Below are 72,089 nucleotides of genomic sequence, written 5' to 3'. Positions count from 1 at the left end.
TTGCGGTCATCCGATGTTCAGTACTTCAGTACTTTGATTCTATAATTCGGTATGCGTTCAAAATTTATGGAACTATAATAGTAAATAAGGATACATCTACAAAATAAACACAGAGTAGAAACTTTTGTCTGCTTCTTAATAAATGTAGGTGGATGAACAAAACACTGTCAAAATAGGTGCATTTCGGGTATCTTCGCGTTAATTATTAGTAACTATGCTAGAATTTTTGTCTTAAAGTTGGGTTGAACATTTAAGTTTTCGTCGACCAACCTAGCGCATGCCACACCCCCCAATTCAAACTATGTGTATTGTTTTTGCTCACGCATTAATCACTATGAACTCTGGTTGTTTACTACCCAACATGACATGTGTTAATGTAAACATTATTACATGCTAAACATGTATGTTGTCACCCTTAATGTAAACATTATTACATGCTAAACATGTATGTTGTCACCCTTAATGTAAACATTATGTGTATACAGTTGACAAAGGTGTAAAGCAATGTCATGTAAACTATCAATGGTATATTTGATATAAATTCAATTGCACGCTAAGTGCAGTGATAATATGCAAGAATGCTGGCTGTAAATCCGAGAAGGGGACACAACTTATACTATGTACTGGTAGCCTGGCATCCTGGCCCACTGCTCGACAGTATTAGATTGGGTCAGGATGCCAGGCTATATGTACTGGTAGTAGGGATAAGCCACTGTATCCAAATTAGATAAACTTGTAATGTCTATATTTAAGTGATATTTACCTTCCTACGTAATTCTCAATATTGTGTACATGTACATATGTTTAATGTTTGTTCATGCATTGTGTTTGTTTGAACTATCATGCCTCAGTCAGGCCTCAGTGAAATAAAAAGTTTCGAAAGCAAAAAGTTTCAAAAAATATTTTTATGAAGCTGAAGATGCCACTTAAAGTTTCAACTATATCTGATTATGGAGACAACTTTAGATCAAGTAAGATAGATGATAAGGTTGCTGATTATATCATTAGTATCTGAAACTACTGAATCAAATGTTTGTATTATGGTCATACTGATTTTTTTAAAATGTGATTTAAAACAACGGTCGAAAATGCATCAGATATTTGTAAAATAAATGTATTTTAACTCAATGATATAGAGTAATAAAGTTTGGCTAAAGCATAGATTATAGGAAATATAATTTCAATCATTCAAAATATAACTGTATGCCTTAGCTGCACACCCTACCCCAAAAGGATGAAAGTGACCCGTGTGGTTATAAAATGGTTAGAAAGTGACCCTTGTGGTTATAAAATGGTTAGAAATGACCCTTGTGGTTATAAAATGCATTGATTACACTGTGATTCATCAAACAAAGGCAGTTTCTTGATCTTGACAGATATTCTTGTTTTATTACAATACCAGACAAGTATGGAACAATCATGAAATAATGGATTCGATTTTTTTTATTATTACGTTTTCTGGTTTTGGAAAAAGTTGAGATTTTATGCATGATCATTTGAATGAAAAAGAAGAACAAGTTTTTTTTTCCAAAATATTGGCTCACAAAGAGCATATTACAGTATAAGACATTATTTTAGACAACAACAAAAAACGATAAGCAAATATATGTTTGAAAAGCACCTGGTGCTTGTTACATTTTTAAGGAGCAGGATCTGCTTACCCTTCCTGAGTACCCGAGTTCACCCCGATTATTGGGGGATTCGTGTTGCTGAATCTTTTGTTTTCTATCTTGTGTTTTGCATACTGATGTTTGTCTTTTGAGTCGTTGGAGGTGCTGTCAATTTGACGTATATTCAACATTTTTATCTGTTTTCATTTTTCAAAAGTGCGCATTGTAATTTTCTAATTTTAGCTTGAACTGTCTGTTAGAGGATTGAGTTATTTGGGGTGGGGGATTATGAAGATGATTTTCTGTCATAAACATAAACTACTTTCTCATTTAATGCGTAATGAAATGTCGTGATTAGCCGTCATTGCATATTTATGGGTAACTTGACACCCGTAATACAATAAAATTGATGTACCATTGAAAAAACGATAAAAATGACATGCGTTATACTATAACATTTGTACCTGTATGTCAAGCAGTGTAGTATTATTAAAATTAACACGAACTAATTTAATTATATTTAATGGAACTCAAGATATCAAATATGTGTGAATAAATCTCGTCACTTTAGATTAGTCATTGCTTGGCTTCACATTACAATTTCCATAAAATGTTTACTCTGAGACTACTATAACACTTAGTCGTGTCAGCTTAACTTAATAGTTTTAAAAAGATATATAAGTAAATATAAAAACTTTCAAATTTTGTTATTCAATTATCTATCTTTTTAGATATGAGTAAATACATTATATATTATATTAATGAAAAAATTAATTTCAATTGTATTAAGGTGAGAGGTTCGTAAATGAGCTCCTTTAACGGAAAACGGGAAAAAATTACGTTCATTGTTATGAGAGTTATCTCCCTTACACCAGACAAATATTTTCAAGATGTCGGAAGATATTCCTCTTCGTCGGAAAAATGGTCAATTCGGTGGAAGAGTATTGAATGCACTTTATCAAAATATAACAAAAAGTGTAGTAATGGTAAATGAAATTTCCTGTCTGAGTGAAACATTGTTTACCTTCTGCAACGATCACGTGAATAAAAGTTTACTGTTGTGTTTTGTTTACTACTGTTTGTCTTTTGGCCGTTTTTCGTTAAATTTGCCATGGCATTGCAAATTTGTTTTTGGCTTATAAGTTTGAATATCCCTTTGGTATATATTGTCGTCCTTATTGTGCAGCAGCAAATTTCTCATGCATATTGTGGTCGAAAATGTGAACAATGAATGTATATCGTCATTCGGAAAATTCGATTTAAATAACAGAACTTTGATTGTTTCTGTTAAATTTGTTTATAACTTTTATAGACTGTACAATTTAGAGCTTGACATATGGCATACACACCAGTCCATTGTTAAAGATGTCCTTTAATGATTTGTCCATTGACGTAATCTCCACACTGATTGAAGAAATCAGTTATAAATGCATAGGGTCTCATATACAGTGAAACCTGTTTTAAGAGACCACTAAGGGGAGACAACAAAAGTGGTCTCATAAGACAGGTGGTCTTTTACTACAGGTTCATTCTATATGAAATGCACAACAGAGGGACCTTAAATTAATTAAATTAAAAATAAATTAACACCGGTTTTTGCTAAATACTTGCAGGTGGTCTCTTAAGCAGGTTTGACTGTAATCCGTAAAAAAATAATAATCGATAAGTAATTCTTTTTTCAGACAGGATAATTATTTCATATGGCTCTATAGCGCATTAGTTTAGAGGAACATATTATAATCAAAGAGACACCTTAATGAAGCGGTCATTGTCTTTGTGTGACAATATTTCTATGTTGGTAGACGACGATTCTGCTGATGGAGACTTGACATTGCGTAGTCCTTTTCGGCGACATCATGCAATTTCTATCTTTTCCCGCCGGCAACACCCTTTCAAAGGCTGGTATGTCAAAAGGGAGTTCGGTAACCCCATGAAAATTATGTATCAATAGAAAGGAAAATTCGACAATAAAAATATTTGATTTTTATAGAAAAATCGTAGGATTGATTTTAACTGCAGAATAAATTAAGCTTGAAATTTATCTTTTCTGATGTAAATTTGACGTTATGTGTATGTAATTTATGGTGTTTTCCATACATTTTCAAATGGCTGTAACTCCGGAAGTAGATCGGTTACCCACTTAAATTGTTCGATTTTCCATTGTACTTTTAAAAGTTTTACGTGTTTACAATTTCTTTTAAAAATCGCTGGACAAGCCATTTATGTACCTGTTACCTTAAAGCGAAAAACTTTTAAATCAATTGTTTAAAGCATGCTGCTAATAACAAGTAAAATAGTTATTATTTTCTTTCATTATTATCAGAAGTCTTTTGTTAATTTTTCATGTTTGTCTATAAATATATGTTTCTTGATTGCTGTAAAATGAATCATATTTGCTTTATATTGCTATGGATAAATATGTTTTTGTCACAAACATTAATTTGTTTATATGACAATTATGATACTCATCAGTTATCATCGGTTAAATTTTACTGCTTCTGTAATTTTTTTAAGCATCAAAAAGAGCCTAAATATATAAAAATCATAAATGGACAATTCTAACCTGAACACTGTTCACGAGGAAGAATGTATTTGATCATTTAAGTGCTTAAACGACCCTCCATTCAAGAGTACAACGTCATTTGTTTTTAACTCAGATTCAACAACTACATTCTGCCTTAAAAACATTTTGGGATTCTGGTTTTGTGTGATGAATACACACTTTCAAAAATGTAAAGGCTGAAATTTCATTGGCTAATGTAATAATTACCAGAACAGAAAGTAAAATGTAGTGTTGTCAGATCCTGGTAAGCAAAGCATGGACACATGGTCTGTATTTTAATCAGATTGCAAATTACCAGACGTATTGTCGAAAGTTGTGAGTAGGGAAATACATACTAGATGATTCATCATGTGATATACATACAATAGATGAAGGAAAGGACAACCTTGTCCAATACCATATATCACTTATAATTCACATTTAAGCGTCTTTATCTAATTACTTTACAGTGTTAATTTTCCAATGGATCAAACGTATTTGTGAAATATCAAATTTCATTGGATAAAGTCATGTGACTAATGAAATAGCGGGAGATATTTCGACATTTAGAAAATGTACAAGACTTGGTCCAGTAACTAAAACGGTAGTGGGCGTCTTGTCAATTAAGTCTCAAGACAAGAGTAATTCTCTGAACAAGGAACAAATCAGTCCAAAGAATAGAAATAATTATTCGAATTAATTATTTATAGTGTAACATGATTGCCAATGTTTGATGGATGACTGACCAGATACATAGACATGTAGTTATCATTTTATAGTTATTTGTCATTCTACGAAAAACAAGGGAAAAGTCTTGTCCGCCTTGGGAAATCCGAAAAACTACAATGGGAAGATACTATCAGTTCCTAAGATAAAAATGAAAATGTGAAAAATGACGAATTTTGAATGTGGATGAGATATATACTCTACCCGTATTTAACGTCAACAAAATATTTTCGTATTTTCATATGATCCAGCGTTGTTATGGCCACTAAGTGGACATTTATAGTGTTGTGTTTTATATTAGTCATTGATATAACATATTCCCGCCATCTTTCTCATTTACGGAGAACTCAGAATGGAAATGCAAATTCTCTTAATTCTAGGACCAGAACTAACTCAAATGTGAACTCTAGGAGAGGGAATATGATTTCGCAGGTTCGTAACAAATTATTTACATAGTAATAATGCTATAAACCTTTTGTATCAACGGTTTACTTACCTATGTTTTGTAACTTTATAAGGGTAATACTGCGTAAAATTTAATTGACATTTAATGAAAAAGGTTGATACTACAAAATTTTACAATGCCCATCAAAAGAAGATATACCAGATAGAGTTGACTTTATGCTTCCGATATATGCATAAATGCCACAATTTCGTGTTTTTGAAGAAAAGGGATTAATGGATTTTCGGAAATTATAAGTCCTGATATATTGTTATTTTGAGAATTTTGAATGAAGCGGGAAAAATGTTAGAATGTCTGACCAAATTCAGATATTTTAAAAAATCGAAAAAAACAAAACCTTGTTATACATTTTGTCAACCACTTTTCAAGCTAAATAATTTAAATCCTGATTTTAAACTTTTGACAACAGTTGGTGACTTTATAAAGCAATCTATAGAGTTGCGAAAATGAAGTCTATGTCTATCAACAGTTACATTATTGTGTTATATTTATACTTGTAATTCCTGACTTGTTTTTATATTGTGTCATATTTTGTGTTTTTGCTTTACCCATATGGGTGTAATTTGCGAATAAAATTATTATAATACACAAAACTGCACTGGTACATTTGGGATTATACACACAAGTCCATGTTTATCATACCGGAATATTTATATCATGACCAAAATCGTTTCAATTTTATTTAATTAAAACTGTATAAAACTTTATAGTCAAGGGAACCATTATTTTTTGGTTTTTTGTTTTGCGTTACGTAAAAACATAATGATAAAAATGTAGACAAAAGTTCTCGCACCACAATAGCCACAGAGCTAATTAAATCGTAAAAATTACAACGCTAAGTTCACTTGTTAAGGTCATTACCCAGAGATTGATTTAGGGGTCGGGAGCGAGATGCCCGAATCCCCTCTATGATCCTACATTGGTGGTTAATATATAAACCTTTTACATGTCCCACTCTAACGTTGTCTTGGTGTCCCCTTTTCAAAATCCTGCATCCGCAACTGGTTCTTGCATTTATAATAGACGAGGGATTATACCAGGTAAATAAATGAACAGTTTCGCATAGTATATTTATTATATGTACACCTCTTCAAACAATTTGAATAAGGCATCGCGAGTTTAGTAATTGCATGTCTTTCCAAAGCAGGTCCCGAAACGATTTAAGACGTCAAAACCGAAGTCATGCACCTCTAGAGTAACAAACGTCAAGTGTCTAAGCGCTGATATGATACGAGGAGGATTGTTTGGAAAATAATAAATATGGCGCGCCAATGGGAACGTAGCTACTTATTCACAACCGTTTTAGATTCGGGACAATGTGAAGCTTGACATTTTGTATAGACGCCTGTCAAGTTTTGAAGACTGATTGTGCCTCTAATCGCGTTTGGTTATTTGTGCGTTAGGTTGCTGTCTAATTGAAAAACAAACACCGTCTTCTTTCTTTTATATGAGGGTCTGGAAAGGGGGTCCTCCATTTCTGTACCCCTTAATTTGTTATACCATTTTTCTTTATTCTTAATACTGTTTGCCTTCTTTTCTCTCTTCTTTATATTTTAGCACCTCATTATTCTCTATTCTTAATTTTTTGTCCATTTTTCTCTATACTTTATGTTTTTGCCTATTATTCTCTATTCTGTAAACCCCCATCCACACCCTCTTATATTATCTGGATGGTTTCCAGTTTTTTAATCACTTAATAATGTCAATAACGCCAAACTTCACAGCACTGCTATGACATGAGAATAACAAAGGCTGACGTCACACCAATATCATAACATATAGCAAATACGTTTATAATTAATACCACTCCACCTAAAATCATGCAAAGATGACTTATGGATGTAAATCACAGAAATAATTATTTTCGATAATTTGTTTAGAATGCAAAGTTATACCAAAGGCTTCCTATAACTTCGTATTAACCCATGTTCAAGGAAATCATGAATTATATAGAATGCACTATGAAATTTATATAAAGGGGTGACTCTATGATCTGAAGCGCAGTCCTTACTTTCTAACTTCCTAGTCAAGTTAGTTCCGTGACAAGGCAGTTTAAGAACTACACTTAGTACCATTTTCATGATGTGTACTTAACACTTAGTCAAGTATCAGAAAAAAAAAATATATGTGTAGGCTACATTCGTATGAATTACTTTTTTCAATTACGTGATTGTTATTTGGGCTGATGCTTAGTTATTTTGATAAACAATAATGTGTCTATGTCCTATTTATTTGCTTTTTCAGTTGTTTTGTTCTGAGCACAATCTGGCGTAGAAACACGTTGCAATAAGAATAAAGGTGTGATATACGAAATGACCTAGAACCCATTAAATATTAGTGACCATCATGTACATAAACCTGACATGAACTATATATCACCCGTCATTCTTGATCTCTTTATTACACGTAGTGTTAGGTTAATGTTCATTCTAATATATATACTCTTTTATCTTACTATGAGCTTAACACCTTTATTATAAACATAGGTTTGAAATATTAATTTGTTGACCCGGCTGAAAACTGTGACATACTAATTACATTACAATTTCATATCAAATAAACCAGATGGTCTCTTTTCCAATATGAATATAATTCATGTTTTCTATGAGCACGGATTAAAGACGAAATTATGTGCAGCCTTTGGTATAACTTTGCATTCTTAAACAATAATGGAAAATAATTATTTCTATGATTTCCCTCCATGAATCCTCTTTTCCTGATATTGGGTGGATTGGTACTTACGAAATAATTCATGGGGCTTGAATTAAACTGATTTTACCACGGGTTGGCCCTTTGTGCTTATCACGAGGATAGCGGAAAATGGAATAATATAAAAACCTTGCAAAATTACTTATAAAATTTCCATCTACCTGCATGGCTAGGATTCGATCGAAATGATTCCTTTTATTTTGATTCTTTTAGCTATCGGAGTCACATCTCGGTGAATCCACACTGAGTCAAAATATCACAAGCGGTAAAAGGACACAATCTGTAAAATTACAAAGTCGACGAAAATTCTAGTATATCTTAAGATCTAAGTCTGCGGAAACATTTCGCTAGTGAGTTGAAACACAGCCATATTGTATCGGTCAACCAATTCGTGGTAGTGACCGTAAAACGTATGTGGTGTCGATATCAGTCGTTCTTCCTCATAACTCTGTTGGTACACTCCTGTTAATGAAGTTTGTATACTGTGAACATGCATGAGCGTACCGTATCAATTGAGGTATGTAAACGCCAGACGATGGGGCAGAGGGTATGTTACTGCTGAGTTATGGGAATTTTGACACCTGGAAAGTTGAAATCATACGTTTGTTATTGGTTCTAACGAAATGGCTGTTCCTTTGCTTTTTGTGTTTTTTTTTGCTGTGCATGTACAGATTTTGTGTAATTGTGGATACCCCATATCATTTGTTTTTCTATTAGTTTGAAGTCGTTCATCTGTGTCAATATCAAGGTAAAGATCAATACATGAAGCACATCTTCTAGTTTCGGTTGTATCCTTAATCTTAAGTTCACTGGAATGTATAAAAATGCAAGCACTCACCAAGATGTGGATTTAAATAAGAGATAAATTTCTCTATTTGTTTTATTTAGGATGTCGTGTCCATGCATATGTTGACCTGCAGACGTTATTTGTTTTTTTATGTTCTCGGGTTGCTGTTTGATTGACATATGCGTCCCGTCTCCCTTTATTCAGATGCAGAGTATACTGTAGCTGCAGATTCAAAATATCATTCTGTGAACTGATATAGTTTGTAATCAAGACAGTTTAGTATGACGTCCATTTTCACTGAACTAGTTCACATTTTTGTTTATGGGCCAGCTGAAGCACGCCTCCGGGTGCGGGATTTTTGTTGAAGACCCATTCGTGGCCTTCGGCTGTTTTCTGCTCTTTGGTCAGGTTGTTGTCTCTTTGACACATTCCCCATTTCCATTCTCAATTTTATATAATATTCTGTGAACTTCTGCAGTTGATGTGACATTTCTTAATTATTGTTGCTAGCTTAACATTCAGCGGCAAATATTTCATGCATACTCAGGACAATTGGCCATTCTGACAACTTCCTCAAGCAGCATCAGTAATTCATTTAACCCATAATGAAGTAAACAATGTTTGGTAAAATAATTAAAGGGATGTACTTCTAATATTTAATATAGGGGACTTATATGGTATTGAATTATTTCCCTGCAGATTTGTAAATTAATATTTTCGAATACATGGTTAGTATTAAACACAAATTATGAAAAAAAAATCAAATGTGAATACAATTCAGAATTAAGAAAAAAAAATAGATCGGAAAAACTTTCAGCGATATAAGAAAATGCCTGCTTATAAGAGAAATCATTCTTAATGAACATTAATGAACATAGTGGAAAAAAGGAAAAAAAAAACAAACCAACACACAGACAAGAAAAAATAAATATATTCCGGGCGCACTATCATACAAAAATATGATAGAGAGATCAATAAACCTGAAAACACATGAATATGGCAGAAATGATATTTAGTTGTCAATCAAATAGTAACTATAATTATGACATTAAATATGTGTTACCATAGATACCTGGCCTCGTTTCACATTGCACAGGACTATTGTTGTCTTTTATTTCATTTTGGGACATCGGTGTTCGTGTGGTTTAAGTAGTCGAACTACTGTGTCACTAGCCTGTCAACACTGAGGTTGCGAGTTCGAAATCCCCACATGGCAGGCGGCACGACTCTAATCTTAATTGACTAGGATTGTCAGTTTTCCTTAGGGCACCCCGGCTTCCTCCACTAATACAAACTGAACGCCACGAAATAGCACAATAGTGTTGAAAGTGGCGTTAAACACCAATCAATCAATCAATATTTCGTTTGTTGATACACGGAATATATATTGATGACAACTATTAAAAGTAGGAATATGTACGCACACACACAAAATTAACACGTGTACTTCGACTTCTTAATGAATTGTTTGCATACATATACTCATTGTGTTCTGTAGGGGATTTCTAATTCTCCGTTTCAGAATCTGATGCATTGTTGGTAATATTTTCAAAAGCGTACACCAAGACTTGGTTTCAGTGGCTATTAACGTCATAATCAATGACAAGACTTTCGTTTCATTTTGGGGTATGAGCAACGAAATTACCCATTGTCTTTTATATTCTGAAACGACGAATTATTGTGTATGTTCGGGAATCGTCTAAATTATAAACAAAGGGAAGTTCAAAATCTGAAGCTCTTAAGTATCAAAATGCATAATACCCAATAGGTCTGGATGGGGTTTACAGAATAGAGAATAATTGGTAATGACTACAAAAAACAAAAAAATATGGGCAAAAAATAAAGAATCGAGAAAAACTGACCAAATAGATAAAGAAAACAGAAAAATGGGCTGAAAAAAAGGGGAGAACAGTGGCCAAAATAAAAAAAGAACTGAGAAAAATGGCCCAAAAAAATTTTAGAATAAAGAAATGAAGTACCCCCATCCACATCCCCATACAGAAGAATGTTTCATCAAACTCTTCATTCAATGAATTGTATAATCAAACTCTATTATCGGCCATCGTTACGACAGATGCAACAAGTAACACAGATAAACATTTGATTTACAAGATAGGAAAATCAATTGTTTTGATTATTAGTTGGGAACACAACAGTGATTGCGCCCTTTTGATGTCTTCTCGGCGTCCATTGTTGTTCCACTTACTGACCTTAGCCTCGATTTGAGTTTATAGGCGGAACATGAATATTCGTTGAGAATGGAGTAGTGTACCTACCGTAATGATAACCAGCAATACTAAGGGTGTGATAATATAGACATACTATATACTTAACCATTGATGAAATCAGAGTTATAACTTTTTCTTAAAGTAGACTGGATTTTGATATGACATGCAAAAATGTGTTTAATATACAGACCTTTATCGAGCTGCTTTGCAATGTTTTGAAAGATGGAATATGGAGTTTCCCTAAGAATAAGTGTAATTATGTGCCAATAAACTTTATTTCTTTATTTTACTTATTTTCCAGAATGCAAGACAGGATACAACAGGATCAACACGATCAACACAAAGCGATTCCCGGCGTAGTAGTATTCGAAACAGTATTTCGGCAGCTGAACGGCAGGCCACGCGCCCAGTTCCAAAAAGAGATGTTGATAAGACAATGGATGGTTTGGGTTCTATTGGAAATATATTGCCTTCGCCAATAAATCAGTTCATTCAAGATCTTCGATCGAATATGCCTAATTTAAGTGTTGGAATTGGTGCGAGTTTTGGCAATCGAGGAAAGACAAAGGAGCCCGAAAGGCAAAGAAGAAAACAAAGTTTCGACCGGCGCCAAGAATTAAGTGAAAGGCGACCGAGAAAGACAATGAACAGTTTAAATTCTAGGACACCAGACCCACTTATAGATCTTAGAGACCCCTTTCCAGTTGATAATAGAAATGCAAGACCGTTTATTGATAACGTAGAGCCTCGATTTGACAATAATAGGAATCGACTACCTGACTTTACAAGTGGATTTGGATTAAGTAATCAAAATCAACAAAGTGATCCATGGACACAATCTGGAAATTTTATGGACCGATTTGCTCCAGAACCGACTTTTTTGTTATCTGGAGGAAAACAATCAGCTGCACCCTCATCAACATCATCAATGTCATCTCCAAAAAATCCAAATTCACTGAACAGAATAACGCAAGATCAGACTCTTAATTCTAATAGAGGAATGCTATCTAATAATGATAATCAGTTAATGGCATCTCAAAGTGTAATGACAAACAATCAAGGTCAAGGTAATCAAGGTGTACGACAAGGTCAACTGTCGACAGGTCAAAATACAATGACAAGTAACATGCAAATGCAAGGAATGATGACGAACAATAGAAATAATTTACTTCAAGGTCAAAACGTGGTAAATAACATGCCACAACAAACCACAGGCGGTCAAGGACAAACTTTCAACCAGGGTGTAAATTTACAGGGAAACATGCCAAATATGAACCAGATGTTTAATCAACAAAATCAAGGATCAATGGTGCAGAAAACACCTGTTAACCAGATGGTGTTACAACAGAACCAAAAAAAATTTCCCGGAATGCAACAGCAGCAATTACAAAGTCAAAGTAATGCATTAACAACAGCACTGATAAATGGTCAAATACAGAATAACATGAATATTGCTTCACCTATAAATGCACCTCAAGGACAAACTCAGTCAGCATCAATGACTCAAAATCGTTTGAGTCAAGCTCTAAATCAAGGTCAAACAAATAATATTATTAGTCCAGGACAGATTCAACAAAATAGTGTCATGCAAATGGAAACAGGTCTAAATTTGCAGAACCTGAATCAGATTCAGGGTCAAAACACAATCCTGAACAATAACCAATTTCAGCAGGGACAATTGAAACAACAACAAAATCAACAGGCTAATAATCAAAACCAAGTCCAAAACCAACAGACAACGTTACTTACATCCCTTTTGCAACAATTACTTGTACAACTTAACGACGGACAAAGTGGCAGCAATAATCTTAATTCTGTACCACGTAAAACTCTTAACATGCAACAAAATACGAATCAACTACCAAACAGAGGACAGTCGCTTTCTAATAATCAAGTAATTGGTCAGAATGTACTACAACCTAACATTTTGTCAAATCAACAAATGAGTGTGAAACAAATTCAACAACAGAACAGTCAACAAAACACTCAGTCCTTAATTCAACAACTTTTACAACAAAACCAACAACAAACACAACAGCCTTTGCAGCAACAACTAATACAACAACCGTTGCAACAACAACTTATACAACCACCATTGCAACAACAGGTAATGCAACAACCATTGCAACAACTGCAGCAACAGCAAATGCAGCAACTGCAACAACAGCAACTGCAGCAACAACTGCAACAACAACTGCAGCAACAACAGCTACAACAACAACTGCAACAACAACTGCAACAAAAGCAACAAGAACAAAAACGAAAACAGCAGCAACAACAACAACAAAAGATCATTGAGCAAAATAATATACTTTTTGGACTGAATAGCAAAAACAATGTTCAACCTTTACAACAACAACAACAACAACAACAACAACAAACTAGTGGACAAACTGTTACAAATAATCAACAAGTTGTTCGTCAACTTCCTCAAAATCCTCAATCTCAAAGCAATTCAATCTTACAAGCCTTACTTGGCATACAAGGTTCATCTTCAATGACAAGTATGACCGCAAGTAACCAAGGACAACAGCAATCTAAAACAAACAGTCTAATTCCAGCAAATAATAATCTGATTGGAAATACTGGGACTTTCCAAGTCAACCCAGTAACAAATAATTTGCTTAATCAGCTCGGATTAAACGGCAATAATCTTAATCAATTAAATCAGGGGACAAATCTGGTCTCTAATACTGTAACCAAACAACAACCTCTACAACAAACGCCACCGGTAGCGCCTATTCAAGGAAATCAAGTAACCATTAATTTACTTAAACAGCTTGGATTAACCGGTAATCTTCAACTTTCTAACCTGTTGAATCAAGGACCACAACAGGTTTCCAATATTGCGAACCAACAAAAACAGACGGTTAATACAAACCAGCTACTTCAACCATTAATTCAACAAACACAGGCTGTATCTACAAACCAGCAAGTGCAACCTGTAAACCAGCAAATGCAACCATCGAACCAGCAAACACAGGCTGTGTCCACAAACCAGCAAACGCAACAATTAAACCAGCAAATGCAATCATTAAACCAGCAAATACAACCAGTAAACCAGCAAATGCAACCAGTAAACCAGCAAATGCAACAAGTAAACCAGCAAATACAACCAGTAAATCAACAAACACAGGCCGTACTCACAAACCAGCAAATGCAACCAATAAACCAGCAAATGAAACCAGTAAACCAGCAAATGCAACCAGTAAACCAGCAAATGCAACAAGTAAACCAGCAAATACAACCAGTAAATCAACAAACACAGACCGTATCTACAAACCAGCAAATGCAAACATCGAACCAGCAAACACAGGTCATGTCTAAAAACCAGCAAATACAACCAGTCAACCAACAAAATTTAATGCAAGCATTAAACCAACAAATACAACAAGTAAATCAACAAACACAGGCCGTATCGCCAAAACAGCAAATTCAACCATCGAACAAACAAACACAAGCCGTATCTCCAAACCAGCAAATGCAATCATTAAATCAGCAAACACAGACCGTATCTACAAACCAACCAAATCATTTGGAAGCATTGGTTAGTCAACAACTTTTAGCACAAATTCTCGGTAAACAAGGACTAGGAACATTGATACTACCCACTCTAAATCCAATTCCGCCAATGGCAGCAGGGGAAATAGAAATAGCTCCCCCAATTACGTTGCCTACGACTGTCAGTCCGTTAAGCACAATCAACATAACATCACAAGGGTTCGATTTGCCCTTACAGAGACAGCAACAAGATCAACAGCTCAACCTAGCCAATAATCTCCCTTTAGAGGTTTCGGGTAACTCTAGTCTTTCTCCCGTCGAGACAGGAGTTACCCAGGCAAATAGTTCAGTTATGCAGGGAGAGTCGACTGTATTACCTACGACTGTTACGACAAAAGACAATCTAGTGATTAGACTAAACGAAACATCAAAAGGTATTCGATTAATTCCAGACGGAAGGGGCGGGGTAAGAATAATCAATTTAAGAGCGGCAGCGAGTACAGAGACACCATGGATAGAAAGCGGGACAAGTAATTCAACAGTCATAACTGGGACTGAACCCCTTCACAGATTGGCATTGCTTCATCCCACCAACGAAACCTTGCGAAAGTTAGAAATATCAGATAGACTTAACACCACCGATATACCGGAAGAAATAGAACTCCCGAATGGTACAAGCCTAGATGGACCTGGTCCAACTCCGGCTATGAATTCGGTATATACAATTAAACTTACTACCCTAACACCTGCATCAGCTGCTACGATAAAACCTGCAACATCTACTACCATAAAACCTGCAGCACCTACTACTGTTGAACAGGAAGAAACGACAACTCCAATAGACTTAAGCGAGATGGATTTTGAAGCTGAGGAAGGGATGTCTACCACTAGTACCGAGGTTGATCCGACTACTACAACAATTGCACAGAACGCAACCATGATTTTGACTAATTCAAAAACATCAACAGTAAAACCTAATACCATAACAACTACTACAGCGACTACTGTAACTGTCAAACCTACTACCATAACAACTACAACGGCCAAACCGACTACCATAACAACTACAACGGCCAAACCGACTACCATAAAAACAACAACGATTCGACCAACAACTTTAAAGCCACCAACAACGCAATTCACACCAATAATAACTCCACAAACATTTATACAATCTGCGTTGGGTTGGTTGTCTCCCTTTTCCACTACACCTGCAGCTGACATTATAGCATATGGTGGTTTCTTAAACATGGCTGATCCTTATATGCAAACAAAGGCACATGAACCTGCTTTATACGATATTTTAAATGAAGTTATGCTAGGTAAATTAAAAGGAAGAAAATGATCTTGTCACGTGCCAATTCATAATAGGGTACACCATGTTGGAAGTGCTTTGAGACATTTTTTTAATAAATATGAAATGAAACAGCGTTACAGATAGTAAAAATGCACGAACATTCTATGTTTGCTGTTGTTTTAAAAAAAATGCAGAATACTTCCATAATATGAAAGAACATTACATACGTAATACTTAAACTAGCATTCATCGATAAAGGTAAATGTAACCCGAATAATACAGTCGTTATATTCCGCTGCTCTACGATGGCTACATTTACAAGTTGGAGAGTCGATAACGGAGAGGGACTGAATTATTCGGGTTATTGGAAAAGTGAATTTATATGATAGAATAATGGGAGCTTACAATATGATCAGAACAGTTTATTTATATGTAAATATCTGTTATAGGATACGAGTAGATAATGTGATTTAAGCAGTAGTATATGGCATCAATCCGTCTTTAATAAAAATGAAATATAAGACCAATTTTTTAGTCCTTGTTAGCAGAACCAAGTCTATTCAAAATGACCTAATGCGAGTTTAACAAACAAAAAAATCGTTTGCGGAATCGATATTGTTGATTCTGTTTTATGGATGAAAGTTCTGCAATAGGCAACGTGGTTGACAATGATTTCGGTCATAATAAAAATATTCTTCAGTTATTATTCCCGCATGGCCAAACTTTGTATCGAGAAATATTTCTTACCAATGGCCTTAGCTTAAACTAAGTCTTATATATCTGCATTTATTTCAATTGCCTGGATATAAGTTGTCATAAATGATCAGAGATTTACCGTTTACGATGCATTTAGACTTGTGGATTATCATTTTCCTTCAATTGTCACATCAGAGAATTTGGATAGCCCCTTCTTTGTAAACGTGTCTTATTTTGTACCGTTACACTACTATCCAAGGTTAGAAGGAGGGTTTTGTTTAACCCCGCCGCATTCTGTATGTTCATGTCCCAATTTAGGAGTCTGTATTTCAGTGGTTGTCGTTTCTTGCTGTATGTCATATTTGTTTTTCATTTATTGTTTTGTACATAAATCCCAGTCATTTGTTATCTGCAAAATGCTCCACATAAAACTTGCCGAAATCCTTGTTTGTCAATCTTTCATGTTACCAAGCGTTTTCAAATACCAATAATTATTCATTATCAGATTAAAGACCAGAACAATTGGATGGCATACATGTATTTGGTTACTTGTAGCCACGGTAAGATAAAACTATTTTTTGTTTCCATGTAATTTTGCTGGACAGTGCATCTGTCAATCAAACTCCCCTTTTCAGAATAAAGCATTCAATGACGTGACGCTATTTTCATTTTTGGATACTCATAATTAATAACCCACACAGTCCTTTGGATTTTAAAACGGCGAATTACGAACTAAATTTATAATATTTGGTACGTTGTCTACAATTATATACTGATTGGTATATGGTATTTTTAAACTCAGTGTACCAAAAAGAGATAAAATTCTATGGTTGGCTATTACACACAAAATCCATACACAAAAATAACAAAAATCCAACGAAAATACATACATCCACATATTACCTTAGTGCTGTGTTTTTTTTCTTTTGTATGTTATAAAGTTTTGTTAAATAAAATGTTTGCTTAAATGCAGAGTTGAGGCATATAAGAGCATTTACAATGATGTTGAAGCCTAAGCATTGTTCAAGGCTGTACTTTAACCTTTTTAATTGTTTATTCTAGGTTATTGTTTATTGATTGGCTGCTCTCGAATGGCCGTTAATAAAAAAAATAAGGGTATGTGGTATGATTGTCATTGAGACAACTATCCATCAGAGTTCAAATGAAGTGGATGTAAGCAATTATAGGCAACCTTACGGCCTTCAACAATGAGAAAAACCATACCGTATAGTCGGTTATAGAAGGTCCCGACACGAAAAATGTGAACCATTCAAACGAGAAAACTAACGGCCTAATTTATAACAAAACAAATATAACAGACATGAATCAACGACCACCACTGTACTACAGGCCCCTGACTTGGTACAGGCACATAAAGAATGTGCCGGGGTTAAACACGATTGCGAGCGCTCAACTCTCCCTAACTTGGGACAGTGGTGTAACAGTATAACATAAATACAAATAAAGGAAAAAAAAAAGAAGAAGAAAAGAAACAAAAATAACTGTGTAATATTAAATATCGCAGCAGTGTTAGCTAGTATTATTTTGTAATCAATAGTAAAACGGCTGTGGTTTCTATAGTCAAACGATCAGTTCGTTTCGTTTCGTTTCATTTCATTTCGTTTCTGTTCTTTTCGTTTCTTTATTTCCTTCTTATTTCGTGTTTTTCCTTTTCCATTTTTTCGCTATTTGTGTTTGTTTGGACGGTTGTCTTTTTTTTTAATTCTTTTTAACGAGTTTATTTGTGAAATTAGTAAATTGTCGCCGAATGTCGAGTGTTATGTTGAATCTAAAACTAGTTCTCTACAAGATAAGAAATAAAGGTCATTTTGTTCATTTCGGACAATCCATGACCAGATATCATGTTAGTCAGTTAAAGGCCAAATGTTTAACATGCAGTGAAACGTTTCATATTCTCACAGTATATGAGAGAAAAAAAAATCGAACACAGAAGACTTAACAGCAGCGTAATTTACAAAAAAATATAATTACACACACTACATGTATATACACCAATTTAAATATTAATATATAACCATATATCAAAATAAAAGATTTTACAATACAAACATTAAACAACATTTTTCCTAACATTTCCTAACAATTTATTTATCATACCGTGTCTTTTTTTTTGGTAAGGATATTCGATATACATGTACTGCAGAGGTATGAAGTTCCCCTTAATGTGATTTCTAACTTACGTTTTGACTATTTACTTAAGAGATTGGACTGAAGATTTAAAAAAGCTACCAACGAAAAAAATGACCAAAAGTCATCTAAAGGGAATGATATACTGTAGAACAATATACAGGCTTGTACACAATATGTCGACTCTAAATCGTGCCGAGTCTTTGAAAGTTGTAAGTAAATTAAACAGAAAACTATCATAGATCTTCCATCAACACCAAATTCTCCATATAACAGACATGCGACAAAAACGGAAGATATTCCTGACTTCGGACAGGCGCATGAATATGAGGCGGGGATAAAATAGTTTTAAGGTCTCAAACCTTCTCCTTTGAAATCTTGATCAGTGGAACAAAACGTAAATAAAATATAATGCAATAAAAGTAAGTAAAGGAATTATTTAACTCTGAAATAACGGTATAACACATAAAAATATAACAAAAAAAAGAAGAAAAAAACCCCAAGAAAACAGAAAAGTTATCTCAACACCGGATTAAAATAAGGCGAATGTATTTTATCGGTGTTCAAATCTCGTAAATTGATTAGGAGGAGACAAATCAAGGTAACAAACAAAAACTGAGGGATTCGCATGAACTCCAGAAGGATCGTGACCTGTCTCGTTGACAAGGTAAGCGTCTCCTGATATGCTTGCATCACCCGTCATGTGAATTCACACTCAGTCAAAATGTCAGAATGGTGAATAGGACACAACCGGTACAGATCAGACAACTAAAGATCTTAAATCGCGAAAATGTGTCGATAGATCGTATCGGTCGACTAAAGATCTAAAATCGCGAAAATGTGTCGATAGATCGTATCGGTCAACCAATGCGGATGGTGACCGTCAAACTTATGTAGGGTCAATTTCAGTCATTCTTCCTCATAACTCTGTTCGTGAAAGGTGCACTCTTCCCCCGACTTTGATAGGGAGATCAATCTTCACAGATATTTCTTCGGTTAGTCTGTTCCCGCCAAGTTGTTTGGTGGTTCTTTCCGAGTACTTCGCCTTCCTCCACCATAATAATAGATTTCACAGTGTCCTGACACTCCCTTGGTGTTAGGTTGCGGATTTTTCCTTAGTGGTGGGTTGTACATAAGTTAGTGGCACATCTCAATTAATCCTGTTATTGAGTCACGATACATGGATACCACTGTACCCTCACAGTTTTCGACAGAAAACGGAAGTATATACCAGTACATACTTCTGCTGATTAATAGTGTTAACATGAACGAGCGTAACGTATATTAACTGAAACATGTATCAAGACGTACGTAAGCTGGCTTGAGTTATTTTATTTTGTTTCGAATAAATGGAAGACAGGTTATCAAGAATATACAATGGTTCTTATATGTAAACGAAAATATGCGTTGGAGACACAAATTCTACAAATAAGAACAATATATCGACGGAAACAGCGTTTTATTGCTGTTCTTCATTCTGGCTGAATCTACAAATCATATCTTTGGTCCAGCGGTATGTTTGGTATGTTCATTTCTTCAAATGTGTGGAATAATCTGTTATTCTCAATTCCAATCAAACGTAATTCTGATATAAAACTTTAAGAGTAGTTAAATGCATATTTTGTTTATGACGTTTTATAAGCGATTTAAAAAAGGGCAAACAAATAAAATGTGCTAGTTGTCTATGTTGCTAATCTGGCCTTGTGTTTACACGTATTAACATTTTTTGCAAACATTTAATTTTGAGTAAGCACTTATCAACATTCCCCGTCACTACATATTTGTCATTGGATTTTATTTAAACAACTAAAAAATGACGGATTGTGTGAGTCCCTTTTCTTTTCTGACATTTGATTACAAACAAAATAAAGAGATCGATCCAGTAGAGAAAACATGCAGTACAATGAGTTTATAGATCTTAAATACGGTAAAATACAAAAATAAAGTGACGTGGTTTAATTGCCATTGGAGACCAAATGACGTAGATGTAAGCAATTAAAGGTCACCGTACGTCCTTCAACCAAAACCCATACCGTATAGTCAGCTATAAAAGGCACTGACATGACAAAAAGTAAAATAAGAAAAATAAGAAAACCAACGGCCTGATAAGTGTACAAAACAACAAACAAAAAAACAAATATGATATGCAGCAATCAACGACCACTGTATCACTTGCTCCTGACTTGGGGCAGACACATACATAAGCTCACATTGTATAATTTAAGATCGAATTATATATACATTATTTATCTGTGTGGCCTTTACAGTCAAAGATCATTTGACCACTGACCAGTGAACGTATTATATATAAACTCTGAGACCTTTGTTCACTTGCCAAATAAATTATCAAACGATCAGTGAAGACAATGAAGCTTCTATCTCTAACTATTGTCGCTTGTTGCATAGGTGAGTTGAACATAATAATTCTTTCTACGCGACCATTTTGAACAGGATGCCAAATGTTTTAAAACATATTTGATTTTTTGTATCATAGATATAAGAAGATGTGGTATGAGTGCCATTGAGACAACTCTCCATCCAAGTCACAATTTGTAAAAGTAACCATTATAGGTCAAAATACGGTCTTCAACACGGAGCCTTGGCTCACAGCGAACAGCAAGCTATAAAGGGCCTCCAAAAATGACTAGTGTTAAACAATTCAAACAAGAAAACTAACCGTCTAATCTATAGAAAAAAGGAGAAACGAGAAACACTTATAAACCACATCATGTTCTCACTTTTCCTACATTTCATTACAATTTAGAAATACAGTCCAGCAATCCATTGTTTCTGTTCCATTTCTAGAATAAAAGAATGAAATGACTCAATAATAAGGAAAATACAAAATGTGTTACTAAATAATGAATTGTTTCTTATTTTTTGTCTTGATAAATTTTGCAAAATAACTAAAAAAATGTTTCGAAGTGGTCAATTAATGAAATACATAAAAGAAAGTCAACTCAAATTTTTATTCATACCATATCTAAAACCAAGGGGAGATAATCATTTAAAACCTTTGACACGTCCACCCCTTAGGGACGACATCAAAAGATCAATGTAGGATAGAAAACTTAAATCAAATAGTTTGGGGGTTGGGGGGAGGGGGGTTAAAATTGCTGCAAGTTTTGTTTTTCTAAAATCGATTTTACATATATCCATATTGGTCAATCAATTTTTCCCAAATTAAGTTAAGAGGGGTGGTGGGGGTGGGGGGTGGGGGGGGTGGGTGAATTAAGTTTTTTATCCTACATTGAACTTTTGATGTCGTCCCTTACCGACACGTCAGCAATCGATTTTCATCGGTAAAGTGTTTATTATTTGTTGTAGAGGAACAACCCAAAATTTTCAAATGCCATTAATTCAAGATTGATATCTTGCAGCTTACGCTTTTGGTGAGAAATGTCAAGGAACTGATACTAGTCCTTGTGTACACACAATTTGTGACAATACAACCGATGTTCAGTGTGTCAACGGGTTATGTTCCTGTGAACCAACGCTGAATTTGAGTATGTGAATTAATTTGTTACATTAAAAAACTGTTTATCCTTCCGTAGCACCTGTATGAGTGTGTCACGGTTTTTATGAGATTATTCGAATGTTTTATCCTTCGGGAGCACCTGAGAGTGTCATGATGTTTATGAGGGTATTTGAAGGTTTTATGTTTCGGGAGCACCTGAGTGTGTCACGGTTTTTATGAAGATATTCGAAGATTTTTTCCTTTGGGAACAACTGAGTATGTCACGGTTTTTATGAGGTTATTCGAAGGTTTTATCCTTCGGGAGCAACTGAATGTGTCATGGTTTTTATGGGGTTATTCGAAGTATTTATCCTTCAGGAGCACATCATTGTGTCACGGTGTTGATGAGTTTATATGAAGTGTTTATCTTTCGGGAGCACCTAAGTGTGTCACGGTGTTTATGTTGTTATTCAAAGTGTTTATCCTTCAGGTGCACATCAGTTTGTAACGGTGTTGATGAGTTTATTCGAAGTGTGTATCCATCGGTAGCACCTAAGTGTGTCACGGTGTTTATGTTGTTATTCAAAGTGTTTATCCTTCAGGAGCACATCAGTTGGTCACGGTGTTGATGAGTTTATTCGAAGTGTGTATCCATCGGTAGCACCTAAGTGTATCACGGTGTTTATGGGGTTATTCGAAGTATTTATCCTCCAGGAGCACATCAGTGTGTCACGGTGTTGATGAGTATATTAGAAGTGTTTATCCATCGGGAGCACCTAAGTGTGTCAAAGTGTTTATGAAGTTATTCGAACTGTTTATACATCGGGAGCACCTGAATGTGTCACGGTGTTAATGGGGTTATCCGAAGTATTTATCCCCCAGGAGCACATGTACAACACTATGTCACGGTGTTGATGAGTTTATTCGAAGTGTTTATCCTTTGGGAGCGCCTGAATTGCTTGTATTTTTATTTAAACTATTTTCCGTTGGCCATTAGGTTGTATGTACTTTTACATTTCATAATTTCTGACTTACGCTGGTATTTTTAAACATATTTGTATCTTAACCTTGCGCAGTTATAAACACTAATTGCGAAAAAAATTTCTAAAGAGCAATACTATGATTTCTGTGTACACAACGGAGTTCATCAAAAGTATGGAAAAGACAGAAATATGTGTTATTGTATGCCATGATGGAGAATTCTGGAGATGTTATCATTTACGGAAATCTTAAATTGTTCCATAAATTTGACGCTGTTATATTTTTTACCTAATTAGAATTATCAAATAGGACATTGTTTTGCATTTGTCGTTTATTTGAAAAGTGTGGTGTTCTTAACGTACACTGCTAAATGAAAACAAAGTAAATAAAACAACCTATACAAATGAAATCGATGCCCGCAAAACTACCATAATGTTTTCTCGTAAATCTGTATAGTCCCTTGTGTATAGTCAATTGTATGATTGATCAGACACAAAAATGAGCAAGTACCTACACACTTCACATTAAAAATGAAGCAAGGTCGTCAACTATATCTGTATTAACTTCTTTTCAGAATGCATGACAATGCAGGATTGTTTGAACCTGGGTGATACGTGGAACTGTCCTAAAGATAGACGTCACTGTGTCGATAACATGTGTACATGCATTAGAATATAGAATGACCAACTACAATTGATTTTTTTATTATCATACGAGTTGTATTTATTAAAAAGTCACATTCTAATCTTACACCATTTATTCTTGTTACCTGTTTTTCACCTATACAGAAAAGTATTGTCTCACTTGCACCCATTAGATTGTCTAAAGTAAAAATAGAACACAAAGGTGTCTAGGTCTTTGTTTATTGAATCACCATTTATATACACCAGTCATACGTACATTCTACGCAATATGGAAAGCTTTTCGTCACTCTAGGTCTAAAATAGGTGTGAATATATCAACAGAGACTACCAGAGATCTCATCCAAAACTCCATTTCCTAAATGACAAAATAAATAGAAATGTAACTAAATAAAACCTCTAACGAGGTTCCTGTGACAACCTAAACTTACTAACGTAGATCAGATAGTTTAACCTTTCAATTTTTTCCTAAGATGTAAAACATTTGATTATTCACCTTATAAGCTTTGACCACACCAAAATAATTTCCAGTTCTTTTGAATGTGTAGTAAACAAAAAATTGGGGCGAATTTTATTTTATTATGTTATGCAAATCATTGTTTTAGAGGTTGGAACAATTTGTAGGAGCGAACGAGCATGTTCCTTTCAAAGAACAAGAACACATTTGTTGAGAGCGCATATTGTTTTTGTGTAGAAGAGGCTCATACCAGCCTGTGTCTCTCATCTGGTAACATGTCCATAATAGTTGTCAATTATCATGAAATGAACATTTCTTGTATATCATTTCTATTTCTACAGTTACATTTCATTTGGCCTTGTAGTTTCAGAGAAGAAGATGAAAATATGAAAAGTTTGCGATGCTGCAAAGTTTTAGTCTCTTTATCCCTCTTTCGACAACTTGAGCATAATGGTGTTACAAATGATATAGTCTTCATCCTGTACTAGCAGATCATCAATAAAGTCCGCATAAAGGTACACAGCCACAATTAAAATATGAGTTCTGATTACCTCTTTAACCAACTATCACATAAACATCATGCAGCTTCATGCAATACCAAGAGTAAGTAAAAGGCCATGCAAATATAATAAAAGCCTCACATTAGATGTAGGTACAACGTGGTGGAATAATAGTGCTAATTGATGTACTATAACTTCTATGTCTGAGGTATAAAAATTAGAAGATGTGGTATGATTGAAAATGAGACAACTCTCCACAATAGACCAGCTCTAGGTCACCGTACGGCCTTCAACAATGAGCAAAGCCCACACCGCATAGTCAGCTATAAAAAAAAAACGAAATGACAAATGTAAAACAACTCAAACGAGAAAACTAACGGCCTAATTTATGTACAAAATAATGAACAAAAAACAAATATGTTACACAGCAACAAACGACAACCACTGAATTACAGGCTCCTGACTTGGGCAGGCACATACAGAATGTTGCGGGATTAAACTCGTTTGAAGGCGCCAATCCTCTTCCTAACCTGGGACAGTGGTGTAACAGTACAACATAAGAACAAACTATCATTGAAAAATCATAAAAATCAGTACACGTTTTAAAAACTCTCTCACAAAAACCAAATACAACCATATTCTGTTAAAACGGAGAGTTCAACACCTGTAATAAACCGTCAAGGAATATTCTTGGTAATATTTTGACAAAACATTGTGATTGGTTAAAAGGTAAAAGAACAACGGAAATTCAACCAATGACCTGATTCTATTTTCATTTTGAGGCACAAACAATACAATCACCAATCTTCCTTTAGATTAAGTAACGGAAAATTGGTAGTTGATCCAATGACGGCTGGATACGGGCTGAGTTATTTTGGAGTACGCGTCGAGTGATATAATTTTCTTTCACTTAAAGACTAATGAAACTGATATTTAAATGTGCCATTTATACAACGAGCTTCAGTATTATTAGAGATGATCTGTACTTGAGATGTGCAGATATAGCACAAATACTGAAGATATTACCGTTTCCCCTATCTAGTATATAACGTGTCAAACGTTGCATAAAATCATATATATGTTCATAAAAACAAAAAAATATATTAAAAAAATCAGATATATGTTCATAAAAACAAAAAAATATATTTAAAAAATCAGATATACATTGTATGTTCATAAAAACAAAATAAATGATTTTTGTTTTTATGGACATAAATATGATATTTTGAATATATATTTTGTTTTTATGAACATATATTTGATTTTTTGTGAATATTGCAACGTTTGACCCGCAATCATTAAAACCGAAATGGTTCCCGGCTAAAACGTGCCATTATATCCTTTCGAAAAAAAGTATTTATATACCAGAATTTTTTTCTTCAAAATCATAAAATCGGTGCGGCATGCGGGAAGTATTTTTCGGAATGCGGGATTATTTATTTTTCATTAAAAATATATTTTTCTTAAAATCAGGTGCGGGAAAATATTATTATGGTATACTACCCTTTTCTGTGCATGCGTATATTGTATTCTAAGGAAGACAACTCAAAGTATTTACGGGAATTAAGAATCAATTGCAATTAGGGTGCGGATACAAAATAAAGGGGCTCCCACAGGGTACCCCCCTCAGGTCGCAAGGTCGCTTTTAAATTTGTCGCAAGGTCTCGAGGTCGTTTTAAGGGAAATGTACAGGTCGCAGGTCGTTTTTTACCAACATAGAGGTCGGAAGTCGTTTTTATATTTAAAGGATCCATTAATCATTGTTGTGTCAATTCTTGTGTTATTAAACCAGGGACATATATGTTCCTGATTAAACCTTTTAGTTTTAAATTAGATATTTGGACATTTTGCTGTGCCCTTGGGTTCGGTTGTTCTTATTTTGTTTGATGCCATCCAGAGATGGCTGTCTGTAAGTGGGAAGTTCCTGTTTTATTGAAGTTCGTGTCGTCAGCTCTAGATTTATTTTTGTGTGGAATTCAATGATCAATATGTGATGTCTTCGTGCCATTAACCCATATCCGTTCTTTTCCATATTGAGACCAAAAGAGGACTTGAACTTTTCGATTATTCAAAACAGTAGTTTCAACCAAATATTCAGTATTTCACTAATCCAACACACTATTCATATTGAGCAAGTCCCAGAACTCTTATAAAATCACCGGGGATGTAGAGCTGGATTTACCTACAGAGATACTTTGAACACGATATATAGACTGATGGCAACAAGGAAATGTCTTGAAGACAGGGATGTCCCGCTCGGCGCTTATTTCCATTTTCGATGGAACTCCCCCATTTTTACACAGTTGTTAGTCCATATCATGATAAATAAAGAGTACGGCACAAAATTTCATGAAGATTCGACTTGAAACTTTTTTAGGAAATCATCTTAAACGCAAAGGTAAACCAAAGTGTAACTGACGAACAAACGGATGGACGAACAGACCGAAAAACTATATTTACCGCAACAATGTTGTCGGGACATAAAACACGAAATTGATCATCAACCTTACTTGGATACATTTGTCTCTTTGGAGTACACACAGAGACGCTAGTAGCTAGTGCCCTATGCGCTAGTGATGACCATCGCCCATAGTGTCCATAGTGTATTTGAAGCAATAACCCAGACCAACTTAAATATTTTAAGAAACAAAAATGGTCCAAAAATGATCATAACTTGATAATTTGATAGCTTATCAGGTTCTAGAAAAAAAGAAACGAAGACAAGGTCATGTTTTTCTCTGACTGTTTATGACGTCTTTACACTAATGTATACGGATTGATAATTTAGTATTAGATGCATGATTTTTTTTATTAGTTGTTAGTGGCTTTGAACTAGCTGTCAGTAACTGCGAGTACTCTCAGATCTGTACTTAGTGTCTTTCTGTTGTTTGGATATACAAATACCCGGCTACGTCCACTTGTATTTGTAGTATTTGTATTTTTATCCATCTGATGAGTTAAGCCTCTTTCAACTGATTTTTATAGTTCGTTCTTATGTTGTACTGTTACACCACTGCCCAAGGTTAGGGGGAGGGTTGGGATCCCGCTAACATGTTTAACCCCGCCACATTCTGTATGTATGTGCCTGTCCCAAGTCAGGAGCCTGTAATTCAGTGGTTGTCGTTTGTTTATGTGTTACATATTTGTTTTTCGTTCATTTTTTGTACATGAATTAGGCAGTTAGTTTTCTCGTTTGAATTGTTTTACTTTGTCATTTTGGAGCCTTTTATAGCTGACTGTGCGGTATGGGCTTTGCTCATTGTTGAAGGCCGTACGGTGACCTATAGTTGTTAATTTCTGTGTCATTTGGTCTCTTGTGGAGAGTTGTCTCATTGGCAATCATACCAAACCGACTATAGATACAAAAAAGGGTCACAAATAGTTCAAAATTGATTATTTGAAAACTGCATGTTGACTTAAGATGAAAATCGAACTTAACTTGTACTTTATAGTGCTAAACAATTGGGAACAAATGAAATAAATCTTTGATCCGCCATGGGACGGTCAGACAGATGGAAGTACGGACTGATACCTAACCATGTAATACTTCTCTACTGCGTGTAGACAAAAGTGTGACAGATGGCCGGAAAAACAGTACGGCTGACCAACAGTCAGCAGTTTATGTTTAATAACAGACGTGTGATTTTGGGCATTTTATTTTATCAGATCTACCATCCTAATCGGTCATGACGCCAGCCGATTGTTCTTCCCGATCTAGTTCTACTGGTGGGAAGCACGTTGTTTTCCCAACACAATTCTCTGAGGAACAACTCGGTCAACATTGTCAATCTCATTTTCGTCTTCGTCGGATTCTTCTTCAGGGCGAACCAATTGACACTAATCAAGAAGAATGTTGAAGTCATTTTCATTTGAATGAAAATGGTCACAATCTTCTTCGCTCATTGAAGTATACTCTGACTTGTCAAGTTTCCGGATTATCGAATCTTTTGTAGTTTTTGTTGTTGATGGCTTTGAAAATTTAAAACATGATTCCAAAATGGCAAGGTCGTTTTTAGCGTGGGTGAAGTCGGAGGTCGTTTTTTCAAAATTTTACAGGTCGCAGGTCGTTTTTAGAAGGCCCTCAAGTCGCCTCTAAAAAGCCCGGAGGTCGCAGGTCGTTTTTGACCCTGCGGGAGCCTCAATAAATAAACAAGTTGCTTTCTTTAAAAAAAGAAATGCAATCGTAAACCCAAATGCTTGTTTTGCATTTAATATTAGATAATTGTTTTTTTTTTAGATGAGAGTTAGTTTCTAGGCTTATGTTCAAAAACAAATGTGAAGAAATTTAATCAATTAATGATTATTTGTCCTTAAAAAAAGTAATGCAATACGTGAAACTTAATAGCTGTTTTTATTGGAATTTGAGATATGTTCATGGTTATTTGAACAATGGCTTGATATTCTTCATTATTAAGATCCTTACACCTGCTCTCCAAGGTTTTTGTGATGCTTAGGGTAGTAAGCATTGTCAATTTTAAGTTGTGTGCTTTGTGCTCTTAAAAGTTTTAGATGACAAACCTCTTTTGTTAAAAACAAAAACTTTTTAAAACCTTAAACTCGATTTGAAGATATTTTTTGAATGTCCCTTTTCATTTTGATGTTTTCTTATATTTTAAATTGTGGGTCATGAAAAAAAGGCCTGCAAGTTTAATTATAAATATATATAAATTTGAATTGCACTGTATTCTCTTCACCTTGATGACCAAAACCAATTCATTAAGAAAGCTATTTACAGCCTAGACAAAACAGCTTACACCTTGTACTTATAAATAAACAAACTAAATTGAAAACAACAAAACAACTAACATAATCAAACCTGAAATTATCACTGAATACCCATTTCTAAACATTAGTTTGTTTAAAGGCCACATTTATGAACTGTTGTAAGGTGTTCCTTTTTTTATTTGAACACGTTTTTTCATTAACTTTTAAAGGGTGTCTTTTACATGGTAAAGTTACACTACTGTCTTATGGTATGTATGTAAATTCTTTTAAAACAGGTGTATTCATGAGCACATGTCCCAAGTCAGAAGCATGTTGTTTAGTGGGTTTTTTTTGTGCAGTTCATATATGCTTTTTATTTCTGGTTTGAAGTTAAATTAGATTTGATTTTTCCTGTTTGAATTGTTTTATAACAGTGTCTTGGGGCCCCTAGTAGGATGCAGTTCAATGTGAGCCAAGCCTTTGTGTTGAAGGCTGTATTATAACCTATAATTGCTTACTTTGACTACACTGTGTCTTGATGGAGAGTTGTCTCATTGGTATTCCTACCACATTTAAAACAGATATTCCCTCTGACATTTGACAAATCCATTAGAATAATCTAAATATTGAAATGCAACTGAAGTTGCCTTGTTGGTTTTTTATATTGACCTATCCTTTTTCTCTCGTGCTGGATAGTTTTATACTAGTCATTTGGGGGCACTGTATAGCCTACTGATCACTGAGATGGCTTGTATTGAAAGAAAAAATGTTACCTGTAAAATTTTGCTTAATTGTACCACATTGCGTCTTGAAAGGGAGTTGTGTCATTGACATTCATACCACATCTTCTGATTTTTATATCGAAGCAGTTTTGAATGAAAAAAATCATTGATTTCCAATATTGAATTTTTTTTTAACTCAAACTAGTCGATACTAAAGAAACTAATTCCTCAATTACATATGTCATACAATGTCATGTTTCTTGCTGCTTCTATGTTTAAGTGAAAGAAATCGTAAATGCAAACAACAAAGCAATTTAATACCAATAATATTTTATTTTAAACAAACATGGAAAGATCATTTTAGAGAAAATACAAAAGTTCAGGCACTACAAAATAAGAAAGTTTCATATAACTTTTCAAAATTAAGAATCTCTTTCAAACATTCAGACACATACAATGTATCAATTTATATGCAAATATATTACTTGAACAAATTTTGATTTTGAAACTTGAAGTAAATTGGGAAAGTGTTTAAGTAAGAAATTGGCTAAGATATTGAATTTTTTAACTGGTTATGAAATCCTTTTCTCTGACAGATTAATTATAATTAAGCAATAAACTTGTGTTCTAATAATCTTAAACTCTAGTGTCCATGGTATTACTATAATGTGCACTATAAAGTACAAATTATTAACACTCGTCAATTAAAGTAAGGTTCAATTATATAGTTAACACTTATGATAAAATAGTATACATGTTTTAAGCAATAATGATCTTAAAGTAGATTGCCAAAAAGAATTGAAGTTTTCAGGCTCCTTAAAAAGTTTATGGAATCAATTATTAAGGAAAAACCCTCGAGGGAAAACATAACATTTAATATCCCAACACAAATGCAAGTACATAAAATAAAACCTAAGCTTGAAATTATAAAAAATAAAAATCCTTGTTACTGCTATAAGCGACTATTTGATAGATTAAAAGGTTTAAGAAAAATTATTTAAGGAAAACAAAAGGAAGAATTTGTTTTTGGCGAGCTACCTTTTGATAAATTATTTATGGATTTAAAAATACAGTAAGTGGGAAACACCTTCAATGTCGTCCCTCCTCTGGGTACGGTGGGGAGAAAAAGATTTTTATTGTTGCAAGAAACCATTTGATAAAATATAACTGGGTATAAGAAATTTTTTAAGTAAGACAGGAGAAAGATTTTTACCGCGCGACCATTTGATGAATTAAAAATGGATTTCAGATTATTGTAATAAGAAAGGCAGGAAAAATGTATTAAGAAAGGCAGGACAAATGTATTAAGAAAGGCAGAACAAATAGCAGATTTTATTTATTCAGTAAGGGGTAAATCTCTTAGTTAATTTATCTTAAACCGGCGTTTTGCATTTGCGCCGATCTGCATTTCACTTGTGACGATTTTTTCTTTCAATTGCACCAGTTTTATACGAGAGCATGACATATGTAAGGTATCCTAAAGTATTTAACGACTAAAAAAACTTATTTAAAAACGTAATTATAATAAGAAAAAAAATCATTAACCTCGCAAGATCTTTCTATGATTTTTTTTTAGTATTTATATTGTCTTTCTATCATTTGAATAGGCTATTGTCTCATTCGTAAAGTCTACATCTCTCTCCACCTGCATGGACTTTCAATCGGTAGCCATTATGTCAACATATGGTAACAACAGGCGTCGCTCTATATAATTAAGATTCTCTCAGTATCAATTATAAATAATTTTATACTCACTTACTGTCTTGTAATCTAATTAATTGGTACAACAACCGATTTGTTTTTGCAACGCAATTTTAACATCACAAAGAAACACTTACAACCCATACACCGTAGCTGTTATATAAGACATCAGAGAAAGTTTAGTTTACACAGTTATATGAGAACAGTTTAATATATTAAAACCGAAAATTCATCATCTGATCGTTTTCAAGAAATAATATTTTTTTTTTTTTTGACGAACATTTTGAAGAGCCTTAATTACTACAGGTTAGATAATCTGTTCCCTGGCCCAGATAACTATAAATAGAAATCATTTTTTTCTTATCTCTGCCTGCATCTGTCATCACTCGGTGTCTATAAATAGACATTTGATATCTTATCGCTGACCCTGTTAAGTCTGGTGAAATTGCATGCATGATTAATTTTAAGGTTATCGATAGTAATTAAAGCGGCACATTTTTTATTTCATATATTGCTTGAAGTATTATTTCTTTCATCTGCATGGTCAAATGTATTTTTTATTTAAATATATTTTAGATTTAGATTTAGATTTCAGTTTTAGTTTTTTTTTCATATTCAATATCTATTTGTTCACATTCTAATAACGAAAAAGGATCCAGATATACCTATAACAATCTGATTTGTTATTTTAATCAAGGAGGTTATATGACCTCCTTGTTTTTTAAAAGGAAATAATGTTGCAATATTTAAACAAAGAAAATAACTGTATTTCAATTTGCAATGTACTTTCATAATTAATTTAAACGTTATTTTTAATAAACGATATTTTTTTCGAAAAATCCTCGTTTTTTTTACATCCATTCAAGGATGTATAATAGATTATATACGTCCTTGGTCTATTCTAGACGTAAAATTTTAATAAAGTGCAAGAAAGACTTCTATTTAATTTCAGTATAAAAAAATGAATTAGCCTGCTTTGTACATCAAGTACATCTTCCCTACACTCAAAATCTTAAATGAAATGCTAGTAATACTTCTTTTATAGATTTTAGTTTTAACGATTCTCGTTCCGAATATAAATCGCATTGTTTACACGAAATCTTATCTCATATCTAAACACAGCTGGTTTCAACGTTCGACTCTAATTAAATTAACTACGCATATATGTAGGTAAATATTAGCAGCTTGCAATTGCGTGCAAGGAAGTATTCAAATGCTTATTAAAGTAGCTTGCATCATAATAAATTTCGCATCATATGTAACATATCTCTATAGCAACTTTAAGATGCTAATGCTTATTCAACAGGTCAATTAATAAGCTATTGCGCATGTATATGAAAGGTGGTCATAGAAAGAACAGATGTATTCCGAATAACATCCGGTGTTCCGAAAGACTACGGACATCGTCCAATATATACTGCGTAAACCCTCAGGGGTTTACGCAATTACTCAAAAATGAAACTAATATATATAAATGATATAGATTTCATTGTCCTTTAAAAAAAACCCACATGAAAATTAAATAAAGAAGATGCCAATGACATAACTTTCCCACAGAGACCAAATGACGTGAATTTAAGTAACTATATGTCACCGTAGTACGGCCTGCATCAATGAGCAAAACCATACCGTACAGCCATAAAAGGACCCAACATGACAAATGTGAAACTATTCAAACTAAAAAAAAGCCTGTTTTATGACAAGTAAACAGTAAACGAAAAACAAAATTGTCAGACAGCAACCAACGACAACCATTGAATTGCAAGCTCCTGAATTAGGACAGGCACATTACGAATTTGGAGGGGTTAAATATATTTGTGAGCGTTCAACCTTCACCTGTGAAAGGGATGTAACAGCAAAACATGAAAACGTTTAAAATCTGTTTTTTTACATCATTACTGACCCGAGAACAATTAAGAAAAATCGAAAATATAAATACATGTGTTAACATAAAATATAAAATAGTGAATAGGAAACGCGAAGTCATATATTAATGAACTACGGTTTATAGTATGCACTTACCTTTTGTGAAAACCTTAATCAGTTTCGCTCAAGACTACAGCATGTACAATCAAGCTTGGGTAGTCAGATACTCAAAACAAAGTGAGCACTATAACTAAAATGGCATAAACAAAACAGAACAAAAAACGAAGAAAAAAAGGTTAAAAATGATATTAAGTAACTATCTAACTACAAGTCTTCCCTGAAATATTTTGGTAGAAATAGTTTGGCTACAATTGCACTTCTGATTCAAATACAAGACTGCTGGTAAAAACGATACTAATGCCCCGGTAGTAGGAAATTTAAAGGACTAAGCACATTTTGGTACACAAAAAAACATTGCCTGCTGACATTACTAAGTACATTTTTTCAAAATCCTAAGTGGGTCATATAACATCATTGTTTGTTTAAAGAAGATACATTCAACATCTAATTCTGAAAATCCGACATGCATAGTTTGAAATATGCTCGATTTTAGGCCCAATTAGGCCCATAAGCGTACCTTGTCCTTGGATGTGAATATATGCTATTGTTCCATTAAAGAAAACATACATAGTAAAAACTTGGTCCGTCAAATCAATTACAATCAATACGAATGTTGTTATGCCCTGCTGAGTGGAGCGGGCATTAAGGTTTACCCTTGTCCGTCCGTACGTCCCGAAGTTGGTTTCCGTTTTCTTAGTTTAGTTTGCCTCAACCAAATGTTCTGAAACTTGTACACACTGCTTATTACCACCAAAAACAGATCAAAATCGAATTTGGGTGGCGTCACTCTCACCGTTCTCTTTATAAATTGAAAATTTGGCAAATTTGTCGTTTCCGAACTCTAACTTTACTTTGCCACAACTTAATGTTCTGAAACTTAAACACAATGCTTATTGCCACCAAACACATATCAAGTACAAATTTGGATGGAGTAACTTACACTGTTCTTGAGTTACCCCATTACTATTTGTTATTGAACAATGAGAGCACTAAAACACCTAAGCAACATACAGAAACAATTGTCATTAAGTTTCAAAGAAAACAAAACGTCATTAATTAGTACACTGACCTTGCATATTTACAAGCGGGAGCATCTGTGTCCCATGGACACATCATTCTCTTTTGATTGTTATTGTTTATATCCAGTGCCATATATTTCATGTATTTTTAGGACGAAAAGGTAAGATAAATTTCCTCAGAATTTATTTCACACTAGGTTAATTTTAAAAAGAATTTACTAAAATTCACAGTACAACAGCTTTATGTTTGTAATTTAAAAATCTTAAAACATTATGGCGTATTTCATAACACGTGACCAAATTCGTAATGCCTAAGGATGGCGTAAAACTGCAATTCTCGTAGATTTTGAAGAAAAAAGTATGTTCAGAATTCAGTTATCCCTAAAGAGAAGAAGAATGACATGTTAATATAAGATTTAGATGTGGTATGACTGTCAATGAGACAACTATCCACCAAAGTTAAAATGAAGTGGATGTAAGCAATTATAGGCAACCGTACGACCTTCAACAATGAAAAACCCATACCGTACAGTCAGCTATAAAAGGCCCCCGACATGAAAAATATGAAACAATTCAATTGAGAAAACAAACGGCCAAATTTATAGCAAATCAATTTACGAATTACAAATATGATAGACATCAAGCAACGACAACCACTGAACTACAGGCTCCTGACTTGGGACAGGCACATATTCCAAACCAATTCTAAGATTTAATTGGAAGTATACCTTTAGTTTGCCTTCGAGATACAAAATAATCCATGTTTGCTAAGGATGCCCTTCAATGCAAATTTTCACAAAAATATGTACAAATTTGAGATATTGTATCAAAACTGTCTTCAACAACATCGTACATGAGGGTCTAAATGGGGTAAAAAGAATAGATGATAACTGTGATGACATCCGTTTGCTTATTAGTTTATGGAGATAGACACATCGGACAGTCCTGGCATGTAGCCTGTGCAGTTTGGTAAAAAAAAAACCAACTATAAATGAAAATGGGAACGAACATTTGGCTGTCGGGAGCACGAGGATTTTTTACAAGTAAAATTATATCTTAACTTTGAACACAATTTGTTCTTGCATTATCTTGGGCAGAATATTCATTTTAGAATTCATTTTCTTGGTGTTTGAGGGGGAGTTTATTTGCCAAAAGATTTTCCACTGTATTTAAGCAATAGACAACATACACATTTTTACCTCACACGTTATGGGTTATAATTACTTTCAATTCGTGCTAAAAGAGCAATAGACCTTATTCCTGTTAAGTCCAATCCGAAAAAATACTCAATTGCTTAGACAATTTCCTGTTGTCTAAGTAATTGACAAGGTCAATTGTTGCAAAATGTTATGAGCTGAGGGAGAAACAATTTCAAATAGCAAATATTTAGAAATTTGTATAGTTTATGAACCATTTATTAAAGACAAATGTATAAAGTCATAAAAGTGCTATTTTTGAAGTTTTTAGGATGGTTTAAAATGTCTTCTAAAAAGTTTTATGCATACTACCCAAGTCAGGAGCCTCTGGCCTTTGTTAGTCTTGTATCATTTTTAATTTTAGTTTCTTGTGTATAATTTGGAGTTTAGTATGACGTCCATTATCACTGAACTAGTATACATATTTGTTTAGGGGCCAGCTGAAGGACGCCTCCGGGTGCGGGAGTTTCTCGCTGTATTGAAGACCCATTGGTGGCCTTCGGCTGTTGTCTGCTCTATGGTCGGGTTGTTGTCTCTTTGACACATTCCCCATTTCCATTCTCAATTTTACATTGTTTAAACAGGACATGACGTCATGAAAAAGTTGTGTAATTTTAGAACTTATCCGGATAGCAATAAGATCTATTCTGATGCATGGTTTTCCGATTTGTTTCTAATCTTTTGGGTTCAATATTTCATTTTAGACATGTTCATTCCGGCAAAAAAGTTCAAAAAAATATTTTTAAATTTAGCAAATGCTCAGGACAATGCTTAGTGTTTACGAGTGTTAAAAATCTTTGAGTTTCAAACACCAGAAATCCAAAAAGTTCAAAGAAGTTAATTCATAGTGTAAAATTTAAAACTTACAGTTCAGTAACTCATCAATAAAACATTTATCAATCAGTTAACCTTTTGACCTTAAGTGACCACCTTGTAAATATATATGTTTGTACATGCTAAAACAGGTACAGCAATAAACATGCCTTTCTTGGCAATAATAACATGTCGGTTTTAGTGTTCTGACATTGAAACAAGTCAATTACAAGGTACTCTGTCATTTTATGTACGAAAAGTGCAACAATACATACAGTTCTTACTACCTTCTATTATCAATGTTTTTGTTGTTTGAATGGAAATATAACTGTGTTGGCGTTTGATTGTTTCCTAATGCACAGACATAATTAACATAAATTTTACGTGAAGTTACATCAATTTAATGAAGACTGCATCTAGAATGAGCTATGCATGTAAATGAAGTTACTATGACTTTTTTTTACAAAAAAAGATGCACGTGAGTCTATTAAAGATTTCATATTAATTTTCTGTCATTTCTTTTCCTGTTGAATACGTGAATATGACCAAGGGGGATAATCAATAAACAACAAATCGAAGAAAAACAAATGATGCCATGAACAAATGAAGAACGAAAGAATATAACCACAAAATTTTTTAAGGAAAACTAAATTTTGAGCAAAACGAACCCATATAAAACAAGAGGTGTAGAATCAAACACACATTTTGTCCGTGTGCCAAAAACGAAAATGAAGTTGCGTTTCATTATATTTTAACACAGTTTAAACATTCCACAAACATACGGCTCCCGATGCACAGCACAGATGAGAGTCGATTATAAATCAGGTGAACCTTTTTCTATGTCCTGAGCATCACAACAGGTCACACTATATTTAGTTTTTTAGGGGTAGTGTTTTGTGGACTAGTGTTATTCTTTAAGTCTTTTTCTTTTCGACATTGTGTCTTTCGTCGTCTTATTTGTTTTGAATGATTTTTTTTATATCTTCTCATCTTTTTAAAAGACATACATCAATTGGTTACAAAATAAGCTAAACTCCTTTTTTATTTTTATCACCGCACCTGACAATGTGGTTCTGGTAGAAGCAGATACTTACCAAAAGAATGAGGAAAGAAATACATACATTCAAATATACATTGTGAAACAAAAATTGAAAATGAGGGAAACATATTTCAAAACAATTCAAATGTATATTTGAAAGGAATGAGCGATGTGGAACTTTGTTGCACAGAAAAAGAACCTCTAATCACATTTTTTTAATTCATAGAACCGCCAAAATATAATCGAATTAAACTTCCCCCAACTAAAATGTGAAGTTTCAACTCAACCCCAATCATTATACGCATTTATCCCTATATAAGAATAAGTAAATGCGGTTTGATTGCCAATGAGACAACTATCCAACAGAGACAAAAGGACGAAGATGTAAACAACTATAGTTCACTGTATGGTATTCAACAATGAGCAAATTCCATTCCAAATATTAAGCTATTAGGGGTCCGGCATGACAAAATTGGAAATAATTCAAAATAGAAAACCAACGACCTAATATATGCTAAAAAACAATAAACGAAAACAAATATGGTTGCCAGCAACCAACTAAACCCGCTGAATTACCGGCCCCGGCTTTAGACAGGCCGGCACATAAAGATTGTGGCGGGGTTTAACATGTTTGTGAGTGATCAAACCTCCCAATAACCTGGTTATGCGACATAACAGCACACCTTAAGAACTAATAAGTTGGAACGGGCTTGATCGAAGCACAACAGACTTCAAAAATAGTCAGAACACATAAATACTGATATATGAGGACCCACAGTTACTGAAATCTAGTTCAAAGCCAATTACAACTCGTACATATACCTCGCTTTCCCAAACTTAAATATCAACCAACACACTTTCAACGGATGAAGTGTAAAGACGTCATAAACTGGTCGACTATGTGTAATTCAATATATATATATGTCAATAAGATCATGGTAGATGGTAGGGTCATACGTGTTCATAATTGTATAACAATACATATTCAGTTATATACACAGGGAATAAGAGATACAAATAGAAGAAAAAAAACAAACCCAAAGTAACTTTCACTTACTGCCTTTGTACATTATATTCAGGAACTTACTAAATTAAACAACACTTTTGAAGAGTTTGTTTACCAAAATTAGAAAAAATACAGAAATTAATTTCATGCCACACATGTGCATCAAGAAATTCATTTTTCAACAATGGTGCCCGAAACCAAATAGTGGAACTAAACAGTTCTCATTGAAATAAGTATATTCGAAAAGGTATTTCCTTCAATGAAATAGAATTATGCAAGTTTAACACTACTACTAGGGGGTGTTTAAGTAATAGTTATACACCGAGGGATAGGTGTGTCTGGATAAGAAACCCCGACGGCCGGAGGCCGGAGGGGTTTCTTATCCAGACACGCCGTATCCCGAGGTGCATAACTAACTTACACCCCATTCTAAACCCTATATTTGTTAACATTGATTATTAAATGAAAAAAAAAAAAAACGATAGCATATTTATTGACAATTTCAAACCATGATTTATAAGAATATTTTTTTCTCACATGAAACCCCACTAGTAACCTCTCTTTGGTTATTTTCGTTCAAACTTTGACAAGTGAGTATATTTTACAAATGTCAAAGTTGTTTTGCATATTCCCGTTAAATCCATGTGCTAATATGGATCAGCAGGTCAAGGTTGACTGTTACGTGTATTCTTATTACAAACAAAAAATACATCATGCTCCTGGTATACAGTTGTCAATATGGACGGGTATAAGACGGACGACATTTTGTGGCAAGCGTTGGATTTGGTAGAAGAGACTAAAGATAAAGGCAATATTATAACCCAAAGTACTTACCTGTATCAGTTTAATAAAGGTAATCATAACTGTATTTTATATCTTACGATTTTATAAAAAACAAAAGCCCCCCCCCCCCCTCTTCTCTTGAATAAACAAAAAATCATATTCGAACATACTAATTAAGGAATAGGTGTGTCTGCATTAGAAACACGACTACCAGACACGCTAAACATACAAAATTTAATGTAGAAGAACTCCCTTTTTGGGGGCAATCAGGGGCTGATCCAGCCGGAGGTTCCCAACTCATGAGAAAAAGGAGGGGGGGGGGGGGTGTTCCAACCATTCAAATGCATTGATCTTTTAAATAAAAGTCGGGTCCAATCCGCGGAACCCCCAACCTCAGATCGGCCACTAGGTAACCGTGGGTGGGGGGGGGGGGGGTCGGGAGATAAGAGACATATGACTGGGATAAAAAAAATTACCTTCAAGCAAAGGAGTATTTAAAGGATTATTTTTTTATTCCATATAGATGCTTATTGGAATTTCCTAAAATGTGTTTTTTTAATATCATGAAACAATTTGTAGTGAACACTTTTAGAAATTTCTTATGTTCATGCTATTTAAAGAATAATCAATTTCTATTGTTACGAATAACAATGGACTTTGTTTGCGGGATGTAGAAGCAGGGGTTTCCAGAAACCCCGCTCGTCACACCCTGTGGTCAAAGTCCATTGTTATTCGTAACAATAAATCTATTCAATTTACACTTGTTTCAGAAATAGAAACTATGAAGTATAACAATAGAACTGGGGTGTAACGACCTTGACTACCCATGAGGGTCTCGCACGGTCGGTTTAAGTTTAAAACGAACAGTAAACACCGTTAAATACCTCCTTCGGTCATCCTTCGGGTCATGTGATACGAGGTTATAAACCAAATTAAGGATATCTATCATATACAGAATAATCGTAAAGGTTGAACACATCTATTGTTCAATGTCACGTGTTTGTCTATAAAATGTCATCTTGACAATTAATTAAAAAATGGTTGTTTCAATGTTTATGAAATTTCTGAGAAATATTCGCTTTTCAGTTTTAAGAGTTGAACCGAAGCACATACATGTTTTTATGCTTTTCAACTATAGACAATATTCATTTAATGGCACAAATGAAAACTTGTAATTCAGTTCTTTCAAAAGTATGGAGCAAGAACAATTAACAATAGACATAAACAATTGAATACACGTAATTTGAAATGTACTACATATGCCTTGACAATAAACTTCGCCAAATGCGCTTATAAAAAACAAAGGGTTCAAAAACGAGTAATATGAATAAAAGTAAAACGTTGGGTGAATGTCAATAAGACAGCTACGATACGATTCAAAAACAAAAGGTCGTGCTTATATATAGTCACGAGAAGTTTATTTCAGCTTTTATGGGTTGTTTGATTGCTGTTGTTTGGTTGCAATCTGGATGATGACGTTTTGCATAAAATCTCCTTTGATTCATACAATGTGGATATATGTCACATCAAAACCATTATAAATAACAGTCAACCACGGTTTAGACAAGTAGAAAGTACTATCTCATCATTAAAAAAAATAATAAGTATTAAATATTTTCAGTTTGGTTTTATGAAGAAGAATATGTTATATTATGATATCAAAACTATTTTGTAACATTTTTATTAAAAGTCTCTTTTCAATATATATCTGTAATTCATACTATTTACCTGTATAATTGGCGCGAATGAAATACGGTTTGAGGAAATGAAAGATTCTTTTGGCGCTAATGAAATGTCAATTGGCACAACAGCAAAGCACCGCCATCAATATAAAATCAATGGGTTGGTAAAAATATATAAATAACCATGATGTAAGATAATATCCGTCTCCGTAATGTCCCTTTACTGTTAAAAAAGGAGTTTGTTAAAGCTGTCAACTGTGACCTACAAAATATATATCAACCTGTTAAACTAAATAATATAAAACACATTAACTCTTTGGTTTTGTTTCATCTGACTTACAAATTTTCGGCATTTTTATAGAATGTTTTTGACGATTTTTTTACCATATTAAAAGAAAATTGACTAAAACTGCCGTAATATTAAACAGCAACGTAGTATGTTTTTGTGTATAATACTTTGTATTTTCTTCATTATATAATGAAAACTGAAAACCAATTCTTACCATTTTCAAAAATGGCAGTCATATTTATAAACAATAGACAGGTCTTGCTGTTAAAAACCCATAAAAATCTACATGTACCACCATTTTGATCGTTCCCTTGGTGTTCATCAATAAAGTTATAATTGGACAGTCATCATTGATAAAACTATGTCACATACCTTTTGTTTTCAGCTTTTTGTCATATTAATGTGATTGTTTGTATATAGATGAATGAACATGTCGGGTTCATCGTAATTATTCTACTATTTTATATTCCAATCATAACTAGTGTCCGTTTCATCTGAGGTGCTGGTTGTCTTGGGCCAATTCAATGTCCAGTGTTTAGTTTAAAGTACAAATTTTGAAAATGAAATTGTTTGGACTTTTGATGTTACAGACTTTAATCTTTGTTATAGAATGTCACAGATTAAGGCCAATTAGCAAGTCATTTTACCGCAAAGTTTTGAACAAATATTATGGCCCGAGACGAATAGCGCAGCCCTCGTATATTTGGAACAAACGCGGACGTATAGGAGAAAATTTCAATAATTTGAGGAAATTTGGAAAGATACCGGGACATGTCCCTGCTCCATATGTGAGTATTTTACATTATCTTAAACAATAAGTTTTTATAAATGAAGAATATTACCGCATTATACAGATAAGACCTGTTGGTGACCTTCTGCTGTTGTCTGTTCTATGGTCGGGTTGTTGTCTCTTTGACACGTTCCCCATTTCCATTCTCAATTTTATTACATAATAATCAATCCTATGATACCAAACAAATAAAAATGGATGGACGTTAAAAATGATATTTACGTGTTTTTTCTTGTATTTTCATGAAAAAGAATTAAATGTATCATACCCAATTTAAAATTAAATTAAATGTACAGTTCATTGTATTTTCTTTCCAGATATATATGGTTATGGAAAAAATTGCAAGTAATACACTGTCCACACTAGGGACTGTATTTGTATCAAAGGGCAATAATTGTGTTATCGGGCCATTTACCTAGCATAAGTGTCTTCCAAGCGCGTTCTGGTGCAGCAAATGATTTTTTTAACTGATAAGAACAATAATAACTTTAAAAAAAACATGTTATATTCAAAGCTTTGTCTAGTCTTTAATGAAACAGGTGGCATAAGTCAACACGCCTGCATTCCTACCGATTATTTAAGACAATGGGTATCTGAATATACATTTTAATATCAAATGAGACACGAAATTCTTTGGACTCAATAAATATCTTGTTAAACAATCTGCTATAAAAATTTGTCTGGTACATGTATTTAATTAAATTTCTTACTAATAGGTTTTGTGCAGACTAAAATTTAACTGTACATAAGATTGCTGTATAAAAAATTAAGAATCATTTGCGATTAAGGAAAGGATCTCACTTATGCTCTGATTCCGTGTCCGGGTTTCTTCTATTATTTCGGTCTTTTTGTTACATCAGCTCGTCAACGTTTGTATTGGGTTTTTGATTTCTAAACATGGCGGTCTCGAGAGCATCTGATTGAAATGCGCATCTAGTGTAGTAAAATTGGTACAGTTTAATGTTAATGAACGATCTAAGTTTAATGGTCGGCTAGAAAAAAACTATTACTATTTTCTAAACACCATACATCAACACACTTTACTCAGGCGCAGAAAAACCCTAGCTGTAAACTGTTGTTTTCATGAATTTGTATTATTTTTAGAATAAGTAAGGAAGTAATCAAAATAAAATTTAAACATGATCTGTAACTATTTTGTAAACAAGGTATGGATTTTGCTCAGTGTTGAAGGCCGTACGGTGACTTATAGTTGCTTACTTCTGCATCATTTGGTTTCTGGTGGATAGATGTCTCATTGGCAATCATACCACATCTTCATATTTTTAAAGTGAATGCAAAATCTGCAAAAGGAGAAAAGGGGAATAATCTGTTTTATCATTGAAATTATTGTCATTTGTTGTAATCAGGTCACAAGTCGGTCAATTGGAACTAAACTTATACCGGCATGTATTACGTTACTTGACAATTTCAAATAGTATACAACCTATATGGTTGTACTAATGATAACAATGAAGCGTAAAATTATGAACATACAGGTTCTTAGTATATATATCCTTGCTACCTGACAGCTAGATAAATAAAATCGATTAAATAAAAGCAAGCGCAACTATAAACGTGTCAATTTGGATATTTTTACAACATGTATATACAATGTCAACATGCGACCATGTTTATTGTTTCGGCTTCCTCTATAAATTTTATATACACCACAACAAATTGACACTCGAAGACAACCGGCAATCATACTGTCATTCTAGTAATAACTGAATCACACCAGTAAAGAAACCTCTTTTGGGTCTATATAGTTGATATAAATCTGAACATTAAAGGTTGTATGTAACATATGTTACAGGCATTTTCTAAATATAGGCATTTTGTAAAATGACTGAATTTTCAGGCAATTTTAAAATGCCTAACCTTGACAGGCATTATATAAAATGACTAAAAATACCTAGTCATTTTGTAAAATGACTGAAATTTCGAAACAAAATTCAACAAATTGCCTGTTCAGTTTCAGGCAATTTGTAGAAAAAGGATATCATTGAGAAGCATATGTCAAAAAGTGGACAAAAACACAACATCTTGCAAAGAAAATAACTAATGGTTCGGTAGAATTAATTTATTCTTCAAAAACCAGCTGGGAAAGTTTGTATGTCATATGATATGTTCTTTTTAGTGAAACTACATTAAGTATGTACTCACTCTGTATTTTTACAAAATCTCGAAATCGACCAACGAGAGACAAATAACGGTGCATTGACAGAGTAAGCGTCTCCTGTTATAGTTGCATCACCCGTCATAGGCAGATCTGCTTCAGCTGTAAGCCAAAATATACAAGTCAAACTAATCATGATAATGTACTTTTAATCTTTTGGGAACATATGAAAAAGAAGATATTCATGTGTGACGTGTGTGCTTATTGTGAAAACCAATGTTGTCGAACGTTAAGTGTTTTATCAGAAAAGGTAATGAAAGAGCTAAATGTGTCATGATCCAGGTTTCTCCAAATGTGGTCGAAGTGCTAAAACCAGATTTTACGCCAAACAATGTGTTTAAAAAAAATAGGATAAATATTGTGTAACAGTTCTGTCATCTAAACATTTTAAGAAATAATAAATAATTGTCGAGTTCTGTGCTTGTGTGCAATTGGAATAATTCAGTAAAACTTATTTTTGATTATTAAAACTCTTAAATTGCAAGCTTTAACATTCAGTAATTATCATAAATAAAACTGCTCTACAAGCTTTCAATTGTTTTTTTTTAACATTTCATTCTATAAAATAATTTCAGGGAAATAAAAATGCCTAGAAAAAACAGTCATTATGTAAAATGCCTGAATCTTGCAGGCATTTCACAAAATGCCTAAATTTAGAAAATGCCTGTAACATAAATGTGTATATAATAATTAATTGTCTCTTTTGACATAAAATTTTAAAACTATAATGACGATTGGCTATTCTATTTACAAATCATTATTGCAACGATTTGAGTATTTCTCGTTACGCTCCTCTGCATTGAGATGCTTCCAAAATGTTTGTGCTATTTCGTAACCGAAATCCTTGTTTCAAAAAATACATGTCTTGTGCACAATCATAATAGGAAAGGAGGATTTGCATTCTTCAAAAATGAAGCAAAAAATTTAAATATATGTTATTCGGGATCTTCAAAGGGGATATGTGCTCGTATTCCTTTTTATATCCCCTGGGCCATGTACAGTTCATTTAAAAAATGAATTTTGAATCGTAAAATAGCCGTAACTTAGATAAGTTAGTAGTAACCTGTCGCATTTTGTGCATTAACAAAACGAGAACACTTCTCAATTTGCGATAGTGAAACTGTTGTTTTCTACATCGAAATTAGTCATGTGAACACGGTCTATTAATAAATATCCTGCCCCAAATTTTCGTCGAAGCCGCTACATTTGGTTAAACATTTCATGAATATTTTTTGTTCAGATTCTTCTTACATTGTGTAATGATCTGAAACATTAAGCATGAATTGAAAGGAATCGGCGGTTATATTAGATTTGATAAAGACAAATGTGGAAAATTTTCCGATGATGCTGTTAACCTCATAACAAGTCAGGTCTCAGTCTAGTTTATTTGCGGAAGTTAGTAGAAATTATTACATTAGACATTCATAATTCTTCTGTTTACAGAGTCCATATGTGTGGTCTTCTTGACGGTTATGACTTATGGGATAAATTTTATAAAAAAATTATAGAAAAATCGACCAGCTCTAAATCAACATATGGACAATTCAATGTGAAGGGGTCGATAATTCAGTTTGACAGATTCAGACATACTAATTTTTTACCCTTTTTTCAACTGAACCAAATCACTACTTTTCATTGCCCATCATTTTTTAAATAAATTCGGAAGGTGTTGGAAAAAATTTGCAAGTTATACACTGTCCATTCTATATTTGCTCGTTGTTGTCTAAATGTTTATTTGTATCTGTATTTTACTTTGAGATTGTCGGACTATTTACGACAGTATTTGTTAGATTTCTTTGCCAGATATAATTTATAATTTGTTGATATTAGCCCACAGCTGTGTTCTTCTATGCACAGTTTGAGGGTGATCTACTTCTATGTTTTTATTTTTTTCATGCGTGCGTAGTAATATTGCTTCGTTTATATACTACGTCAATAGTCATTGCAAAGTTTCCTAAATTTGCCGAAGTCGCGACTTCGACTTTGCAGAAAACATCAGTCTTTAAATAAGCACGTTGTCCATGCATAATGGGAAAGTTGACCTCGCATATTTTTGTCACTTTTAAGATAGTACTTTTTTCTGTATATTTACGTTTTATGTATTTTGCACCCAGAATGTCTTGTCTTGAGCATACATGTACAATGTTCTAGTGATGCGTGTTGCTGTAACTGGAATTGCTACTATAGGTTTACATTATAATTTGGCAGGATCTCTTTATATTTTTTATTCTATGTTACAAAGGCAATTCATTGTAAATGTGATACTGGGTTTAACTGTTGGCAATGTTTTCCTGTAGTCAATTTGCTAAAATATAAAACACATGAAAATCCTATCAAAAGCGATCTGTCTGTATTCTTTTAATAGAACACTTGCAGCCGAAAGTTATAAAGTGTGAATGGATGACAGAAATTGTTTATGTATTTTTCTCTATTTGAATGTATTCGCATACCATAAAGGAAACGGACTATGATAATGCAAGTATACACTTTTACTAGATAAAATTGTTTAAACACAAACATTGTACAAAAATGTACATTTAACAAATTTGACATGTAAAAAAAATATAATATCATGATCAATAATTATTTAATAAATATATGACGCACATCTCTATCATTACCTGAAGACTTGTCCAAAATTTCTTTTGAAAGCATTTATAATTCAATTAAATTTAAAATTCTTATATATATAAAGAATTATAAAGAAACTAAGGTTTAAACTCTCTCAGGCAAAGTTGACCTTCGAATGATTTGCTATTTTTTTTAGGTCCTTTTAGTCATAAAGATCTCCAACTGTTTTGGTTCTTAGACTTCATTGGCTTTCAAATATTCGGCTTTGAGCGTTCCTGATGAAGGTAAATCCAGAAAAACCCTTCGGACGCATGAAAATTATAACATGTGGTTTTCATTTTTATAACAATATGGAATGTCTATTGCATTGATAAACAAACGATAATTCTTTAACGACAGAAAGAATTTTTTTTTTAGAAAACTAAAAGGAAATACGTAAAAAGAAAAACAAAATGAGCATTTATAGAAATCTTAAAACTATCACCAATTTTGATTCGTCTTAAGCATAAGTGATTCCACAGAAACGAACTAACAAATAATCACAACAACTGCCTTACCATGCTTACAGTGAAATCAATATTTGCAAACTTTGAAACTTACTGGATTCGTATAGAGAGCAGTCATAGACGTGTTAGATTAAATTTGATTGAGGAAGTATACATTGGAGTCTAAAAATGTCAAACTAGAAAATGGAATAATTAAATAAATGCTTTTGAAAAATCATATCATATCTATCCCTATTTGGCGAATAATATTGTTTTGGAAAAAAAGTCCACCTCTACTGCCATTATTATTGTTGTTTTTTCAAGCATGCTAACCATTTCATTTAGCAATTGATAAGAAATAAGAAATACACTGCATCTAAAGATACCTGTGAAAGTTTGTCACCACTCCAGATGAAATATCATTGCATGATGTTGTACTTTTCATCTTTCTTTTTGCCATGGTGTTGTCTATCTCTCTTAGGCTCATGTTGTTTGTTCTCTTGGTATCCTTTTACTTTTGTAGATTAAACGGGTTGCTAATGTTCTAACGGGCAAGATGTGGCGGTGATCGACTGTCATTCAACCACGGAACATACAAACTCTTGAAAACAAAAGGCCTCTTAGAGTGAAGGCTTCTAATATACCGAGTTGAAAAATGAAAAAACAAAAACAAAAACGAATAAACCAATTGTTTTTTTTTTAAAAAGTCTCTAAATTTATTGAAAACTTGCGATAAGGCGTTTTAGAGCTTGACATATCATATAGACCGTATTTGTTGACCTATAGTCTTTTTACTAAGATGAGGCGTTTTAGAGCTTGGCATATTATAGACCTATTTTGACCTATAGTCTTTCGATTTTTTGTTACTTTGGGCTGCTGCATATAGCCACCTCCTAACATTCAAATGAGTAAAATCAACTTCTGTGACCTTTTAAATTTGAAAAGCGACCTGGACCAGAATTAGTCAGTCGCTAACTTTTCTTTGTTAATTTGTGTTATATATCAATACGGCATTGTATTAAGAACATATCTATTCTTAAAGTAAAAGGCGATATATCTCCTAGAAGAATAACTGTCACTTTTAAACCATCAAATGATCGGTAAATTGTTATTCTTGCTTTTAGTAGTCGTTTGAATCCATTGTTGTGCAAAAACAATTTAAGGTTAATATGACACCACAGAATGATTAGTACATCGTTGTATTTTATACATGGTTTATATTTACTTGTCTCATTAAATGTCGTTATTTATTTCAATTACTAAAACTTTGTCATTTCAAAAAGGCACATACAAAAGTAATTCGATTAATATATTCCAACACTATGCATATTCATGAGTTGATTTCGATGCCACCTGCATGCAAACAAATGAAAGTATAGAAGTACTGAATCCAGGTAAAATGTTCCCTTTCTATTTTGCATTTAAATGCGGTATAGGTTTGTTCTGAACATTGCATAATATTTTGAATTCCTGTACTTTGTATGACACTGCTGTATAAAATTTAGTATGAAGTTCATCCATCAATATTAGAGTGTAGAATGGCATAATTTAGTATCAGCACACATAGTAAATACATGGAGCTTGCTTTCAGTAGCTACGAACATACTTCTTCAATATCTAATTTTGAAATGGAAAAGAGAATGTGGCCGAGTTGTAACTTAGACTTATCTAAAAAGTTGTATACATGTCTTTTAAATATTTCTTTCGTTTTTGTTGTTGTTAATAAAACGCATTATGTTCTCCCTTAAGCTCAAAATAGAGCAGTAATACAGACACGTCGCAATGAAGAGAGAACTCAAAACATGCCATTAAATATTTTGACCAGAAACAAAATTGCAATATTTTCTATAGGTTTGATTGGATAACAGGTTGATCGATTAATTGTTTTGTAATAAATGTCCAGTTGCAAATATTTCATACATTTGGACGACAAGATCAAATTAACAGTAAATCAAATAGATTGTTTCTATAATGTTGATCGATCGACACTGCCACTGGAAAAAGAAAGTTTGTTAGCTAGGGGTAGTACATTTTGATTTTCAACATGCAACCAACGGAGCTCTCAAAGAGTTGTTGCAAGGGTTCTTTAATGTAAAGGGAGCAGGACTCTCCCTAAACTAGGCATCGAGTTTTACGTCTCCATATCGACCTTGCGTGACTGTATTTATACACCCAGAACAGCCAAACGGACGCCCCTGTTTAACATGGGTTCCATAAGCCGAAAGGGCGGAGTATAGAGATAACCATATTTCTATAGTTCCGCTGAACACTTGAAAGGTTTGAATAACAGGGTTCAAAAAGTGAAAGAAATATCAAAAAGTCGAGATTGGTTATCTTCATATTCTATGCGATGGATGTGTATCAAGTTAGTTTTTAACATATATAAATAATTAGACATGCTCTATTCTATTTTGGATATGGTTTCCAAAATAATATTGCAGGGATGCCCATTCCTTTGGCATAATTACTACACGATACGTTTTAGCCAAGCTTTACCAAAACATATGTGTGTGATAGTACATGTAGTATAACACTATCTTATTTTTTATTTTTCAGCCAAAGATGAAATTGGATGGCGTTAATGCCAGAGTTATTCCTATACAGGTCGCCAAAAAGGCTATTAAAGTTTGGAAAGAAACAGAAATTAATTTTGACTACAGTAAACGTCCAAGAATGTGTCCTCAAAATTTCATAGCTAAATGTTATAAGTTCCCGTATTACGTTCTCAACGGGAAGCCAACAAGAAAATGTGTGACATTATGTAAAGGGAAGCCATGTTTTAAACCATGCATCTGTAAGTGCCAACCTAAGGCCAAGGTCAAATTCTCTAAAGTTTTAATTCCGCATTTGTTGATACCAGTAGAAAAACAACAGCTTATACCCTTTTGTAATAAACATCAGACTGTATCCTGTACAGCGCAGATTTATGGTGAATCCACGAACTATTTATGTGCTCTTGGCTGTGGTGAAGGGGTATGTCCTTTAACCTGTAACTGTCAATGTGTAGCCAACAGACCAGGAAGAACCATTATAAGTGAAGTTGTTGGCAATTCTAACAGTTTAAGTGTAAGAAGAGACCTCAATTTAAATGAACAACACAACTTTGATGCGAAGCTCGGACTTGGAATGGCTGTTGGTGGACATATAGACGGAGGCATTCGTAGAACTGTTGGAGAGATGACAGATATTGGAAACGGAATAGTTTTTGATGGTCCTGAGTTAGGCTTAGGAGATAATTTTGGAGCCAGCAATGGTGCTGTGGCTATTTTTGACGGCGTGCACCTACCCTTTCCTAGAACCAGTAATCATGGTAATGGGGTATTAATATCTGAAGGAGGAAACATTGTTGGAGGAGTTCAAAATATTGGTGGTGGCGACAGAACAGTTATATGGGATGGACCAGATGGAGTTATACTGAACAATGGACTTCCGGTATTTGGCAATAACTTTCCTCAACCGTTACCTGGTGTATCAGGCGATGCGTTTGCTGAACCAATAAAACTGATCTCGCCTATTGATGGTTCAGTTGCAGGTCCAATACAAGCACAAGAGCCGGCAATCGCACCACTTCATGGTATAGAAACTGAAACAGTACAAGTGAAAATCGATGTTCACAGTCCTGTGGGTCCGGGACAGGGACTAGGAGCAAATGGAGGACTAGGTGGTAATAGTGGGCATGGTGGCAGTGGTGTTCAAGGCCATGGTGGTCAAGGTCATGGCCATGGTCACATTGCTACACATACAAATGGGGTAAATGGTCATAATTCAGGGGCTGGTGGAATACTTGTAGGCAATCTGTTTGATATAGCCGCTGGAAACAATGGTGGTGTAGGCAATCATGAAGTAGGAGGTACAAATATGGGACATGGTTTCACTGATTTTGGTACAGGTAATGGCAATGGTGGAGGTCATATTGGAACGGGTGGGAACGGAGGTCATGGTAAAAGAGGAGGTCATCTTGGAATGGACGGGGCTGGAGGTCATGGTAATGGAGGTCATACTGGAATAGACGGGACTGGAGCTCATGGTAATGGTGGTGGTCATGGTAATGGAGGAGGTCATTTTGGAATGGGCGGGGCTGGAGGTCATGGTAATGGTGGTGGTCATGGTAACGGAGGAGGTCATGGTGGAATTGGCGGGGCTGGAGGTCATGGTAATGGGGGTAGTCATGGTAATGGAGGAGGTCATGGTGGAAATGGTGGAGCTGGAGGTCATGGCGGAAAAGGCGGAACTGGGAGTAATAACGGACATGGTGGTGGTGGAAGTAAGGGAGGACACGGAACTAATTCCGGGATCGGATCCTCAAATAACTTAAAACTTAAGATACCTGGATCTGGTAATAAACCTGGGGGAGCCATTAACCTCGACCTCAGTGGTATACTTGCCCAATTGCCTGGTATGGGTCTTGGTGGTGAAGGTAATGAAATTTTTAATGCAGTTGGTGGGAATGGAATTGGCGGAAAAGGCGGTATAGACTTATTTGGAGGTAATTCAATGACTTCTACGGGGCCAGGGTTTGATCTTTTTGGTGGTTCAAAGAGGTCAGATACTTCACCATTTGGTAAATTAGGAACAGATATGCCATTCGATGCATTTAATCTGGGATCAATGTCTTCGGCCGGAACCGCTGGGAATAAAGCAGGTAAAGGGAATCCTGCTATGGATGTCGGAATGGCTTCACTCTTTTCACAAATGATGGGAGGTGGCAGTGTAACAGGAAGGGCTGAAAAAGAAGATCGCTGTTTAACAGGAACTGTTCTATCTTGCACCGTAACACCAGAATGGAGCCATACTCCAGGACTACTTAAATGGTGTAATAACAATTGCCCTAAAGGCCTCTGTGATATAGAGAGATGTAACTGTACATGTATGACACAAGATGAACTTCTACTTTCTAAACTTATCTAACTCAGACTTTGTTTTCTATGGAATTGTACATTCCGTTTAAAAGTACCATTGAAACGGTTCATTATCCGATAAAACTTTCATTAATTGATTATTCACTCGCTCACAATTTAAGTTAAAATTATGTCTGTGAAATCGAACTCGTTCAAAGATGCTGTGAATTCATTTAAAATCTTATATATCAATTTTCGTCCATTGTGAAAAAATTGTATTTTTTGGATATTTCATTTCGTGGTTTAAACAAATTCTGCTTAACATATTGAATACAATTATTATTTTGTTGATCACTTAAATTATTGGTTCAAATATACCCGCGAAATCTACAAAAATTACACATGAAATCCACGGAAATCAGTAAACTCATGAATAATAACTCGGTATATAAACATTAAATGTGGAATGATGTTGTCAATGAGACAAGTATCCATCAGATATATAAATAAGAAGATGTGGTATGAGTGCCAATGAGACAACTATCCATCCAAGTCACAAGGTGTAAAAAGTAAACAATTATAGGTCAAAGTACGGCCTTCAACACGGAGCATTGAATCCATATGACGTGGATGTAAGCATTTATGACGGCCTGGATCTGGTTTACAGAAAAGAGGATAATGGACCAATACTGCAGACAAATGGGCCAAAAAATACCGAAAAGAGAAAAATAGGCCAAAGAAAATTAGAATTGAGAATGAAAGGGTATTAAAAAATAAAATATACAATAATGGGCAAAAATTTAAAGAATAGAGAAAAATGACATAAAAAATTAAAGAAGATAGAAATGAAGGACCCCATCCAGACCCTCAACTATAGGTCACCGTACAACCTTCTATAATAAACAAAACACATACAGTATAATCAGTATATAACTAATATGGTAATCAACTACGGACTGAGGGAATCAGTTCTGTCTTACCTTGGTAATTACTTATCAGTATCACTATCAATGTAAATTGCATATACAGAACTTTCTTACATTTAACGAAACATTGTCCTCTATAACGAATTTTAAAGAGTCATTTGTTTCTACGGGCTTATGATAAGCAAGAACGATTTTAGTTCTGTACAGCGACTATTTTCACAAAATATCTGACGATAAAAATTGACCGTAATTTATACTGATATGAGTATTTTTAAATCACTCGTAATACTTTTTGTGAAAAGAGCCACTGTACAAAAATTGGTTATTCTAAACATTTCGATAGGTTCATGTACAAATGATAGACAACAATACAAAACAAAATTTTGAAAAAATATGTTTTGAATCGTTTACATTTCCCTTTCATTTTTTCGTGTATTAAAATATCAGACGGTATTTCTTTTTAAATAAATCATCGAAATATTTCTAAGTGGTGCGAATTTCCAGTAAGAGTTATCTCCCGCCCATTAAGACTTCTTCGTCTACACGGCAAATATTACAGCATCTGTTCTCTTGATAGGTTAAGCTGTGATAAATTTATTTTCTTCGTGTATCATTCTTAAAATATTTGGTTAATACACGCTGAAAGGACGAGTGTTTTGTAGAGATTTTGTGCAAATAAAGTCGTTTGGTGCACTTGATGTTTCATTCAATAAATTCATACTACCGGTATACCAGAAAACAACCACATTTAAAAAATACATTATTTTAGTTGATATCTGGATTTTGTAGTCTTTTGGTATATTTTTAACTCATTTTTGAAATTCAAAAAAATTCTTGAAAGTGACTCATTGAGAATTTAAATCTATACCGGTTTTTTCTGCACCGGATATATATAGTACAACAGTACAACAGTCCACACCAACCACCAACACTCGACTCCTTCGAGAAAATAATCGTACAGACAACATCGACGAACAACACTTGGTCAAGGTAGCCCTTCTTTGTACAGGCACACAACGTGGTTACGTGCGGACAATCACCCCTTCGCCTATTTAGACCATTAACTAGAAAAGTAAAACCCACACTTATAAACCTCCACACGATACTATCTTTTCCGTGATGATCGAAGCCAAAATGTTAAATTTATTTTTGATCTTATATGAACATTGAAGTGAAAAAAAAATAACCAACCACAGACATAAAAGGAGAGCCTCAATGTATGAATGAGAGAGATACATTTCTTAATTTCAAAGATTTCCAAAGTTTTATCGCTGCAAATTTAATAAAAAACATATCCGTATTGTCATGCTAGTATGAACACATAATTTTGATAACAGTCGCATTGAATGATTTCAGTCATAAAGGGAAAATGTCTTTGTTATTGATATACGTTATATACACCTTATATTTTCTAAAACTATCATTTTTGTTTCTTAATCAGAATGAACGACAACCGGTTGTTTATTCTATAATAAAATCTTCATAGAAACACATATTCTTTGTTGTTTAAGTATATTTTTTAAAAATCATTGTCTTCAGCTTTAAAGACTTACTGATGAAGTCTTTATATAATTATAGCGTTGTATAGTTTGTTAGATGCCCAGCATGGAGTTTCCGAATACTGTTCATGGCGTTGCTTTACGAAATCTTGTTTGTAGAGATTGTAGGACAGCATGATGATTTCTTATGAGCAGGTTGCCCAGTCTTTAGTTTTCTATGTTGTGTTTTGTGTACTGTTGTGTGTCTGTTGGTTCTTTTCTTTTTTCGCCATGGCGTTGTCAGTTTATTTTCGACTTATGAGTTTGAATGTCCCTTTGGTATCTTTCGCCTCTCTAAGGTGCCTTTAGCTTTCTTTCAGTAACGGCGATAATTCTTTTATGATTTATCCTATGGTTTATTATTTTGTGTTTTTGTTATTTATGACTAGTCATTTTTTATTTGTGCTCTTCAAGTACTGTTTAAATGTCCTGTCTACAAAAGTAATTGGCAATATATGTTTTCCGGTTTGTACGTCCTCAAGTCCCGTCCCGTCCCGTATCGATTTGAAGTTTTGGTTTTAAGGTAGTTATCCTACGGACACATATTCTTGTTATTGTATTTCCTTTTATATGTGTTTTCATAGTCTACTTATTGAAGTTAAAAAGGAGAGGGTAGAGATCTTATAAACTAGCTTCATTCTGCCAAATAATTATGTAAATGTACCAAGTCATGAACCTCATCAATGATTGTCTGATGTCATATCTAAATGTTTTTGCTCTTTAAAGATTTTGGTGTTGATGGCAGATCGTTTATGGCAAGCCGTTCTCGTCAAAACTATGTTTAAACCTTTTTTTCGAAAAAATTACACACTGAGATTAAAATAACCACACTAATTTAAAAACCTAAAATAACACACTGAGAAAACGAAATTACATTGAGATTAATATGCTCATTAATAATGAATATTCATGAGATGAATAATTCAACAGATTAATATCTTGGTCTCCCGAGCTCTCGTCATTATAATGAAATGCGGTTCCTTCAACCATCATTAATAATAAATATAAAGACTTAACATCGTTTTTTGCTAACTCATATTCATAAGTTTGTTGACTTTAATTTCGATTATTACTAACAGTGTATCGGGAGTTTTTTGCTTAAAACTGTTTAAGCGTGGGTCCCTTTTCTAAAGTCTTTCAACTGTTACCCTGATTTCGCAAGGTAATCTTTTATATTTGTGTAACGTTTATATGCTATAATAGGCATTTGGGTAAAATTTTCACTGCATTCTTTGTCTTTTTGCAGATTGTTCTAATGTTTTCTTATAATTTCAATAAAGTTTTTCACCATTTAGTTATATTTTGTAATGAGAGTAAGTGGGTATTTTTCTTGTTCTTTTGATCTTGATAGTTTTTCTATACGTTGTATTTCTAATGTGTTTTATAAAACATTTGACGTCAAATTGAAGGACTAACGAGTTCTGTCCCCTAGTTGTTTTAAGCTTGTAATAGATTCAGATTAAGTATGCTAATTAGATATGTGCGCATAAAAAGTGCGCACAAATCTCAGTGTGTAATTTCAACTTCTAAGTGTGTATTTTTCAGTTTATTTCATCTCAATGTGTCTTTTTGAAATCTCAGTGTGTATACACCTGCCAATTGTTGAAAATAAAATAAGGAGATATGGTATGATTGCCAATGAGACAACTATCCAACATGACGTGGATTTAAGCAACTATAGGTTACCGTATACGACCTTTAAAATTAGCAATCAGCTATAGGAGGCTCCGACATGACCAAATGTGAAAAAAATCCAAATGTAAAAACCAACGGCCTGATTTAATGACAAAGAAATAAATATAACATACAGCAATCCACGACATGAAGACTATATGTTGCCTTATATATGTCTTTTATTAATTTTTGTTGTTTGGTTGCTGTTTCAGTGACGTTTACGTCACATCCAATTCTATTCGTACCAGATACAAACATATAAAGCTAGGGAACAGATCGGATGCAGACTCTGTAATCAGATTGCTTCATTTACGTATGTAGTACCCATAACTTGATTCCAAAGTCATTAAAATAAATTCCGAATATTTCATTTTATTTGTGCTCAACATGGTACGATATGAGTGTAGTCCAACTCTTACCCAACTGGATTCGCTGTTAAATAATACGAAAAAAAATAAAATAAATTTTACAAATTTTACAAATAAATTATTGTTAATAATCTAATGCAACATGTCATCACAACGAAACATCTATAAAGAAAGGTAAATATATGATCTTTACAAAAAAAAAATTCATAACAGTTTTGCACTTTCTATTTTGTGTCTCCTGATTTCGTAGCACTGGGTCCATACTATTGCTAATGTACTGTTAATCCAAGAGGGTATCATCAGCTTAGTAATCAGTGCTTTAGTACTGACACGATTAATACCATATTGCAATAATTTTCTTATATTCTCCGTTGATTTTAGAAAATTTAAAAATCTAAGGTTTTAACTCCAGCCAGCAAAGTTGATTTTTGAAGTTTGACTAAATTTGAGGCTTTATTTCGTACCAATGCAATAATACATTTGTTTATAAATTAATATACTTACGGCTCCTTACAATGACAGACACGGAAACGTGGTCCTCTCCGAATTCATTTGTCGCAGAACATGTTAGTAGACCAGATTCTTGTGTATTTATAGAGTACAAAGTAAGAACAGAATCATGTTTATAGAGATGGTGTGATGGCATATCTGTTGTGTGTTTGGTAAACTGTCATATGCAATGGAAAAATTTCTTCATTTAAGTTGGAGCTAAATTATAGAAAATATAAACGTTTTTTTTTAAAATACCTAAATGTATATTTTCATAGGAAGAGTTTATACACTTATTATCTTATAACCTTTATAAACGAAAGAAATATTTATAATTCATACCATTTTGTAATACTATTAAATACTATATTGTAATATATATAATATATTATAATTTTATGACGAAACGTCAAATACTTATTTATAGTCTCCCGAAATGATACTGATAAAGTATTATTTAAAAAAAATAAATTCTGATATAATCATAAAATGCAAGTTTGAAGCTGAGAAAGTCAAGAGTGAAATTCCAAATCCAAGGGTAGAGGAGCAGCACCATAAAATAGCCTGTGCTGTTCCCTGTATAAGAAATAGAATATAAGCAAAAATGATGAAATTCACGATTACTCCCTTTCTGTAACAAAATTGTAGCTATAAAAAAAATCAGAATTACATGTTATGAAGAGCAGAATCGATATTCATCTACCTATCTATCCAATACGAACCTACCAACGACACAGTCAGTGGGGGACTCAGTTATTAATTTTGGGTGTGTGAAGAGGGACTTAAAAATGGGAGAGGACATAAAATCGTTATGAAAAATAGTGCTATTTTCCGTTACGGAAACAGTAGACTGTTTTCGTATTACCGACTTTTGACTCCAGAGTATATAATTTTGTGAGATACAACTATTCTCTGGTAGAACTTCCTGGTACTCGGTCCAGTAAGAGCAATTAAAAAAATACAATCAAGATTTCATTCGGGGCAATTTAGGGAAAAATTAACTGTCGGTAATATGAAAATAGTAAAAAAATATCCCTTTTCCTCGAATCCTGGATATGCCCGTGACAGTTACACATAAAATTATCTGAAAGTAACCACACTAACCATTTTATATGTCCATATTATTGTTGGTTCTGGATGTCCTGTTGCAATACAAGTAAAGTTATGTGATTGTCCAGCCATTATCACAGACGTTAAAGGAGGGGTGACGATTTTTGGAACATCTAAATGATAAAGCAACAAAAACAATAAATGAAAAGGCACTAGAGAACCAACTTTGATTTGGAACGGTCATTTTGATCCGAATTGCTCTTAAAAGACTGAAAAATAAATTGTTTGATTTCAGTACTGTTCAGACAATTGGTCTGCAGTCTGCATTGACCGTAGTGTATAATTCTGAAAATTATCGGAAAGACTGAACATGACTGACTAATTCAGTATTCCAATTCTATACATGGTGTTCAGATCAAAATGGCCGTATAAGACTAAAATTCGTTTACTAGTGAGGAGTTCTAGTAAAAAGATGTCCTATAGTTGCTTTCTTCGATATACGTCGTTTGGTCACTGATGGAGAATTTCCTAATTGGCAATCCTATCAGATCATCTGATTGTTAATTTGATGCAATATTCAAAGGTTTATAACATACTAAAACGTATACTCAAATTACACAAGTCAAAAATAAAAACAATTATGCATGGACTCTAAAATATATATCAGCATTTCGTGCTTATTTTACTCTAGACGCCATCTAATTAATTATTGAGATGACTTCCGAAGACTGCCGGATATAAACATAAATATACATATAAATAGATAGCGACCACGTGCAATTAGATTATTAAAGGTCTGTTTGATTTCATGTTAAAGGTTAAACAAATATGTTAATCATCGATTTTACCTGTAAAAGAATGAGTTTTTTTTGTGGATAGAATCAGTCTACCAAATGTTTCACCCTTGTTTCACTTTCAATGTTGATATTATTTTCCTTTTAATAGCCGAACACGCCTAGTACATGCGTAACCAATCTCCAGCAAAGGGTTTAAATTAAGGTTCACATGAATACGGATTCACAATAGTTCGAATTATTCACTTGCAAGTCAATAATACATCAGCGATTTTTATGAGCTTATTTTGACAAATTTGGACCAAACTAACTTCTCATAACGAAATATTATTTCAAATTTCCTCTGTTAAAATATTAATTGAAACGAAACGAATCGTGTTTTAATTTTTTTCTCTAAATCGTAGCTAATGCCCCTTTAAGATTTAAAATTGTCGATAAGAATCAAAATTTCCCTTCGATTAAAACTAAACTTTTGAAGACTAAAATTTATTTTCTTACCATAGGTTACTTTCACTTTGATGTTTGCCTGACTGCTACCTGCATCATTTGTTGCTATACATGTGTAAGTTCCAATAGTTGCATTCGTAACACTGTGTATGATTAATGTGTTTCCAGAAGATTTAACAGGAATCTGCGCAGTTGTAAAAAGGAAATGTCAATGAGGGTTCAAAATTAGGAAACATACAAAGGGATCAATAGCAAATCATAATCCGGAGAAGGTTGTTTTTGTGATTTAGTGATCAATGGGCAGTGGCAAATATTACATATAAATCAATCGTCACTGAACCCACAATAGTTCACTAGATAATACCTAGATAACTAAATGTTATTTTTAAGGTAATAAAAGAAGATATGTGATCAATAGGATGGTCATGGATACAACTATGTGATAGAGAAAATGTGAAAATACATGTTGATATGATAAAATATGCTTTGTACTAGACTGACATGCTCAGTTAATTTTTTTTTATAGTTTTAGTTTTCAAGGTAATAGTTCGCAAGAAGACATGTCAACCTAACCGGACACAATCAATACACTAATTCCTTTTTCTCTAGTAGCATAATAGAAACGGAACAAGACACAGTTATTCGGCTGTGAAATGGTCTTCTATTGTGCACACATCAACCTCTATTTGAATTAAAACCCAGTCAAACGGTGGTAATAAGGAATAGGAATAAATTCAGTTTATAAGAACAAGAAAGAAAGGTTTTATTCTACTCCCGACCCGTCCTTCCCTAAAACAAGATATTTGGACCTTCCGTGACCAATTGTTTGGAACAACATTTGATCAGTTCTTTTAATTAGTCCTTAAGTTTAGAATGAGGTTCTTTTAATTAGTCCTTAAGTTTAGAATGAGGTTCTTTTAATTAGTCCTTAAGTTTAGAATGAGATATACTCGTGTAGCTTATAAATACCTGCAAGTCAAATGTTTTAAAATACAATGTACTTGCATGTGGCAAAAATGTGGTTAAAATGTAAAAATAAGGTGATGTACCATGATTGACAATGAGACAACTATCCAATAGAGACAAAATCATAGTGATGTAAGCAAAAATGTGCAACACACAGATCGTATAGGTAGGTACAAAACGCACCGACATAATAAAATGTAAAAAATATCAAACGAGAAAACCAACGATATAAACTATGATCCAGCAATTAATGAAAAACAGACAGCATTCGACGACAACCACTTGATTACCGGTGCTTGACTTAGGAGAGGTTCACAAGAAATGTGGCGGGGTTAAAAAAAAGGTTTACAGGCGCGTCTACCTCTCCATTCACAGGACAGTGGTGTAACAGCACAACAAGAGAAAAACATATACAAATCAGTTGAAAAGTGTTTGAGTTTGTTTCAACGACAACACAAATTTAAGCACATATAAAGAGAGAATCTAAATCTCTTTCACGTTTTTCCAGTTGTTTAAAATAATGTAAGACATACATTAGTTTTCAGTTATGATTAAAATTGATGGGTTCAAGGTTTTTCAATCGTTTTTTGTTGTTGTTGAAAGACTGCAGAGAAAAGGGCAACGTCTTTGTAGATAAAGGTAACGCACCATCAAATTACCAGTCGCAAGAAAAGAGAAAAGAATAGCGTTTTTTAAAACACCTTTAATGGTATCACTGAGTACTTTTAGCGAGCATACGAATATTGTTTTACAAAATGTACATAATCACAAAAACAGTTCTGTCGTGTTTACGTCTGATTGTTTAGTCGGTTTTTGTCCTGTTTGTAGTATAAATTAATTAGGGAAACTTGTTTAGTAACCCTCCTTCTCGTGAACTAATTACGCTATAAAAATTATCCCAAATCCCCAATTGATGATTGATACTAAAGTACAACAGTACAAAGAACGATATAAAAATAGTAGTTCAAATAAATTCTTACATCATTGTGAATCCATGCTACATTTGGTGTTGGGAAGCCGGTTACGTTACAGGTGATTCTAGCTTCTGTGTAGTATTTCGCTTGTATAGTTGACGGTGCATGTATTAATGGTGCTACATGGGGTTTTACATATCTAGCTTCAATGCAATAAAACTATTGTTAGACAAAAAAGATACACTTTTCCGCTTTAAGCGGTTTTAAGAGGCAGCCTTGAACTTATTGTAAGATGATATCCATGTGGAAAGCCTCAATGTGACTTTCAATGAAGAACAACAATGTAAGCATTGTTTTGTTTTTCATATGCGGGTAGTAATTTTGATAGAATTATTGATACACCATATCCTGTATTTTCAATTTGACAACATGTTTACATGTAATGTTGTCTCATCTTGCATTTATTTGTTACAAATGTTGCGTCATGTTGACATTATATGAATTTTTTAATGCAAAATTTGCGATAAGCTGACCAAACTATTTATTCCGTCGCAAACTGTACAGGTTTGCAGAGAATAATGAAACTTTTGGCGAAACGGTAAATTTTAGTTTCTGATAAGGTCGGTAGATATGATAAACAGGGACCCTCTATACAGCATTTTTTAAAAATATTTATGTTATTTGTTTACTTAAGAAGTACATGTTTGAAAAGTACAAATTATTATCCAGTATCTATTATAAGCATAGCCTTTCTTTAACATTTCGAAAATGAAATCATACTTCAAATATAGGGATAAATATACAGGAGATAGATATCATAGTGAGCGAAAATTCTGACCTTAAAGACCAAGCACAAACTAATCTTCCTCCAGTAGTACACTGACGAAGTGATGCTATGTCAAACATATTATAATTAACCAGTCGACGCCAGTGTGCACAATACGTGTTTTTTTGCTGTTGAAACCTTCATTGAAATACTTGAAACTAAACTGTCATACTTCAGTGTTAATTTAAAATAAAAAAAGAGAAATCAAAACCAGATGTAAGACTTTAACAATGATGACGTATCGTTACTTTACGAAATTTTCGATGAGATCATTTTTTTATCTTATAACCAAGTGCATATGTCACTACTTTTCACATCTGTTACTTACTTTTCACAATAACTTGCACTACTTTGATGTCGATTCCGACTTTGTTCTTAGCTGTACACACGTAGTGTCCACCATCAATAGATGATACATTTTTAAAAATCAGAAAATGTCCAAGCTGCCTTGCATTATGTGGTAATGATGATTTCTGAAAAAATGTGTTTTTTAATTGATTTAAAAAAATAATAATGATGACACATCTCAATTGTAATACCGGGTATGTAGTATATATCTGTGTATATACTTATCTCAACTGGAATAGAAATTAATGATCATTAATATAAACCAAGGAGAATACCAAAGACGTTACTACCTTCTTGGTAAATCTTAGTGTCGCATGAAAAGTATATTCTCTTCATTGCGATGAAATGAAAACTTTTTGAACTTCATTTTTAGGGAAATAGTAATTTCATTCTGGACGAGGAAGGTCCATATCACCATTCTAAATTATATTGCCAAGGTGCTCTTCGGATGATTGAAGACCGTTAAAAGTCAAAAGATAATATCATCAAATTGGTCATTTTCCAAGTGATGCACATTCCTTTTAATTATTCTGAGCGTTTCATCTGATAGATAGTAAAAAAAGTCTGGCAATTACTGTTATATTGTTAATATAGAAAGGAGTATCACTATATGATAAAACCGCTCTGCAAGTATAAAATCAAGCATCATTAAATTTAGATTCAGATTTACAACTTCCCCATTCTTTCCATGTTGTATTGGGCCTCATTTTCACAGTTTAATATCGAAATTAAACAAAATGACTAATTGCGTACAAATATATTTGACTAATTATTTGTGTTGCAACAGAAACTACAATGCTTTATACTCACATCAAGAGATTCCCAGGTTACAGATGGTATCGGAATTCCTTCCGCATAGCATGGTATAGTCAATAAACTAGATCCCTCAAACACTGTTCTTGTATCAGCAAGTGATACAGTTGGCTTAATCATTACGTAAGGCTCTGTTTGATCAAAAGATTATCATATAAATCACCAATTCTAGAAATAATACATAGGAAATACCATATGGCTTTTTCAATATCACATCCGTATCAACCCGAGACACCAATATAATCCCAAAAGCTCTGATCGAGGGATTATATTGGTTGAGGGTTGATACGGTGTGTGATATTGAAAAAGCCATATCATATACACTTTATTCTCTAATTCTTCGTCAATTTATCCCTTTCTGCACCCATTGTATAAAAAAAAATTTAATCAACGTGTGGTTCGTTTGATCTCAGTTCTTCATTGGTTAAAATCCGATTATGACGTCGAATTTTCTTGCTTTCCTCTGAATTTCCTATTGTGACGGCATGAAAAAAGGCGACCATGCCTGATGACGTCACATAGAAAGAACACAATTTTTTGCAGATCATTCGAAAAGAACGGGAATAAATTTGCCTGCGTATTGTTTGAAAATCATTAGAGAAACAGATTCCACCACCAAAACTCGTGTAATACGATATTTATCCACTCTCGACAGTTAAATTTTAAATATTTAAAACGCTCGGCGAGCCTCGCGTTTTAAATTTGAAAATTTAACTGTCTCGAGTGGATAAATATCGTATCACACTCGATGCAGTGGTAGAATCTATATTTATATACATATACCTCACGTAGATGTTTATTATGTGACATGACGTCATACAGGTAAGGAGGTTTGAAATGACGTCATACAGATTATAGATAATTTGTGCCAGTTTCTCGAAATATCGTGTCTTCCTGACTGTTTCTGACTTTTTAGTACAGCTACCTATTTTGTACTGTAGGACGGCATTATTTCATATTAGCCGGTTTAGTACTTTGGTTTAGCAAATACGAAAAACGAAAAGAGTAATCAATTTTCCCAAACATGTCAATAACTTTTTACATGTTATAGCTCGGAAAATCTGCAAGATGAACTTTTTTGAAACAGATAGTCCCATACAAACCCTTTTCGCAGTTATTTCCAGTAAATCCGGTAGGACAGTGACAAGTATGTCCTGAATTTTGATCGTCTGTACAAATACCTCCATTCCGACATGGGTTATTGTGGCATTCTATATCTAAAATTGAAAGTCGGGTACTATTTGAACTTTGTTATCGGACAGAAATAAAAAAAAACCATTTAAATCACGAATAAAATCATTTTGACGTACTGTTTGTAATTTGCATAAACCGGAAAAAACAATAAATTATATGTTCATATTATACTAAAAATAATCATACTTTCTGTATTCGCATACAACTGTTTTAATTTTTAAACGACGTTAAGTTTTGTTTTACGCATTTTCAATAGTTATTTTGGCAATTTATCAATGTTTAGAATAACAAGTTTAGGAAAACTGTGCCTGTCCAAAGTAAAAAAAACAAACAAACCAAACATTGACAGTGGTTGTTGTATTTGTTCCTCAATTAGTTTGGCCATTATGGGACCGCGTGTATATAGTAGATACTGTATAGTCTATTTTGAATAAATATGGACTATATGACTCAGTGCCTGTCATGTAAAGTTGAGTTCTAAATGATTGAAACCATAGTGTACCGATGTTAAAATTCCCCGGATCGATCAAGGTAACAAACCAAAAAGACCAAGACCGGTGCGTCGACAAGGTCTAAACGTTTTCTTGGTTGTCGGGTTGTTGACTTACTGAATCATACCCAATAATGCATTCACATCCATAGCTCCTTTGTCATATTGCATTAATTAATTAAAAGGAAAATGTCATACAGAAGTTTAAGTCCTCATAAAACTTGCCAACCTCAATATCGGTATAGGATCTAATATATATTAATGTATTTCTGAAAAGCCCGAATTTATGTTTTCTTTTTTTAAACATAAAGAATTGAGGTTTCATTATGGTTAGTCGTTTACAATTAAGTGCCCTTTCTTACATTCTTGACTTACTCATTTCGCAATATGTGCCAGTATACCCTGCAGTGCATGCGCAGTTGTAACTATGTAGTTGGTCAATGCATCTTGCTTGATGTTGACATGGATTGCTTACACAGTCATCAATATCTTCAAATCATATAAATTATTTTATCAAAATGTTTCATTTGTGAAAATGTATATAAAGTTCAAATCCTACTGTACCGCAAACGAAATTTCGACAATATGAATATTTGTTTTCGTTTAAAATATAATAAGTTTAATATTAATCAAATTCTATAGAATTTATATAATTTTTTATATAAAGTTTATCAATTTTGATAAAAACCAGGTTCTTACCTTCCATCCCCCAAAAAGGATTAGATAGAGTTTTTTATGTTGTGTTTTGTATACTGTTGTTTATGTTTTGTATAATACCACGGCTTTGTCAGTTTTTCATCAACTGATGAGTTTGCATATCCCTTTGATTTCTTGCGCTTCTCTTTTCTGGTGAGCGTTTCATATTTGTGTGTTAAATTTTGGCACTTTCATCTTAGACCAACATATGGCTATAGGCAAAATATTTTAATTAACAGTATGACATGACAATGCTTAAGAAACATTTTCAATTTGTTTAGTTAAATATCAAAATTTCTTAAACAGTAGATAAAATACTTTTAAAGATACGAATTTATTTTGTTTATATCGAATTACGTTTTTCTTTGATAACATATATACATGTGCATACACATATTCGGACTTCTTTTAAACTGAGTTTTACTGTGCGTATTGCTGTGTGTTTGTTTATTCTAAATTGGCTAGAGATATAGTGGAAGGGTTGAGATCTCACAAAACATGTTTACCCCGCCGCATTTTTGCGCCTCTTCCAAGTCAGGAGCATCTGGCCTTTGTTATTCTTGTATGTTTTTTTCAATTTTGAATCATTTATATATTTCGGAGTTTAGTGTGACTTCCATTTTCGCCGAACTAGTACACATTTTTGTTTAGGGGCCAGCTGAAGCCCGCCTCTGGGTGCGGGATTTTCTCGCTGTGAGACCCATTGGTTGCCTTGGGCTGTTTTCTGCTCTTTGGTCGGGTTGTTGTCTTTTTGACACATTCCCCATTTCCATCCTCAATTTTACATATTTGATACATTTTATGCAGATTTCTGACATGAACAATTATCTTGTGCATAAAATTAAGGATTCCCTATAGAAGGTGAACAGTGCAAAGTTATTTTTTTCTTTTTTTAAGTAAATCATTTAACATTTATTTACCTAATTCACAATTCTTTCCAGTATATCCAGATTTACATGTGCAACTGTAATTATTTAGGTAATTATGGCATACTCCAGAGTGCTGACACGGATTACTAGCACATTCATTTATGTCTAAAAAGATAAAGCAAAAATGACTTGTATATGCTTGTATTAGAAGATATTCATTCTCACAAGCACGCATGTTGGCATATAGGTATGCTAGCACGTTCATACAAATTCAGACATTCAACAATAGGAATTATTATATGATATAAAAATAAGAAGATGTGGTATGATTGCCAATGAGACAACTCTCCACAAGAGACCAAATGACACAGAAATTAACAACTAAAGGTCACCGTACGGCCTTCAACAATGAGCACAACCCATACCGCATAGTCAGCTATAAAAGGCCCCGAAATGACAAATGTAAAACAATTCAAACGAGAAAACTAACAGCCTGATTTATGTACAAGATAATGAACGAAAAACAAATATGATATACAGCAACAAACGACAACCACTGAATTACAGGCTCCTGACTTGGGACAGACATACATAATGAGGCGGTGTTAAACTAGTTTGAAGACGCCAACCCTTCCCCTAACCTTGGACAGTGGTGTAACAGTACAACATAAGAACAAACTATAAACCTCATTTGATTTTAATTAGTTGATAACAAAATCAATATTAATATCAATAAAAACAAGATCTAATTACAGTGTTGAATTGGTAACCTTTTAGAATAAGTTTATTTAAAGGATCGATAAGTTTAACCGGATCGTATCTTATTTTTCGGGCTCGGTAAACAACATCTCCGTAAAAATTAGGATGTGATATCCCGTTTGAAATTAGTTTTCTACGGGTACAACCAAACTTCCAAACCAAATCTTTGTATTTATGGAAGAATTTAGTAAATGTTTTAAGTAATTTGTGGTAACGAAATCCCTCACGTAATAATTTACCAGGTATACATAGATTACGTTCATTGAAATCCAAAACGACACAACAGACACGGGCATAGCGAACGAGTTGTGATATATAAACACCGTAAGATGGTGCAAAGGTACATCACCGTCCAAAAAAGGTGAGTCCTTTTCAAAAGTTCAACAATACGATTTGACAGCATTTAAAGCAAGACAACAATATTCTATCAGGCATATTAAAACTTGAAGAATAAAGACAAATAACTGGTAAAGCAAAAGAAAACCTTTTATACGAGGGCCAAAATAAATTTTATTAATCCCATACTCCGAGGTGCTCGCTATGGCATATGCTTGTATGTTTACTGAAATGGCCCAAGTTACAGAGGTAACGATAAGTAACTATTAGAAAGATTAACACGTAAAGATGTACAACGAAGTTTTGTTACTGCTCGTCTCTCTATGAACAATCTCAGTTGTAACTATATTTTTGAGTCAGGTCTGTTTGATTTCAAAACCACATTTTATATACCTGTGTCACAGCGTCGTCCAGTGTATCCAGCATAACAATTACAATTGTAACTTGACGACCCATCACTGCATGTTCCATGTTTACAGGGGTTTCCGCTGCAATAATCATCTATAACATGTATAAATGAAAATAAGTTACTGTCATTTTAGTCGACAATTCAAAACACACAGTTCTTTACTTGCTTTTAAACATTGTAGTATTTATTTTTCAATAATACAAAAAAATTAAAATGTAACGACTTTTGAAAACTTGAAATATTTCTCTTCTTCTGTTGTCTATTACACTTTATCGAAGTAAAAAATATTATACTGTGGTTGGTTGATTGTTACTTCTTGCAAAACGCTTAGCCACATTTTCAAAAAGGGACAACCGCAATTTGTATACGTGTGCATGTAAAAATAATTTCTTGGTAGAGGGGTCTATATACAGCACAAACAACATTTTCCAAAAGACCAAAAAAGTGAAAAGTATATTTTAACAAAACGCATTTGACTAACAGGTCGAACAACTGATGTTCTTAAACCCTACTGACTGCCATTGACGATTGCCAACTGAATTGATCACCAGATGTAACATGGATCTTATATTTAATTTAATACCAAACAGAAAACAATAAACTTGCGGAGAAGATGGTATACCGCAAACATGAGGTGCAAAAATTTGAACACCATATCCGGATTTCGACAATTAATGTCTCTTCAGTGATGTTAGGGATCGAAACGGTATTTGGAAGGCCATATAATTTACCTCAATTTAGGATAGACTCTTGAATTTTAATGAGTCGAAATAGGATGAACGGATCATATAAGCCCGAAGGAAAATATAATACAAGCCCAAACGAAAAAATATAAACGTGTCTAAATTGAAAACAACGTTCAAACCTATGATTGCGTTGGATAAAAACCGCAATTTTTATACGTGTGCATGTAAAACAAATTTCTTGGTAGAGGGGTCTAAATACAGCACAAACAACATTTTCCAAAAGACCAAAAAAGTGAAAAGTATAGTTTAACAAAACGCATTTGACTAACAGGTCGAACAACTGATGTTCTTAAATCCTGCTGACTGCCATTGACGATTGCCAAATAAATTGATCACCAGATGTAACATGGATCTTATATTTAATTTAATACCAAACAGAAAACAATAAACTTGCGGAGAAGATGGTATACCGCAAACATGAGGTGCAAAAATTTGAACACCATATCCGGATTTCGACAATTAATGTCTCTTCAGTGATGTTAGGGATCGAAACGGTATTTGGAAGGCCATATAATTTACCTCAATTTAGGATAGACTCTTGAATTCTAAGGGGTCGAAATAGGATGAACGGATCAAATAAGCCTGGAGGAAAATATAATACAAGCCCAAACGAAAAAATATAAACGTGTCTAAATTGAAAACAACGTTCAAACCTATGATTGCGTTGGATAAAAACCGCAATTTTTATACGTGTGCATGTAAAACAAATTTCTTGGTAGAGGGGTCTAAATACAGCACAAACAACATTTTCCAAAAGACCAAAAAAGTGAAAAGTATATTTTAACAAAACGCATTTGACTAACAGGTCGAACAACTGATGTTCTTAAACCCTGCTGACTGCCATTGACGATTGCCAAATAAATGGATCACCAGATGTAACATGGATCTTATATTTAATTTAATACCAAACAGAAAACAATAAACTTGCGGAGAAGATGGTATACCGCAAACATGAGGTGCAAAAATTTGAACACCATATCCGGATTTCGACAATTAATGTCTCTTCAGTGATGTTAGGGATCGAAACGGTATTTGGAAGGCCATATAATTTACCTCAATTTAGGATAGACTCTTGAATTTTCAAGAGTCGAAATAGGATGAACGGATCATATAAGCCCGAAGGAAAATATAATACAAGCCCAAACGAAAAAATATAAACTTGTCTAAATTGAAAACAACGTTCAAACCTAGTATGATTGCGTTGGATAAAAACCGCAATTTTTATACGTGTGCATGTAAAACAAATTTCTTGGTAGAGGGGTCTAAATACAGCACAAACAACATTTTCCAAGAGACCAAAAAAGTGAAAAGTATATTTTAACAAAACGCATTTGACTAACAGGTCGAACAACTGATGTTCTGAAACCCTGCTGACTGCCATTGACGATTGCCAAATAAATTGATCACCAGATGTAACATGGATCTTATATTTAATTTAATACCAAACAGAAAACAATAAACTTGCGGAGAAGATGGTATACCGCAAACATGAGGTGTAAAAATTTGAACACCATATCCGGATTTCGACAATTAATGTCTCTTCAGTGATGTTAGGGATCGAAACGGTATTTGGAAGGCCATATAATTTACCTCAATTTAGGATAGACTCTTGAATTTGAAAGAGTCGAAATAGGATGAACGGATCATATAAGCCCGAAGGAAAATATAATACAAGCCCAAACGAAAAAATATAAACGTGTCTAAATTGAAAACAACGTTCAAACCTATGATTGCGTTGGATAAAAACCGCAATTTTTATACGTGTGCATGTAAAACAAATTTCTTGGTAGAGGGGTCTAAATACAGCACAAACAACATTTTCCAAAAGACCAAAAAAGTGAAAAGTATATTTTAACAAAACGCATTTGACTAACAGGTCGAACAACTGATGTTCTTAAACCCTGCTGACTGCCATTGACGATTGCCAAATAAATTGATCACCAGATGTAACATGGATCTTATATTTAATTTAATACCAAACAGAAAACAATAAACTTGCGGAGAAGATGGTATACCGCAAACATGAAGTGCAAAAATTTGAACACCATATCCGGATTTCGACAATTAATGTCTCTTCAGTGATGTTAGGGATCGAAACGGTATTTGGAAGGCCATATAATTTACCTCAATTTAGGATAGACTCTTGAATTATAAAGAGTCGAAATAGGATGAACGGATCATATAAGCCCGAAGGAAAATATAATACAAGCCCAAACGAAAAAATATAAACGTGTCTCAATTGAAAACAACGTTCAAACCTATGATTGCGTTGGATAAAAACCGCAATTTTTATACGTGTGCATGTAAAACAAATTTCTTGGTAGAGGGGTCTAAATACAGCACAAACAACATTTTCCAAAATACCAAAAAAGTGAAAAGTATATTTTAACAAAACGCATTTGACTAACAGGTCGAACAACTGATGTTCTTAAACCCTGCTGACTGCCATTGACGATTGCCAAATAAATTGATCACCAGATGTAACATGGATCTTATATTTAATTTAATACCAAACAGAAAACAATAAACTTGCGGAGAAGATGGTATACCGCAAACAAGAAGTGCAAAAATTTGAACACCATATCCGGATTTCGACAATTAATGTCTCTTCAGTGATGTTAGGGACCGAAACGGTATTTGGAAGGCCATATAATTTACCTCAATTTAGGATAGACTCTTGAATTTTAAAGAGTCGAAATAGGATGAAAGGATCATATAAGCCCAAACGAAAAAATATAAACGTGTCTAAATTGAAAACAACGTTCAAACCTATGATTGCCTTGGATAAAAACCGCAATTTTTATACATGTGCATGTAAAACCAATTTCTTGGTAGAGGGGTCTAAATACAGCACAAACAATATTTTCCAAAAGACCAAAAAAGTGAAAAGTATA

The 72,089-nt window shown here is 33.7% G+C and overlaps 2 protein-coding genes and 1 long non-coding RNA gene across 3 annotated transcripts; all 3 read left to right on the top strand.

Annotated features, from left to right (window-relative positions):
- The first annotated feature begins 14,021 nt into the window (after positions 1 to 14,021).
- LOC127721061 (mucin-2-like) lies at positions 14,022 to 16,026 on the top strand. The gene has a single exon (XM_052227744.1). It carries the CDS (start codon positions 14,022 to 14,024, stop codon positions 15,909 to 15,911), a length of 1,890 nt encoding a protein of 629 aa, XP_052083704.1. The 3' UTR covers positions 15,912 to 16,026.
- A 5,022-nt stretch (positions 16,027 to 21,048) lies between these two features.
- Positions 21,049 to 23,838, top strand: LOC127721812 (uncharacterized). Its single transcript, XR_007991483.1, has 3 exons — positions 21,049 to 21,113; positions 22,088 to 22,213; positions 23,720 to 23,838. It is a non-coding gene; the product is annotated as an uncharacterized LOC127721812 (long non-coding RNA).
- An 18,338-nt stretch (positions 23,839 to 42,176) lies between these two features.
- On the top strand, positions 42,177 to 54,964 carry LOC127721800 (uncharacterized PE-PGRS family protein PE_PGRS46-like). The gene is made up of 2 exons (XM_052228591.1): positions 42,177 to 42,471; positions 50,262 to 54,964. Exons 1-2 carry the CDS (start codon positions 42,244 to 42,246, stop codon positions 52,611 to 52,613), a joined length of 2,580 nt encoding a protein of 859 aa, XP_052084551.1. The 5' UTR covers positions 42,177 to 42,243; the 3' UTR covers positions 52,614 to 54,964.
- The last annotated feature ends 17,125 nt before the right edge of the window (positions 54,965 to 72,089 follow it).

The sequence above is a fragment of the Mytilus californianus genome, unplaced genomic scaffold (assembly GCF_021869535.1).
Source record: "Mytilus californianus isolate M0D057914Y unplaced genomic scaffold, xbMytCali1.0.p SCAF_12, whole genome shotgun sequence".
NCBI lineage: Eukaryota > Metazoa > Mollusca > Bivalvia > Mytilida > Mytilidae > Mytilus > Mytilus californianus.
Note: the sequence above shows the minus strand (reverse complement) of the source record. Positions and strands in the feature narration are given on the sequence as shown.

Coding starts and splice junctions, on each gene's coding strand:
- LOC127721800 (XM_052228591.1), top strand. CDS start 42,244: ATGAAATTGTTTGGACTTTTGATGTTACAGACTTTAATCTTTGTTATA. Junction 42,472..50,261: donor GACATGTCCCTGCTCCATAT/GTGAGTATTTTA, acceptor TTTATTTTTCAG/CCAAAGATGAAATTGGATGG.
- LOC127721061 (XM_052227744.1), top strand. CDS start 14,022: ATGCAACCATCGAACCAGCAAACACAGGCTGTGTCCACAAACCAGCAA.